At 39.2% G+C, this 70,975-nt stretch overlaps 4 protein-coding genes across 4 annotated transcripts; 3 read left to right on the forward strand and 1 right to left on the reverse strand.

The window, feature by feature from the left end:
• Positions 1-392: 392 nt before the first annotated feature.
• Positions 393-16,731, reverse strand: CFI (complement factor I). The gene is made up of 12 exons (XM_074866916.1): positions 16,175-16,731; positions 14,300-14,618; positions 12,858-13,002; positions 11,368-11,546; positions 10,282-10,392; positions 8,597-8,713; positions 7,377-7,415; positions 6,775-6,878; positions 6,031-6,146; positions 5,004-5,278; positions 3,293-3,394; positions 393-1,360 (listed from the first exon to the last, which is right to left on the reverse strand). The coding sequence occupies exons 1-12, from the start codon at positions 16,232-16,234 to the stop codon at positions 1,143-1,145; spliced, it is 1,785 nt and encodes a 594-aa protein (XP_074723017.1). The 5' UTR covers positions 16,235-16,731; the 3' UTR covers positions 393-1,142.
• A 186-nt stretch (positions 16,732-16,917) lies between these two features.
• Positions 16,918-26,391, forward strand: GAR1 (GAR1 ribonucleoprotein). Its single transcript, XM_074866917.1, has 7 exons — positions 16,918-17,344; positions 17,868-18,058; positions 18,139-18,293; positions 19,548-19,607; positions 20,008-20,143; positions 21,077-21,184; positions 21,530-26,391. Exons 2-7 carry the CDS (start codon positions 17,881-17,883, stop codon positions 21,541-21,543), a joined length of 651 nt encoding a protein of 216 aa, XP_074723018.1. The 5' UTR covers positions 16,918-17,344; positions 17,868-17,880; the 3' UTR covers positions 21,544-26,391.
• Positions 26,392-28,061: 1,670 nt separating this feature from the next.
• RRH (retinal pigment epithelium-derived rhodopsin homolog) lies at positions 28,062-41,548 on the forward strand. The gene is made up of 7 exons (XM_074865106.1): positions 28,062-28,167; positions 34,920-35,110; positions 36,756-36,855; positions 37,574-37,727; positions 38,091-38,259; positions 40,346-40,524; positions 41,443-41,548. The coding sequence occupies exons 1-7, from the start codon at positions 28,062-28,064 to the stop codon at positions 41,546-41,548; spliced, it is 1,005 nt and encodes a 334-aa protein (XP_074721207.1).
• A 1,332-nt stretch (positions 41,549-42,880) lies between these two features.
• LRIT3 (leucine rich repeat, Ig-like and transmembrane domains 3) lies at positions 42,881-58,140 on the forward strand. Its single transcript, XM_074866918.1, has 4 exons — positions 42,881-43,152; positions 44,343-44,821; positions 52,439-52,744; positions 53,811-58,140. Exons 1-4 carry the CDS (start codon positions 43,037-43,039, stop codon positions 54,944-54,946), a joined length of 2,037 nt encoding a protein of 678 aa, XP_074723019.1. The 5' UTR covers positions 42,881-43,036; the 3' UTR covers positions 54,947-58,140.
• The last annotated feature ends 12,835 nt before the right edge of the window (positions 58,141-70,975 follow it).

A 70,975-nucleotide genomic window follows, 5' to 3' on the forward strand; every position in this document is an offset into this window, starting at 1 on the left:
TGAGGGCCCCTTGTCTTTGCCCAGTTCTGGGTCAATTAAGGCAGTAGCAAAACTCCCCCTGACTGCACATTGCAGGATCAGGCCCTGGATGTTCTTGCTTGGCATCACTGTTTCACACTTCTGTATGCTGGTGTAGAAAGTTTGTGCTGATTTGAGAATCCGGTGATGGGGGATTCTGACTGAAAGTATTAATTTTTAACTTTAGATCTGTAACTTGGTTTTGTAGAATTAAGTCTATGTGTTTAATGTATAGACTTTTAATATATTTATATTGTTATATGCATTGTGTGTGTATATATATAAAAGATACATATATATACATGCGACAAAACCCTACTTGATGTTAAGAATTTGTTGGATACCAGAAATATATATATACATACATAGAGAACTTAAGATCGTAAAGATGCCTTTTATTTAAGTTGATGATTCAAGTTTTAAAATTCCTTTGTTGCTTGTGACCAGCTGTGGTTAAATTAATAAAACGTAGAGCTACAAAAACTTCCCAAAGCAAGATGATCAGATGAGGTATATTAGCTAGATAAAAATGGTCTGAGTTTGTAGCTGAAAAAACTACCACCAGAGTTATTATTTGGGTAATTGTTGCATTACAACAAATCTCACAATCATAGTCAGTCGGTCAATTAATAGATGGCCTGAAGTTTACTTTTGCAATAAGCCTAGAGAATCAACTGCCAAGTAAGGCAGCATCGTGAGGGTTTCTAGTGACCTAGACCTTGAGATGATGGAAGTTCTTTAAAGTACTCTGGTTGCTGTCCTTTCTGTGAAGTTCACGTACTGCCAGTGCAGTCATTTTCCAACCACTGCTTTCCATTGGTTGTCCATTTTAAATAAATAAACAACCACAATTGAAATGCAATGTGAAATGTGGAAAAAAACCCAAGTAACAAGAAAAAGATATTTTAATTTCCCTGCTTTTACTAGAGACTTTTTCTGCAGACTCTCCTCCTACAGGCTTTTGCAAAATTGTGGTATTCATATAGAGTGTTAAAAATTTTCAAAATATATTCTTCAAAGATTTATACTAATCATTGCTAAGTTACATGGCTGCTGATTGTAAAAAAGGACTAGTGTCCATTTTTGCATGAGTGATAAGAAGGAAGTATATAATTTTCTGAGCTTCAGATATTGTACCGTGAAATGAGACTCCTTGTCACATGATGGCTAATCCAATCATAATAGCTGGCGATTTTTGTATACACGCCAGGGTGACCAGGCTCCCCGCAGTTCTCACCCCAACTCACAATACCCCAGAGATACGCCACATTTTCTGCATCAAAACAGACCAAGGGTCCTCCTGAATCACCTTTGCAACTGTCTATGGAGCCATCATGAGTACCTGAAGCAAAAGAGGAGAAAAAAAGCAAAAATGAGTTCATATACAAGGGAGCACACAAAACAGAGCTCAGAAGGTTTTTCAGGTCCATGTCACTTCCTGACAGCTGTTTGCCTAATGGTCACCAGTAAAGGAGGTTCCTAACCTCTTTGGTCTGTTACTTATTTCTTTTTAAGTGCAGGGCCTCTCTTTACATTTTTGGCTGGCCCAAATTCTCCTCATTTGCTTTGATGTCAGTGATGTGAGTCATGTTTTGCCCTGTGCAATAGGGAAGAATTCAGCCATATTGTCTATTGTATCATTAGAAGTAGCTCATTAAAAGCGGACAAAAGCAGGAGGAAAAAGATAAAAAGATTTGTAGGCTGATTCCTATGGAAATGAAGCTATCATAATGTGTGTGTGCCTATGTGTCTGCCTTTGGTGTCCTTTCTACCCAATTGGCCATTGGCCAGTTCCGTCTGTACAGAGCTGTACAAGAAAGGCAGAGGCCTCAAAATTAGTTTCTCTACCAGCTTTATGAAAAAGAAGGAGAGCATGTGAATGCTGGAATGGGAGAGAGAGCAACTGTCTGTAAGTGCCCTCACTGCAAGGTCTCTGTCACAGTGGGGACCTTTTGCAACACCAGATAGCGGCCCTGAGGTGCAAGGGTGTAGGATCCAGTGGTCATTATGAGTTTTAGCAAATATAGTGCTAGTGAAAAAATGAATTAAGAGTGAAGGATGTGATAGAAACACTGCTACAGAGCTAGAATATTATTTATGCTATGTCCTATGTACTTATTAGAAGTTTATTAATTTCTAAAACCCTTACCACACTTTTCTGCTTGATTGATTGACCTAGTATGAAGGAACCCATACTAAGCATGAGTCTCCAAGTTTTTATAAATGTAACTTCTTTCTTGAATCTCCACACTACTGAGAAAGAGTTTTGTGAACTTTTCAGAGTTGGAATTACTATCCTATGAAACAAGATTTTATTGCCTTTACTCAGTTTAATTAATGTTTTCTTGTATAACTAACTCCTGTGGATACTACTAGCTCTTAATTCCAAAGACTGTATTTGCATCAGGGAGGGGAACCTAACCCCAGATACCCCTTTTCTGATGTTGTCCCATGTGATACTGTCTTTATTCCCTCTTGGTAAAGTATGATCACTTGGAACACATTGAAGAATAAGGAGGTAAGTTACAGAACTTGCACAGTAGACAAACCCAGTATCTTATAGATGTCATGCTGAATTTATCACAAATGATTTGGCTTTTAAATCTGGTTTTTGTTTTTCTCATTGTTTGTTTAGATATTGCCTTTATTGTTTGATTTAAAGAACAGTTGAGACTATCAGTCCTGTAAGTTGAATACTCATTGCTCTTTTAGTCAGGTATTTGGCAATTTCTTTCATTACTCGAGAAGCAAAAAATATGTATTTAAAATCCATATTTTAGTGCTAGAAGTGACAAGCAGTTTCCTGGCCAGGCTAATCTTAGTTTGAAAAGTTAATTGTATTTTTCCTGGAGTGCAGTGTGGTAGTAGTAACTGTCTAAGCAGAGGAATAGTCACGTTCTAGTCAATTGGACTACCAGTGTGCTCTAAGACAGGCATTTAAATATGTTGCTGAATCAGAATCAAATATAATAAAGGTAGGAAGTTCAGTGGGCTGTATAGTGCTTGTGTATTTAGAAAACATAACTCAAATTCCATGCTGAAATGTGCCCATAATCACAGAAACTTGGCATACTGTCATCTTAACTCTGTTTATGGATAGATATGTAATGGTGGATGCATCTAGGCTCCAATGGCCAGCATTTTGCTAATGGTGATACTGCGGCAATTGGTTTATTGTCTTTCCCAAGTCTAAAAGATTCCCAGCTCGTATGTCTGACCTTATAAACAGTGGGTTTGATGGTAGAGAAATTATAGTAAGAAAACTGATGCTTGCCTGCACATGCCATTTGTTTAAAAAATCGTCCTGGATACAATTCAGAACAATTCTGAAATAAATGAACATTGCCCCACTTGAGGACATGTGGTTTGTTGTAACCTACAAAAGAAAAGAATAAACTTTTCTAAATTAAAAATGGTAAGTGTATCTTAGACACTTCTAACATCATAAATTCACAGTTGTATATCTACAGAACATAATCTTCAGTATTATAAACCAGACACCTTAAACTGCCACTAATACTCCATATGAATTGAAGAACACTGTCCATATATGTCAAAATAAAAGCAGAGTGGTTTAATTGCAGTGTTAAACACAGTACTTTGATTTTGTGCCATTTTCAGCCTTTCCCTTTCCTTGTCTTCCTCATGTTTTTTCCTATGTTTTCCATATCAAGGTTTTCAGACACTGGGAAATTGGTATATTGTTTTCTGTGAAATGGAGGTGTGACTCTGATCATCCTTGTTACCTTTTTTCCAATTCTACTCTGTCTTTTTGGGGTGAGTGGTCCAGATACTGAAGATACAGGTGAACTATGTATTCACAAGGTTAAGGAGATTCTCTATTTTGTTCTCTGTCCATTTGGTAGTAATTCTCAACTTTGTATTTGCTTTGCGGACTTCTACTGATTATGGACAGGACAGCCCTTACAACCAGTATGCAGTAGTTCCAACACCAGGCTGTAATCACTGTGATGCAAAACAAATGCTTCCCAAATCTTTGAAAGCGTGATTACATTTGGCTTACCTGTCTCTGTACAACCTTCTCTGGGCTAAACTCAAACACATCAGAGACAAGGTGTTCTGAGTTTCATAACTGTTGGCTGTAGCTCAGATCCTCTTGGGCAGGGGACAGAGGATGGGCTGTGACTATGGGCCACTGTCAGCTACTAACCACCACCTGTTAAGTAGTTACCAGGTCTCCGCAACTACTATAAATCTTAGATTGGCAAACGGAGCATTTCTTATTGTCAAGGTAGTTTTCAACCAGGGGTGTCCTCCAGATTAATATCATAAGTGGCTGAAACAGCAGAGGAAGCAGTGCAGAGAAGAGAGCCAACAGTGATAGCCAACTGCTGAACTACAGCCTATGTTTTCTGTACTCAGCTTCTTCTGAGTGTTTTGTGCACCACTACTCTTCAGCCTTTTCAAAATGAATCACAGAATCACAGAATCATCTAGGTTGGAAAAGACCTTGAAGATCACCTAGTCCAACCATTAGCCTAACATTGACAGTTCCCAACTACACCAGATCCCTCAGCGCTATGTCAACCTGACTCTTAAACACCTCCAGGGATGGGGACTCCACCACTGCCCTGGGCAGCCCATTCCAACGCCTAACAACCCCTTCTGTAAAGAAATGCTTCCTAATACCCAGCCTAAACCTTCCCTGGTGCAACTTGAGGCCATTCCCTCTTGTCCTATCGCTTGTTACTTCGTTAAAGAGACTCATCCCCGGCTCTCTGCACCCTCCTTTCAGGTAGTTGTAGAGGGCGATGAGGTCTCCCCTCAGCCTCCTCTTCTCCAGACTAAACAACCCCAGTTCCCTCAGCCGCTCCTCGTACGACATGTGCTCCAGACCCTTCACCAGCTTCGTGGCCCTTCTTTGGACACGCTCGAGTACATTGAAAGTACAATGAAAGCTCACCCCAATTAGAAAATGAGTGATACAAGTAATACATTCTTGTAGTAAGCACTAAAGCAAATACCTTCCTCTAGTCCCCATCCAGAAACCTTGCACCTGTCACCAGCCTTGAACATATACTGTGACCAGGGGATACAGGCAGGTGTGGTGTGTTTCAGGGGACATTCTCCATTTGCAAAAGCTTTCAGCTCCAGCAGAGCAATGTCATTTTCATAAGTTGTTGCATTATACTTTTCATGGATTATCAGTTGGTTTAGAGTGAAAGTGTCTGTCTCTTTGTCATGCTCTGCTGTATGCAACAGTCCAGTCCAGACACGGTACAGATGAACTCGATTTGCCCTGGAAAAAAACAGTGGAATAAAATATGTTTAGGGAACTTAACACAGGCACTGTACATTTCAACTAGCTGTAAACTTTTGCATTTTATCAAAGTTTCTCTAGAATAAAAATATTATATACATATAGTTTCTTTCTGGACTTGATGTTTAGGTTTTTCTGAAGTTTAGCAAATGCAAGGCAGATGAGACTTACTGCTGAGTACTGAAACTAATACAGAAAAAAAATTTTAATGGCCAGCCTCTGTGTTTAGTGCTGTGACAGAGAGAAAGCAGGTGTTCATGCCTCTCTGATTTCAAATGAAGGAAGAGTGAACAGGTGTGGATGGGATGCTGGGACTGGCAGATCTTCCCTGTCTGCTCTTGCTTGTTCTGGGGAATACACGACCCCAGGGACATTCTCAGGGAACAGATCCTGGACTCCCCCCCCAAGGTAGAGCTGGGGAAGAGAGGACGTCTCTTGTATCTCCCTTTCAGGCAAAGCGGTTATGGTGAACCTATCCTGCCTCCCTACACTCTGGCTGAAGAACGCCGTGTCTCTTCCAACTCATCATTTCTTTTTAATCTTTCTATTCACTGCCAAAATATTCTACTTTCTCTGAATCTTCCCCATTGTTAATGTGAGTCAGTGTTTTAAATTGTTTTATTCAATAGGCAAATAGGAATTAGCAAACAGGTAGCTAAGAAGGACAATAATATCCCAATCAATCTTTTGCCTTGCAAGAAGAAAATAATGCCCCAGTTTGTTGTTTTTACCTGACACAGTGTGCAGCAGTCAGAACCCAACAGCCACCAATATAAACCCCTCCACAGTACACTGTTGCACCTTCATGGTGATTTTCTTTAATTGCCACTTGCCAAGGGAATTCACCCTATTCAAACAACAAATACCCATAATGTGAAATCATAATAATTGTACTATTTTTAGTGCATAAAGGGCAAACACCCTTCTTGGTATCAACTCATCTCCTTGACTGTATCTAGTTGTAAATAAAAAAATCTGCTCTCCAGAAGTTGTGAATTGGGCTCCATCTGATATAAAGGATATATACTCTAAAATGCAGTAATTTTGTTCAATCTTCTGACTTTGTGCGATGCCTCCTTCCTTCCAGCTTTCTGTCATGAAACCCCTTGTAGCCAGAGAAACAGATGTAGAATCTGACCTGGTGTGATCAAGAATAGCATTTTTGACTGCATTCTGTTTCAAAAGCACAAATTTAAATTCCATTTTGTCAGAACTGTTATTTCTAGCTATAGTATTAAGTATTTTGCTGAATCATTTTCAATGTGTACTTGTAGTGCTCAGTTTTGCAACTGCATATTTTACTTTATAAATTGTGCTTCACTTTACTTTCTTTTAGTGCAATGCCACTACTGCTGCAAAACATGAAATTAGTGTTGTAGCCAATTTTATTATTTCCATACATTTTAACAGAAGGACAATAATGCCCATTTAAATTGATGCTGAATGAACTCATATCTGGTAAGGATTTTTTTTACCTTTCTTGCAGTCTTTCCACCTATGATTCTTTTCCGTCGAATTAATGTGTGATTTGTAAAACCGCAGTGTACTTGGGGAAGAAGTGTCTTTGTCATTTTTCTTTCTTTAACAAAAAGGAGAAATGTATCTCAGAATTCAGGTATCCATTCTCCCTATTTGGAGACAGGTTTATCTTTGTCCTGAAAATCTGAGTGCTGTGAATATGCCGGTAGCTGGAGAAGCAGGAAAGCAAAGACCAAAACTTTTGGCATCTGTTTATGCTTTGAAAATTGCTTGTGTCTTAGCATCACATTACTTCTCTTCATTTTCCACTGCTGCTTGCATTCAGGCAAATAATTTTAAAGCAGTTCTCCTTGATTTGCTGAGAGTTTACCTCCACCAGTTGCCAAAACATGCAGATGTGGGTCCTCAGCCAGGATGAATTATTATGGCATTCTTGAAATTAGTGGAAAGCAAGACAAATAGTAAGCCCCAGAGTGTATATTACTAAATCACAAAGTCCAAATATCTGAGTGTTCTGGATCTGGCCAGCTGCCTGGTATCTAGAAAGCCACTAATAAGAGGCAATGATGTTGTTTTTGGAAGGTTAGTTAACACTTACCTTCATCCATACTGTGATTTTCAGCACCTTTTTCTTTGCCTGTAGTAGAGTAACAAAATACTAAAAATACTGGCAAACATTTAAATTTGTTCTATTACTTGAATGTATGTTTGTGTGCCAAAATCGTGGTGCATGTTTTAAATGCATGAGGGCACACCATTTCACATCGACAGCAATACTCTCTCAGCCTGCTGCCTGCTGTTTCCTTTCCTACTAGACACTCTGGCTGCCTCAGACTACAAATGACCTACATCCAGCAGATGATACTCATTCGTAACTACATGACATCTACTCTGCCTTCCATGCCTAGGGAGCCCTTCTGCAAAGAAACCCTGAGAAATGGCCTTTTTTTGATTTTTAATCTCTAAAGTGATAGCCCATTCTCCTCCACCAGGAAACAACAGAAATTCCCCCTCCTTCCCCATCAACCTTTAGGAGCTTTCTAAAGGCAAAATGAGCATCAGATAACAGGATTTTTTTTGTTGTTTTTCAATTTAGATGATACTGTTGTGTACTGTGTGCCTCCTTTAACAGGGTAAGGGAGGTTATTTAACATGAGAGGTAAATTAAATGTTTCCTGAATCTGGTTTGTCAGGTTTTATTCAAATAAGATGCCCATTGAATTCAGTTCCTAAATGGAGGTTGAGGATTGGGTCTGTTCTCATGTTACCGACAGTAATACTTACATTTAGAGTTCAGTTTACCTTTACCAATTACTGTTTACCAATAGTGTTTACTTTTTGGCTTTAGACTTTGTCTCTTATCAGAGCAAGGAAGAACATTCTAATTTCAAAACAAAATCTTTTCAACAGTGAGGGGACAGCACACAAGAATTACTATGTTGACAAACTAGTTGAATTCCTCATCTGTGAGGAGAATATTCCTGCCTGTCCTGTCTATGCTTTCTTCACAAATAGGGGGATACCAGTTTGATAGATGGCCACGTAAGCAAAAGACATAATCTGCCTTAAGCCTCCTAAAACATCATCTGTTTCTTCCTTCCTTTAGTTTTCTTGCTATTCTTTTCTAGAAGGAAAGGGAGGAAAATTACGTGACCTTTTCCTCCTACTGTGCATAACATAACATTGGGAAGACTAATTCTTGCATGCATTTTGGTTTTGCTAATCTGTTAAATAATTTAATAATATGCATTGTGTAGTCTCTAGTTCCAACTGAGCAGAATGAAAAGTAAGAAACAAAAACATGTTTCAGAAGGAAACCTGCACAGAGAACTCGAGCTTCATCCTCTCCTGTGAGGCAGTCAATTTCGTTGTTACAGACATTCTTGTTTGGAATACAGATATCTGACCGACAGTGGAAACTGTTGTCTCTGCACTCTGTAACAGAGGAGAATTACAAATGTAAATCACAGCATCATATGATTCAGCAATCTCACATAGTTAGAGAACTTTTTAAAATATAAACACAATAAAATATCCATGTTATGGGGGACTTGGCTGTTCATAAACAGATCATAAAAGCAGGCTCTGTAAGTGTAAAACGAAATGAATACTTGGCTCTTCTCATTTTACAGTCTTGAAGTTTTAAGACTTAAAAAATGTGGATCTCTGTTACCAGTTCAGTATTGTACTGCTAGACTTGGTATCACTCCTTACCAGTTTCATCCACAACACATCTCCACACTCAACCTCAGCCAAAGGACTTCCAGTTCTGCCAGCGTTACTGATCATCTCAAATGAGGAATTTGTGATGCTTGGATCAAATTTCCCCCCCAAAATCCAAGTCCAAGATGGCTTTTGGTTGAATGAGCTAAATACAGGATTAGGAATCAGAACTCTTATTTTGAAGATACTGTATATAATAACTTATTTCTTCTAAAATTCTTGATTATATGAAATGTTATTACAAACCTGAGGACCCCCTTCCTTTTAATTCTTGTGATCACTTTGTATGTTATCAAAAGCAAAGCAGTGCTTGAATTTATGGCAGGGTTTTTTGAGCTACTTTATAGTCTTGTGTCAATTTACTATTTAAGGATATATGATCTTAATAGAAAATAAGATAGTTCTCTAAAAGTATCCAGATATCCCAGTATGATCCAAAGACCACTGAACTCAGTTGAAATACTTCTTTGATTCCAGGAAGCATTGTTTTCAGCCCATATAGCTGAAACAGCGCTATTTGTGTCAAGTGGAATCTGAATAAATGTTCTCTAAATATATGAAGCCACAGGTATTTATTATTTTTTTCTAAAATGCCTGCAACTGTTTTTCCATGATTATCAGACTAAGTTTACTGTAAATTGTAAACCTACAAAATTAAGGTTATTTAGGGATAGTGATGGGATTTGTAACCCATGTTACCATTTGGCACCTGAAACACAACTTCTGAAACTATTCTCCTGTATTCAGGTCATGCTAGATCCATGCCTTGTTTCTTATCAAAATTGTTACAACTGGAATTGCAGATGCTGGAAGAATGACTGCTCATGAACAAGCAAGGTGACTGGAACTGTTCACAGATATTCTATGGATGATCTTGCATTAGTAATAAATTTAAGAGAGATCTTACTTTGGTTTAATGATAGTTCACTGGAAAAACAGTGTCTTGTTTAATTACTATTGATTTTTCCCAACTAAAAATACATTTTTGTTCTAACACAGCTCATTTTTTTGTATCCATGTTTAGTAGCCTCCTAAATAATCTCATTGTATTTCCTCATCCTCTGAGGAAATCCAGATTCTCAGAGATCACTTGCCTGCTTCAAAAACTTATATTATGCCTACATTTTTTGCACTTGCGTATACATAAACTATGGTTTGATTGCTTTAATGTAGTGGCTTACTGGAAAAAAGACTTCCAGCTGTTACATCACTGTAAAAATTATTTGGGGGTGATTTTCTGCTGAAATGATTTTGAAACAGCTGAGAAAGGAAATTATTACCTCTACAGCACAGTTCATCACTTAGGTCTCCACAGTCATTGATTCCATCACAGATTTGGTTCAGAGAAATGCACTTGTTGTTGACACACTGAAACTCACCATCTGAACAAGCTGTGCAGCATGATGAAAATGAAGTTAGTGTGGAAAGGTCTATAGGTTCACAACTGCCCACGAAAATATTTTGCTTGTGCATTTTATTCTATCAGCAGTTTGGCCGATCAACAGTAGGCATTCTGAGGCCCAGTAATGTAAATAGGAACCTTTTTTATTGTTTTAATCACCTTCTCATCAAGCTTTCAATGTGACCACTTATTTTCCTCCTCCAACTTGCAAGAGCCTTGCTAAAAGGACCTTCATTTCTTCTAGACAAGAACTAAATCAGAAATGATCAGTTCAAACCCACTGTAAATGATTCAGGTGGTTAAGATGATGGATGTTCCCTCTCCAGAACTAAGTAATCAAGAGTCTGTGCACTCCTACTTTTGGGCATAAGAAAAACCTGAGATGATTCATAGCTCTCCTAACCAGCAGCATCAAAGGCTGATGTTTATCAGTGCCAAAGAAAGCCCACTACAGAAAATAGAAAGCTGTTAGAAGTCAAAACAAGGAGTGATTCTCCTTATATCAATGAGAAACTCAGGAGTCCCAAAACTCCCCAGAAGACACGAACAGTTCCACTACAGTCATGCTTGTCTGGCTACAGTGCTACTGATCTTCCTCATAGACAAAACAGTAGGAGTTAAACCGGGAGAGACAAGACCTGTGGGATACAATATACCATGGTACCCTTGGAAGGGATGGGCAAGCAAACAGAACCATGGGTGAAATATATTCACTTTTGAGAAATATCTGTAAAAATTCTTTAGGAGCAACAGTGATTTTCCAAACCCGTAAACTCAAGACTGTCTTGACTCAACACTGCCCCAATTGTCTCAAAGTCTGCAGAAGGATTATTTAAAAAAATCAAAATGTTTCAGTTCAGGTCTGCTGTGGCTGAGAGTTCAGCAAACTAGGTCCTAATTATTTAAAATAAACTTAAAATATAAGAACCCCAAATAGATATAAAACAAAAAACCCCCTACTAACCTCTGAGGTTTTCATGGCACTGAAGACTAACAAATCCCTCATGACTATCTCTTGATTTCATCTCTATGTGACATTCAGCAAGACTCGTCTCTAGGCCCCTGCAAGTTATTTTCAGACAGTGCAACGAATTTAAGGCAGATTCTGTGATGCTGGAATCAGCTTGGTAATATTCAGCACCTCTGTGAAGATACAAATAATAATAACAAATTATATAATTTCACGATGGATTGTCCACTGCTTTTATTGTTTAGAATTTATATGATTTTCCTCAGTGTAAATGAATTTTGGTCATGGCTAAGAAAAAGAGCAGACGTCCCATGGAATTGTCTAGGGGTAAGTAGGAGATGTTTACTTTGGAAGAAAAAGTAAAACAAAGTGCTAGTTTTTGCTGGTTGCTGCATAAAACTGTCCCTAAATCCGTATGTAGCTCTATGACAGTCACTGTGTATCATGATGGATAGAAAAGTCTCCTTACTTGTAAGCTCAGATCTCTATCTCTGTGTGGACACAGGTGAGCCATAATTTGGAAACCATCCTGCATGGGGTCAAGTATCCTTGGTGTCATCAAAACCAATGCATATTGAGAAAGCTCAAGCCACTGCAAGGCTGGGATTAATAAATTTTATCTCCCTTGGTTGTACCTGAGCGGTATCCTCCTAACAGTGTATGTGTCCCCTACCTTAAAGAAATATGGATCGAGTAAATAAGTAACTAGAGAGGCTTACAGTGGGACTCTAGGGCTGAATGCTCTGTCCCAGGACAAACCCTTCTATGCTATCTAAAGAGATACTGATTAGGACTAGGAAATGTTTGCTTCTCACCTAGAGGGGACAATTCAGGGCACTGCAATAGCATTTTTAGTCTTCAGGTAGGGTTGGGGGGGCAGCCCTATGTGACTAAGTTAAATTAGTTGTATATGTGTAAAGTTATTATGTACAGGATATAGAGTTGAGCTGAACGTGCAACTCAGGTCATCAGTGTGGTCGCAGGAAAAAGAACAAGTTCTGTGTGGCCATCCCTGGGGCCAAAGCAAGCAATGGCAGCAGGGGCAAGGGATGAAGGAAAAGAACATGTTCTGGTTCTTATTAGTCTGGCTGGTGCAAGCAGCAAAACAGAGCTGTGCCCTGTTGTCAGCTGTCATTTCTTACTTTTCTCTGCATACAGGTTATTGCTCAGAACTACTTGGGAATGGTCCATCTATGCACTTTCCCTTACACAGACCTGAGGGAAAACCTCTGCATTGGTCTTCAGCTTTATTTTAAAACAATTATGGTTTGTATAGTTGTAATTTGTAATAGAACACAGAAATCTATGTTTTGGCTTTCAGTTCCAGGTGTCAATTTAAGAAACTTTATCAGAATATTGCAGCCAGTACATTGTTGATGAGTTTTCTGCCTTAACTGTTGGCTGGCTGCGACTGGCACTTCCCTAAGCATCACTACTTTTTCAGATCCCTTGCAGTTATCCAGAGATAAATTTCCCAAACTTACGATTCAAAGCCAAGGTGCTTGCAAGCCACATTTGCTTCATTCATAGTCCACTCACTATCACATACAAGAATGTGGTTCTTTTGATTCAGAGGTTTTACTCGAAGCAAACTTGAATCTCCATTGCCCACAGAGACTGAAAATGTTTCTAAAAAAAAAGATAAATTAAAAAAAATCCCCAAATAAAATCATATTATGTAGATGTATCTAGTGGAAAGAAGAGCACAGAAACACATCAGGTCTAATTTTGTATTGACAGCCAAAGTTCATATGGAAACAACAGTAGATTGGGAATCAGAAGCTTTAGGTATTATTCCTGATTTTTCTGAGGACTGACTTTGTGGCTTTGAGCCTGCCACTTTTTCAAAATATACCAGTTTCAGGACAAATGAGGGTAATGGTTCCTACCACGTAAGAGTACCTGAAGGTGTACTGAGCAAAGGTTGCATCTTAGTATAATAACTTTCATTAGAGGATTTTTGATAACCAACCAGTAACGCTTCAAGTGAGATATCCAGATCCTGTGTCTATTACCTGTGTAGCAAAACTTCTGCTATTTACAGTGGAGCTAAGGTCCTCCGCTTAACTTAGTGAATGGAGGCTCTCTGATCCTTTTCAGTATAATGGGCAAATTGAATTTTGCCACCCTGAGGGCAGTGGACTGAGCTGCTGCTTCTGTGGGGAAAGGGAGGGCTGGTACTGAGACAGAGACTGGACAGGAGAGTCCTGGGCCCGGCTTGCTGCTCCTGCTGCCTTCGGTGGAGGTGCAGCTGAAGGATGGGTAGGAACAGGAACCGCTACTGCTAAAAGAGGCCACCCGCCTAGTTAGCAGGAGCCATTTCTCCTTGCACTCAGATGGAGGTTGGGCTGACAAAGCAGCTTGGTGCAGCCTGAAAAGCAGATGAGCACAAACAGCTGCTTGTCAGTGCACAAACCGTCACTGGTTTGCAGGGCAATAGCTTTCTGTTTTGATGAAATCCACAGTGTGAAGATGATGGCAGTGAACGTGGCTTACCTTCTCCCCACGCACTCCCACACACACGTCAGCAGCTTGGCTCCATCCCTTGGACTTCTGCTCCTGTGTGGTCTGTCCCTATCCAAAAGATACCCTCTCTGCTAATGTTCTCAGCAGGCCCTCTCCCACTGTGCCTCCCACCATAGTCAACACGCTGCTTGGAAACCTTTGAGCTCTTTCCTGTGTCTGTTTCTTCCCTTTCTACCTGATGATTTGAGCAATCTACCAGCAGTAGGGTGACCTGGGCCTGTCAGTAACTTTATTTTTATGAAAATCAATAGATACTGCCCATTTTCAATGACTTCTCATTTTCTGCTTCATGTTCTTACTAGTGCAAGGAAATGAACAGACTTTCTGAGCTGTAAATAGTAAGCATCTCCTTGGCCACAAATGACTGACCGATACATTTTGGAAAATAAGATGTTAATACCTTCAGATGTGCATTTTCCCTTGTGCAGAAACTTTGCTTCAGGACGTTGACACTCATAGCTCTTCAGGTGACAGTAAGTACGGAAGTACCTTCCATTGGTAGAACAAACTGAAGTGCCATTCTTGGGGCACTGGTAGGGAAGCTTACAAAGGCACTTTCCCTCCACACATCGTTCCCAGGGATGACAAAACACTTTCTCACAGGACTTGTGTGTGTATTTGTTGCTTAAGCATTCTCCTATGAGGTACGTGTCTTGCTCAGCTGGCTGGGCAGGCTCAACCTGCTGAAATTGGTTTTCTTCAGTATTAGATGCTGCATTCTGCAAGGCACAAAATAAAAAATAAAGGGAGTAAGACTAGGAACTGCACCAAGAGTTCTGCAGATCTCTTTACTGACCTCAACAAAGTGTTCATTCATAATCCTTTTCCTATCTTACGAGCACAAAGGTACTAAATAACATTTATAGTGTTTATTCCCTTGTCTTTGGCCACCTCATCTTTCTCAGTTTTTGTGAACTTTTTGTTTTTGGATCATTCACCTGGTGTGATCTTCACTCTTACTGGTCTTCCACAAGCTCTATACTCTCCCATACAATCCCATTGCTGTGGTGTGTTATAAACCATTGGATTGTAAGCAAATCAAAACACAAGGGGACCTAAACACCAGAAAAAAAAATTCTTGTTTTTTTCTGAGACTTTTTTATTGGCTTGGTTGGCTTTGGGTTTAAATATCACCTGTAAATATTTATGAGCTACGTAGAAGCAAATAAAGAAATCTGAAATTAATGATTTGTTTCACCATGTGACTGCTGAAGTGACAAGTACCTTAACGAAATTTGAAAATTAAAGTGCCCTTCTTTATTAGCTCTTTTCCTGTCTCTTGCACAGCAGTGGATTTGCAGTGTTGTTGCTGGTCATCACCAGACTGCAAGTACAGATTCTGACCCTCCGTCCAACTGCCTCTAGGTGAGTGACTCTGCACCTGAGTTTGTGCAGCTCTCTGGTGACGTCATTGCTGGCTGAGTGCTTTTGCTTACTAAGATCTATGGGTAGGAAGAATGTTGAAACATGAAAAATACATATGGATGGACTTTGCATAAAAACGGGAGAGAAAAGTCAGTCCTCAAATGTGATTTATCAGCTTTGACTGTGTCAACTGAATCAATGGAGCTTAAGTTTAAAGTTCTCATGAAGAAATCTTGGCCATAGTAAAGTCAGCAGGAATGTTGTTGGAGCAGAATTTAATCCAGCAAACCCCCTTTTAACAGTTGTATAATCTTACTGAATTCTTCCTGCTGTTCTCAGGTGGGTAGAATCCAAACTGTGAGCCAGATCCGGCTTGGCATAACTCCCATATTGTACTAGACATTTGTCCTGAATAGGAACAAAAGGTGCTGATTTTTATCTAAGGGTTTCTCTAAAAGACTCAGGGCATGTTGAACGCTCAGCCCAGAGGGGCTTTCTGGGACACTTCTGCCAGAAGAGATTCGGCAGCAAACCTTCAGGCAGTACAATATACCAAACTGCCACATGAGAAGACTGTAATTTAATTTTTCAAAAAAAGAGGGACAGGAAAAATTGCAGCACCTTTCTGCAGTCAACCATGTTTGCAAATTGGGTTTAGGATAGGATCATGATTAAAATCTTTTCCAGAAGCCTGTTAGGGTAAACCCCAGATAGAATCAATACATGAAAGAGAAATGGCAAGCTTCAAACATTGAAGGTGGGCTGAAACAAATGTATGAAACACAAATCCTATGAAAGGAAACTTTAAAAAATCAACTGGTTTTGCTTTTATAACAATAAACTGCTTTTTAACTTCTTTTTTTTTTTTTTAGCAATAAATTACTGCTACCACAATAAAATAAATTCTTACCTCTGATCCACAAAACCAAAAGAGAGACAAGAAAACCAAGAAAACCGGGACTGCTTGCATGATGAAATTTTATCTCTCTTTGTAGACGAATTTTTCTGGCTGAGATTCTTTTGAATGTCAGTTGTTATATTTGTGTTTAATTTTTAACCATTAGTAAAATATTTTAAAGTGAGTTAGAAGTAAAAGTACAGGAGCCTCAACTATTAACTGATAAATCTGATCTGTCCAAAAGGATCCTGCCTCAATTTAATTGGTTTTACTGTAAGTGCAGGACAAGATAACAAAAGTAAAGCCCTTAAAGTAAATCATTAAAAGGAAGCACTTATTAAGGGTACACATTTCTTTTGCTAGGGGAGATTGATTGTATCATCACGCTGATTCTCCTGGTTGTAGGCATTCATCTGTGCCAGACTGTTGTAAAAGATGAATGTGTTTTTATATGAGATACATATGTCTTCATAGATATGGAGAAACACTCATGTCTGTGTAATGTCCATTACATGCCCAGCTGGATTACAAGCTCACATTACACGATTTGTATCGGGAATTTCCAAGGGTTTGACCAGTCCCTGAAGTACTCTTCAGAAAGCCGGTTTCCAGGAGCACTTTGGCCGAATCCAGCAGAACCAACCTGGCCCCCTGGCTCCCTCCCGTCCCCTCCCCTCCCCTCCGTGCAGGCCGCGGCACGGCCGGGGGATCGCCGCCAGAGGCGCTCGCTCGTTCCCGCCAGTACGGCGCGTGAGCGCGCGCCCCCGCCGGGTGGTGGCGCTCGGGCTGCCACAGCCCCGCACCGGGCCAAAACCAGGGCGGCCCGCAGCGGCCGCCGGTCCGGCTGCCGCACGCTGCGGGCCCGAGGGTCGCCGTGCCGTGCCGTGCCGTGCCGTGCCGTGCCGCCCCGATGCGAGGCGCCGCGGGCCGCCCACCGCTAGCCGGCCAGCCGAGCCAGCCGTCTGCCCCGGCGGCAGCGGCCGCCGCTCGCTTGCGGCGCCAGGAGCCGCGGCGTCCCGGGAGGATGACTTGCTTTAGGGTCTTTTTGCGACGGTGCCTGTCGGAGGTGCCGTTTCATTTACGGCAGGCAGCCTCGTTTTCGGCGGCGTGGGCGGTTTCCCGGTGGCGGTGCGCGCTGCTGACGCCAGCGGGACGGGACGGCACGGGGCGGCGCGCGCGGAGGTACGCCACGTGCAGGCAGGTCGGGCTCGAGACGCGTGTGGGGACACGCGGGAAGGGGACAGAGCCGCTAGCGGCCGTTGGCCGTGCCTCAGCGCCCGGGAGCGGGCGGGTGCCCGGGGGCGCGGGGATCCCCGTACCCAGGCTGCAGGCAGTCCCCCGTGGTGGGAAGGGCGCTGCGGATGTGCGCCGAGGGTGTTCCGGCTGCGTGCCGCTCCTCCGCGGGGCTGGGGCGGGAGACTCGCAGGGTCTTCTCCTGGGGCCGGAGAGTGTAACCTTCAACCCTCATACATAGGACTGAAAAACCTGCCGTCACTGCTGGTCCCTTTTTACACGTTGGCGTTGCAGTGGATGACATCTTGGGTGTAAACTTGATTTTTCATGTGCCTGCGTGGTTTTAGCGAGGGCTGAAACGGCTAACCATTAAGTAAACAAGCAAGGCTAGCAGGAGGCTTTCATTTGTACAGCAAATCAAATGTGAAATATCTTTTACATCTTAAACAGCTGATTTTTGTCCACAATTTAGGAGGTAGTAGAGAATGTCTTTTCGTGGAAGAGGAGGTGGAGGAGGAAGAGGAGGTGGCTTCAATCGTGGAGGAGGTGGCGGTGACAGAGGTGGCTTTAATCGTGGTGGACGAGGAGGCTTTGGACGGGGAGGTGGACGAGGAGGCTTCAACAGAGGCGGATATGACCAGGGGCCTCCAGAAAGGGTAGTTTGTAAGTTACATGAAGAGATTATATTTATTTCATTTAGAATGACTGCTCCAGATCTTTAGCTTGTTTGTTCTTTATTTCAGTATTGGGAGAGTTTATGCATCCGTGCGAAGATGACATTGTTTGTAAATGTAAAACAGAAGAAAACAAAGTGCCTTATTTCAACGCCCCAGTGTACTTGGATAATAAGGAACAGATTGGCAAAGTGGATGAAATCTTTGGACAGCTGAGAGATTTTGTATCCTTCCAAAAAATGTGTGACATACGATTATTTTTTTTTTAAAGGCTGGTTGAATATTAAATAGAATTTCTCTAGGATTTAAAAATAGTTCAAGGCTTGGCTACCAGTTAGATGTGAACAGTCACAAGTCTAGCTGCAACTGTTAGTGTCAGTAGGTGCCTCATTCACATTAAGTGCCTATCTTAAAGTTTTTGTGCATTAGGGGACCTTGCTCATGCTCCAGCTTATTACTTAATTATAAAGGTGAGTTTGTGCTAGGACATCCTCTCATAAAGCAAGCTTGTTGAGACAGATGCACTGGGGCCATTCTGTTGTCACTGCCAGATTGACAGAAACTGTGACAAAAGCAGGACAACTGGGGGAGTAACCCTGTAACATGGCAGTGGGACTTAGCTTGTGTTGGTTGGTTGAGCATCAGTAACTAGCTGCATGCATTTTCCTCTCCCACGTTAATTGTGAAGTAAAATGTGCAGGTTTAAATCACTCACCCTCTGAATATATTAATTTTCAGATTTACTTTTTTATTGAAATTATTTGAATTTTAGAAACTTGTTTTCTTCCTACAATAACAATATTAAGAAAATATATTACTGGATTTTGCAGCTCCTTGCCTCCCCATTTAATTTTGAGTTTTAATTAAGCAGAGTTGGCCAGCAGCTCTCTTTGATCTTAGGAGCCACATACCAAAATTCTTGTATACTGGAGAGCCAATGGAGTTGTGCAAGACTGCATGTGGGGTTACAGAGTGTCTGCCGCTTCACAGTAGGATGAGGCTGGGCATGTGGTTGGTCCAGCAGTCCCTGCTGGCTCTTCCCTTTGCACAGCCAGGCAGTTGTACCACCCAGCAGCAGCAGCACTAGCAGAGCCCCTGCAGCATGTAGATTGTTCTAGATAAGCCTTGAGGTCACCCTGGGGCTAAAGGAGATGTCACTTGCTAAACAAATTTGTTTCTTTACAATTATGTTTTTATGTACTTCTTCCACTGGTACGTTCTTCCTTACGCCTTAATGCATAGAACGAAAAAATGATTTTACCACAAAATACCGTGTTTGTAACTATGAAAAACCCTGAGAAGAGTTGGAAATAGTTTCTCCTGATCTTTTAATTGTAATTTTTCATTTGTGGTGATGATGTTTAGCTTCATTTATAAAATACTAATTTAGAAAACTTCTGAATGTGCCTTTCATACAATAATCAAAATCACAATTTCTAATGTTTCATTCCTACTGTGTTCCTTAAAGAAACTAACAGTATTTTTCAGTGAAACTGTCTGAGAACATGAAAGCCTCTTCATTTAAAAAAATGCAAAAGGTTAGCCAATCTCAATATCAGAATTCTTCTGCATGTCATCAGTTAGATAAATATACTGTCATCAGATAAAAGCTTTATTAAACTTTTTTTAGCTTTAAAAGCTAGTTGTCCTTCGTAAACATAAATATTCCTTTCCTCTTCCTTTTTGCTTTTGTATCTGCCATGTTCTTCCCTCTTCCTGCCCCGCAAAAAAAATGTAACAAATGAAACTTATGCAAATATCATCTGTATTTTAATAACTTTATAACACTGATTTATTTCTTGCATGCTTGCTTTATTTGGCTATTTGCAGAGGACAATTTGACATAAAGAGATAAGACCAAATCGTGGATATTTGTAGTTATTAATGTGCTCTTTAGCTTTGGTATTTTCAAAGCCTAATGGAACTCTCTTCCTGCAGTTTTACATTGATCCAGCAAAGCTGCTACCCCTTCAAAGATTTTTGCCAAGGCCACCTGGAGAAAAAGGTGCTCCCAGAGGAGGTGGTAGAGGAGGACGTGGCGGTGGACGAGGAGGAGGAAGAGGTGGTGGCAGAGGTAAGATGCCAAGAATGGAAGCTGCAGAATGTTGGGGGTTTTTTTGGTGTTGTGTGGGTTGTTTGGGGGGTTTTTGTCTGTTTTTTGGTTGGGGGGTTGGTTTTTTTTGATAAAGCTGCAGTTGAGTACTTGCATATCAACAGTTGTATTGCAAATTAAAATGTTATGCTTATTTCTGTTTGATAACTCAGTGGAAGAGACAGTGATATGTTTTCCAATGGCAAGACCTAGGCTTCTGTAGCTAGCTAAATAACAGCTCCAAAGCATAGGGAGGAGAGTATGCTGATTTATAACAAAGATGGAAAGCATGACTACTACGCAAACTTTTGGCAAAAGGTTACAGATAATACACACTCCAAACTTGTCAGTGAAAGCTGTATTTTTAGTATGTTTTAAACATCTAGCTTGGACAAAATACTTGAAATGGGGTGTTTGAGAGAGAGGTGAATGACCTGGTAGGTCTCATCCTTTGCTTTTTGTACATCATCTGCAATGTACTCCTCAATTAAAGCTGAAGTTAATTTTTTTTTCTTACATCACAGTTTCTTGCCTCTTCTTCCTACCCTACCCCTTTGCAGTGAGGCACAAGTGTTTCAAAATTTTTTGTTTGTTTTAATGTTCTGTTGAGTTGTAATAAATTACTTATTAATTAATAGTTGTAATTATTTTTTGCTCTCATAAAAGAAGTTTATCGTGGAGTTTTGTTAATGTCTTTTTAGTATTTTGGACATTGTATATCAGATATTAAACAATACCTAAAATGTTGCAGATGGTCCCTAGAGGAGACAAGGTACTAGTAATTGACCTAGTAATATCCTGCAATTGAGTTTCTGTTTTTCTGTTCTCCTTTCAGAAGCTGTCAATGAAATTAGTTGTTATGTATAACAAAGAATTTATATGCTCCTCAAAGTGTAATTTCTTTCCTATGTTTAGGAGGATTTGGAGGAGGAAGAGGTGGAGGAAGAGGAGGAGGATTCAGAGGAGGAGGAAGAGGTGGAGGAGGAGGATTCAGAGGAGGAAGAGGTGGAGGAGGCTTTCGGGGTGAGTGTGAGGTTTTTACATTTCAGTAATAAGAATGGCTCTTGTTTTATTAAGCTTTTGAACGGAATGTTGTATTTTTTAATCTGTTATAGATGTTTATAGTTTTATGCAAAAAGTTTCAGTGCATCGCAGTAGCTAGCTTAAACCAAAGCACAGTATTCTGCATTTTGATGCTTGTGTAAGACCGTGCTAGTTTTTCGCATTCAAAAGGGACTGTGAGAACAGATAATGATGATAAATTATTTTGTTCTATCAACTCATTTAGTGTTATGTATATAATTTATTTGCTTTAAATGCATCTAAGATGTGAATTGTTCAGTGTATTTTTTTTCCCTCTTAAAATAGGAAGAGGATATTAAAAATGGAGCCATGAGTGTCTCGCCGCTGTGTTACTGTATCATCTGCAGAAGTGAAGAACAAGGAGAAATTTTTGTAAAGGACCCTGAAAAAGTTCTTTTTATAAAAAACTTGAAGTTGTAAAATGACAATTATTTCTACACTTAATGACTGTTGATCAACACATGAGGAGAGTGTAGCCCCAGGTGAAGAACTGAAGACTGCTCAGAATATACTTGAACTTTTTAAACTAAGCCAGGATTCAATGTTACTCTTAAACTGTTTGTTTCTGACAAGTGACATAGTCAATGCTTGACTTCATGTTGGAGTTTGGAGTAAACGATCAATTGAAGTGTTTTTTCAAAAAGCCCTGCCAGTTCACTACATGCACATTTGTCGGTATGAACCTGTTACCTCTGTGTGATCGATCCCTAGTTTTCATCCTCTTTTTATATTGAATCTTCCGAGTTGGTCTACAGAGGACAATGCCGTTTAAACAACCTTGGTGAACCTTTTTTTTACAAAGTAAACTTCAAAACTTTGTGTTGATAGAATGGTTTTATACATAATAATGTATAAAAGGAAGATAGCAAAGGCTCTTTGTGGATTTTTATGTATGATTTTTCAGTGGATTTTTCTCAATGAAAACCAAAGGCATTAAGACCAAGGTTAATACTGTTCTTAAGTCACCTAATTGTATCTAATTACACTGATACTAAAATTGCTAAGAGTTTTTAACTGCCCCCACCTCCCCATTAGCCTCTTTCTCTTCAGGTTTTGATGTCCTGGCACCACACCTCTGTGGTGCTCTGAGCTTGCTTAGGGCTAAGATGAGACAGTCCATCACAGGCCTCCTCTGCACATAGTGCTTTCAGTTAAGTATTGCTTAAAACATGAAAAATTATGCACAAGTCTTTAGTCTCTTTAATTGGATGCAATATGAGAGTTTTTGAAAAGCACTCTCTCCTCTTAAGGATGGAGCAGAACAGGGTGCTTCTCTTTAACTTTGGAAATACAGTAAGAATAGAAAAGTAGAATCTCCCCAGATTTCATCTGGAGCCAGAAGTCCTTTCACAGACTCTCATACCCAAACACTTTTGAAAAGGGATCTGTAGAATATCTACATGACAGTATTCTGAACATCTTGTTGAATGTGGAAAGAAGTACATTTCAGAATACTTTTTAATTAATGAATGCAGTAACAGGCAAATGAGATATTGACCTTCTGCTTGGCAAAAAGAAACTGGTAATTTGTCAGCCCCAGGATTGGACAGTTACTGGCCGTTTTAACAAACATGACTGTCAGTTTGAATAATTTCTTGAACAAAACTGGAAACAAGGTAGCAAAACAAATGTTTGGGAATTCAATTAAGTCTGAACAGGTGCTGCATAGGATAATAGATAAAAGTGTTCTTCAGCTTAAAGGAATCCACAAAACTGGAATTTCTGCGAGATCTGCTTTTGTGAGAAGACGCTGAGTCTGCTGTTCAACCGCATCACAATCAGGAATTGAGGGATACTGATTATTTTCCTTGTATTGCTATACACTTTAAACCAGGTTGGTTAAATCCAGACCTCTGGAAATGTTCAGCCTTCTGTTACTGTGTATTGCTAGGCCTAAGTGACTTAGGGCTCTGATTTGAGGCATTGTAGAATTGCCCTTTATCTAGACAAAATCCTGTTCAAGTCATTGCATCTCTGGCATATCACATTGCAGCTGAACAGTACCAACTTGCAGTGAAGCTGGAATTGTCATTACTTTTGTTATATTTGTAATTGCATCCTCTACGGTCCTGTATTCACTGATGCTTCAGTAGCTAGTTGTGGGTAGCTGACAGATCTTCCCTTCTGGCTTTGGAAGACTTAATACAGTCCTCACTCTTACACCCAGATTCATGCTCTGCTTTGCTGTTCACACTGCATGCTTTAGGGACATTCTTTTTCCCAGGATATCAGAAGACTGTACAGCTATCACCTTTAAACTGCACGATGTGACAGCTGATGTTTCAGTTGCGTGAAGTGCCATCTTGCAGCCTAGGACAAGAAGCGTATGCTTTGAATCTCACAGCAGATGGAGCAGTGAGTCAGCCTGAAGCTGTTGCAAGGCCAAAGCGAAGACTTACATCTGTGTGCAGAGCAGTTAAAGAACAGTATCTGTTGCTGCTCTAGAGGGAAGATCGGCCTCTTGATTATAGGGAACTGGATTGCAGTCTCAGCTGAGAAGTGGGTGAGGAGCATTATGGCCTGGCCTACACGTACAAACAATGTTGGATGGGATTAACACAAATATACAGAGAAAATTTATAATCTTAGCTCTTTGTGGAGCTTGTAGGATGTTCAGATGCTGATGGAAGAACGTCCTTAGTGACTAGATGTGAAATGAGCTGCCATATGAGGAAGCAGTCCTGGACTGCTCTGCCATGTGGTGATGCCTTTTTTTTTTGTTTGTTTTTGTTTTCCTTCCCCTGAATGAGGAAGGATCATCTTTGGTTGTGGCAAGGCCCATCCAGTGCCTGTTCTGGTTCATCTTCTCTGTGCCATGGCATGACCCTGCCCTCCTCAAGCAAGTAGTTGCTAACTAATGGATGAAAATTCAGTGTCTTAACAAACTTAAGATGGCACGTCTTGTCTACAGTGTAGTGCTGAAATGAACTAAAATACAGGTTCTCTAATTTTATATGACACCTTTCTCTCTGCCTTGAGCTTTTTATTCAAATCCTATCTGTAATTCTGTTACTGTGCTCCTGAGCCTAGTAAGTGAAGTGTTTGAGTTTTATATATGTGCTTTCTCTGCAGAGAACAGGAAAGGTGGGCTCACCAGCACCTTGACAGAAATAGGTATGTTGGCAGAAATGGAAAGTTCCGAGTAGCTGTAGTGTCTGGAGGAAAAAAAGTCACAATGCAATCTGAAGCGAGGGCGGCGGGGGAAAGGTGTTAGTGGCAGTGTAGGCTCTTGATGACTGGTGTTCCCTGGATTTCCCCTCACTGGCAGCCTTTGGAGCAAATGGTTGGGCAACCTGAAGAACTTCTCACCTGCCACCAGCTCCAGCAGTGCAAAGGGGGTTGCTGTCCTGCAGTGTTCCTCTGAAGCTCGGGGGGAAGGTAGGCTTCAGTGCACCCCACTGCTTGGCTTCCCACCCAGGGCATGGCAGGAGTGGTGTCACCTGCCTGTCTCCTTGTCTGCTTGTCAGTGTCTGCATGTGCTCACTGGTGACGGGCAGAGCATTCAACAGCCAAGTTCCATTTTTAAAAAGTGGTCGCAAGTGGATAGGGCCTGACTTTTAGCTGATTTTGAAAATGACTGCTGGTAAATCACTAGGACCAGATTGCTTAAGGGTATTTAGAATACCCTGAGCCTTGCCATACTCAAATTCTGGTTTTATTTTTTCTATGTGGGATCTAAATCCTTGCTAAACAGAGGGTAGTACATAGACGTGTATTGTAAAGCTTAAAATTGTTACCCATTGAGAATGGCTTTAGTGCCCCTGCATTCCTTCTTGGAGAGATGTTTTTTCTCCTTGTGTTTTCTGTAGTTGCTGGGATAGGGTTGTTCAATATAGTTCATAGATGTGCTTTGTTACTTTGTCAGGGAAATTTGATGATGTGCAGAAAATAATTGTGATATTTTAATGTATGTTTGCAGCATACATTTTGGCTGTTGTTGAACAGAAAGGATTCTCTCTAGCACTAACGTGAAGTAGTGGATGTTTGCCTGAAGCAGTGCTGAATAGTCACATACAGACTGATGCAAAATTTCTTCCAGTTGTGCAAAGCATTGTCTTGGCAAGAAACAGTGCTGTCATCTTAAAAAAAAAAAAAAAAAAAGCATATCTGCTGCATGAAGTATGGCAAAGCTTTGTAGAGTCGCGTATTTTTCAGGACATTTTTTTCAGTCAGCAGAAAATCTCTTTAGAGTGAAACTTTTCTAATCAGCAGTTTAAATCTAATAAAAACCTCTGTGAGGGAGGAAAAAAAGTAATTTATTAATTAGTTTTCCCTTGGGTTTGAACTATTTGCATGTTTGTGAGAATAAAAGGGAAGTTCTGCCTTATAGAGCCCTCTAGTGGTGATGTTCTTAATAACCGTTGGAGGGTTTTGGTTTTTTACTGTGGTTAACACTGAAAATAGGAAAGAGGCTTTGGTTTTGTTTTTTAATTTTTTTAATGCAAACGGTAAGTTTCTTCTACTCTTGTCACTATTGGATTGAAATATACTTTACACATAATTGAAAGGAACTTGCTAAACCCTGTAATGGGTTTTGTATTGTGCCATATCTCTACAGATACCTAAAAGCTGAAGAATAGACTTAAATAGAAATTGAGTTTTGTTGCTACAGATCTGGGACAAGTGGGAAGGAAAAGCATCACTTGAGGTTATAAAGTGCCCCTCTGACTCCAGTAATACTATCTGTTATTGGAGGATGAAAGTAGCCTGAGGTTTTGGATTTATTTTTTTTTCTTATGCCAGTATTAAAAAGCAATGTGCTAAGCCATATTTTATCTGGCTTAGGAGCTGTGGTTCCAACTTTCTGGATTATTTGTATGCTTTAATATTTAATTCCTTGCTTTATCTTTTTGGCTTTGTTTTATGAACTGCAGTGTTCTAGAAAAATTACTTTTAGGTTCATGATAAGTAATGTCTGCCTTTAATTTTCACTTTTTTTCTCGCAATTCCTGTTGCTGTAAAATTAGCCAAATTAAAGAGGAGACAGAGACAAAGTGATGGTACATAGGATGGACTGCACGTATTAGAAACTTGCGTTTCAACCAACAAGTATGTATAAAATCTGTACGGTCTCATTAACTGCTACTCTAAGTCTGGAATACTATCTGAATAAAAATAGCAACGCTTTGCTTTTCTGAGACATTCAACATTGCAAGCTCTGACTTCTGTGGAAGCTGCAAGATCTGAGATGCTTTTGAAAATCTTGCCAAAGTTTCAGGGGAGGAAAGCAAAGATATCAATTTATCACTGTGCTTTTATCTTTCGAGGCAGGACTATGGGGCGCTAGGGAAGTTGCTTCATTGCCAAACAGATCATCTTTCCTTTCAGAACCCTCCCACCCTGTTCCTGCCTAATCCTCTTCTGACAGGAAAAATACGGTAATAATACAAGTAACCCAAGAACTGTAAGAGCAAGTGTAGATTTGTGGCATTAAAGAAGTGTTTGTTGGTAGAACTATGACACATGATCGTCTGTAGTAATGATGACTAAATGTCATGACTGCACAAGTTTTATATAAAATTTTTCTTACCTTTAGATTCAAATGGGTGAAAGATGCAGGATGTCTGTTTTGGAAAGCTGAGGAGTGGGAGGGAACGGTCTATGAGTGTTTCATGAGTTAGAGTTGGGAGAGCTCTTCAGGTATACTTCCTTTTTCTTGGATGGCTATATTCCTCAATACTGCCTGTGTACTACACCCTTACTGCTGCTCAGAAAACACAGCCCTAGCCTGGGAGCCCGCTTGAGCTGCCTGCAACCCACCTACAGCTGAAGAACCACTGGTTGCTCATCCTTGTCACCTTTATAACCAGTATGAATACAAAACGAGGCAAAAACTGTATGAAGGGGAACTGGTGGGAGACACCTTCTTTGATTGTGTATACTGATACTGTATATGAGCTCTTTGGGCAAAAGTTTATTGCAGCTAATATTTATGCAGGATTTTGTAAAAGGTCTTTACTTTGGGGTGCTGCTACCTCATCACTGAAGAGAGGAAGACATGAGCTGCTGATCAAGCCTCTGGAAAATGCCTAATAATTTTCTGCCCAGTAACTTGCTGTGGAAAATTTGCCTGAAGTAAGCTTACGTGTGTGTGTTTGGGAGAGGGAGGGTGCTCAGACTTGTAAGACGTATTCAACAAGCATTTTCTGCAGACCAGGCTATTTTAGAAATGTAGCGATTGAGTTTTCTGAAAGTCATGCCTCACTTTAGAAAATACTGGATTATGTTCTTGTGTCTGCGTCAGCTTGAGAGTTTAAATCAATTTAAGAATCTTGATGAAGTAGGTCTTTAAAGATTTGAAGGGATGGACTTTAGAGTAAGCATATCTTGCTTTTTAAAGAAATTGACATTTGTGTCTGTATGTTGTGCTGCGGTTTCGTGTGTTCTCTGAGATGACAGGAATTAATTGCAAGCCAGGCTGATGACCAACTGACCTGAGCCAACTTTTGTTGAGGTTTCCAAAGCATTGCATAAGAGGTTTGAAGGAAAAAGTTTGGGGGCATGTGACAGATAATCTCTTTAGCAGTAAGAATGAAGTTTAAGCACACTGTTGGAAATGCACTCAGTTCTATGCTGCTCTTTGTTCGAATTAACAATCTCTTGCATAGATTTAGAGTGTAAACTTCTTTGCACTTTAGTCTAATTAAATCGTGGTTGGAGGCTGTGAATGGTGGGGGGAACTCCCCCCTACCCCTCTTTTTTTAATTGTTCAGTAAGTCTGTTGAATAATGAAAGAATTTGCCTGACAGGGTTTTGTAGTGTTTTGTGGTCTTGATGAATTATTGCAGAGGTTAGACGACAGTCTCTTTTGTCCAAAATGCATTGGAACGATTCATCCAATTCCTCAGAAAGTGACAATGAAGCTCATTCAGCCTTTACACAGACTGAGCACAACATAGTTGCAGCTTACTTAATAGCAGCAGGTATGGCCATTGGCAAATTGTTGTGTAACTTTTAAAAGTAGAACTGTAGATCTGAATGCTCATTTTGTATAGTAGCAGCGATGGTATTTCATTTTGTATTACACAAATGTCTGATGGCTTTTCTTCATAGTTTAGTGACAAGTTAGCAGTCAGCAAGCTGACTGAAGTGTGGAGAAACATCTAAGTTTTCTGTTCTATATTTGAAGGCAGTGTTGTGTCTTGAAAATATATTTTGTTGATATGTAATTATAGAAGAGAGTGAGAATTAATTTCTGCCAGCTTGCAAAAGAGATAAAAATAGGGCATAGCTGTCACATCTTGCGTTTTTCTGTGATGTGCTCGAAGCTATCTTGAGATTTCTCCTGGGCCACATGTTTGTAGTAATATACGTGTAGTCTGAGCATGTGAGCGGGTGTCTGTTAGGGGGATGTAAGGGGAAGGGTTGGAATGTGACTCTGAGGGAGGGAGCTGGTCATTAATCAGAGAAGAGCAGACTCCAGTTGCAGCTGTATTTTTCACTGATGACACATGTTAGAAAAAGCATGTTGGAAGGCTTGACATTGTGTTCGTTCCCTGTGACTGCAATGGCCTTTGGCTAAACTTGAATGATTATGGAATTATTGGGTTTTTTCCCCTTGAAAACTTTCTCATTGTTATAACCACAAATGCTTCAGTAATGTTTTTCTGAAGCATTGAGTGCTATAGCAATGAAATATTGACCTGACCAAAACCTGAAACCTGCTGTGTTTAAAAATAGGCCTTCTATACCTTTATTATGGAAAATTAAATCAGTTTATAAATACTTTATTCGTAGGCTCTACCATACATTGTCTATGTTATAACTGGTTTTTAAAATACTTTAAAATATTAATGTACTTTAGGTTTATATTAAATAGTATTGCTGATGGTCACATTTTATTTAGCATATCTGTTTGAAGTGGTGAGTGTCAAATTGCTGTTCTGGTAAAGAGGGTATTTTTGAATGCAAAAGCAATAAATTATTTCAGGTTTTTAGAGAAACTGGTAGAACAGCTACACAGATCACTAGACTTGTTAAGCTGTAGAAATGGATGATGGTCAAGTATTGGAAGGCTAGATACATTCTGTAGTACTACTACACTCTTTAGAAGTAACTGGATCCATTAGGCGCTGCAAATGCATATGACACTTGTTATATTTTAACTAAAATTGATCACATTGTATGTAACAAGGTGGTCTTTTCAGACAGCTTGACCACCTGGTGTTAGGGATCAAAGCTATCATAGAGATCAATGGGATTAGCCAGAATCAACCCAGCTCTTCTATCTTAATCTTGCATGGAAATGAAATGTCTTCCAAAAAAAAAGTTGGATTGCTTTGTGGTTTGCTTTATTTTTTCTTTTTTTTTTTTTTTTTTTCCCCTCATTATAATTGGGGGAGTATAGTAAATCTTTCACCTGTAGCTTGGTAATTGCTTTCTTAATGAGGAATGTTTTTGACAGTAAGGTCTGTAACATCTTTGAAAGTATGACTGATTGCTTTGCAAAATGCCTTACCACAGCAGATCTCACATCTGGAAAATTTAAGCTGTGTTAATAAGCAGATGTCTAAGAATAACAATGAAGTATAGGTACAGCATTCAACATTATGCTGCTTTTTAAAAGTTTTGAATGAATGCTTCTCTCTTTTGCAAATAATTGTTGTTTTCTGAGAAGGAAGTAATTAAGTATTGCACTGTACAGTGGTCAGTGTGTTAATTTTAGAGATGACAACAGGGGTACTTGCACTGCAGGAAGCAGTACTGCCTCATGGATATCCTTCATCTTATAATGGTGAAATGCTCTGGTATAATTTTAAAATGCTAACTGGAAAAGTAAATTCTGTGTTATGTGTGGACCTAACCTTCATTGTTTTGATGCTACTACCCATGTGTCTTGCTTAACTCTGTTAGGGCTTGTATTTGCATTTGGTCTGCCTTTATTTTTTGTTGCTTCCCTGGGAAGAAGGAAAATAAGAAATTCTTCTGCTCTTGATCAGGTCATGGGGTTTTTATCTTCATCTTCACAAAACTACAAGGTTTAATTAAAGAAATACAGAAATAGTTGTCTAACCCTAAGATGTTTCACAGGCCAAGTGGCAGCATCCATGTGCTTCTTCTGAATCACATGAGTTCATCCCAGCTGATGATTTCAGGTTACTGAAAGGCTTGGGCTTGGTCTGCACTCCCTGCCCTCTAAGAAATCATAGAATCGTTTAGATTGGAAAAGACCTTTAAGATCATCATGTCCAACCATTAACCTAGCACTCCCAAGTCACCACTAAACCATGTCCCTAAATGCCACATCTACATGTCTTTAAAATACCTCCAGGGATGGTGACTCAACCACTTTCCTGGGCAGCCTGTTCCAATGCTTGACAACCCTTTTGGTGAATACGTTTTTCCTAATATTTCCTGTTGTCCTATCACTTGTTACTTGGGAGAAGAGACTGACACCCACCTCCCTACAACCTCCTTTGAGGTAGTTGTAGAGAGCGATAAGCTCTCCCCTGAGCCTCCTTTTCTCCAGGCTAAACAACCCCAGTTCCTTCAGCTGCTCCTCACAGGACTTGTTCTCCAGACCCTTCACCAGTTTCATTGCTCTTGTAATGGGCACTGCTTAGCTGCTGCCTGGAGAAACTTTGTTCTTCTATTTGACCTGATTCTTGGAAACAGGGAAGAGAGCATTTCTTGAATCTGCATGTTTTTTCTCACTTTGTTCAAGATGGAATCCATCTTCTTTATTACATTTTGCTCCCCAGAACAATTTTTTTTTTTGGCGGTATTATTATGGTGCTAAAATTTTTAATGAATATAGGCTTAGTAATTTCCACTTTCTCTTCCCTGGTTTGGTTTGGTTCCCTCCCCTTCCCCCCTTTCATTTTAAGATTGGGCTTTGAAGCACTGAAGTGTGTCTAGCAGGATCCTTCCTTCACCCTGAGGATATGAGTTTACAGTCCTCTTGGATTTATGATCTCATACTTGGTAGCTGTAATATTTGTTAAAGCATGCCTCATAAGAAGCCCGTACTGTTTTATAAACTTGTAATCCTATTTTGCTTCCTCTCTCCCAAAAGATGACATACTACCTGTCAACAGGAGAGCTGACAGAACTGGCACTGCGAGTGCTTTTACTATGGTACTGGTTTCAGATCACATCCCCAGCTCCCTGCTTTTGTCCATTTTAGGGGCTCATAGCATCACTGTGTCGTTCCTGAAATGTGTGAATATATGATATGATAGCTGATGGCATCTATGTGGCTATGCATCTCCAACATCATCTGTAATGTATTTTCTATGTACTAAGCAGGAGACTTGCACCTGAGAACAGACATACTTGGTGTTTTTAAAAAAAGAATGGAGAGATGGGCAAGAATTAATTATAATTTTGCCTCATTTGATTTTAAAATTACTGAACCTGTTAAGAGAGTTTCTGTAGTGTAGGAAATTGGTACTGATTAATAAAATGTTGCAGTGAATTGAGAGCAGCCCTGTGGAGAAGGATTTGGGAGTACTGGTGGATGAAAAACTGGCTATGAGCCAGCAATGTGCGTTCTCAGCCCAGAAAGCCAATGGTATCCTGGGCTGCATCAAGAGAAGCGTGGCCAGCAGGTCGAGGGAGGGGATTCTCCCCCTCTACTCTGCTCCTGTGAGACTCCACCTACAGTCCTGTGTCCAGCTCTGGGGCCCCCCACATAAGAAGGACATGGACCTGCTCTAGCGGATCCAGAGGAGGCCATGAAGATGATCAGGGGCTGGAGCACCTCCCCTGTGAGGACAGGCTGAGAGAGTTGGGGTTGTTCAGCCTGGATAAGAGAAGGCTCTGGGTAAACCTTATAGTGGCCTTCCAGTACTTCAAGGGGGCCTGCAGGAAAGCTGGGGAGGGACTCTTTATCAGGGAGTGTAGTGATAGGATCATAGAATCATAGAATCATTCAGGTTGGAAAAAACCCTTGGGATCATCAAGTCCAACCATCAGCCCTACTCTACAAAGTTCTCCCCTACACCATATGCCCCAGCATCTCATCTAAATGACCCTTAATGGGTAATGGTATTAAACAACCCTTAAGGGGTAATGGTTTTAAACAGAGAGAGTAGATTTAGATTAGACATAAGGAAGAAATTCTTTACTGTTAGGATGGTGAGAAACTGGAGCAGGTTGCCCAGAGAAGCTGTGGCTGCCCCCTCCCTGGAAGTGTTCAAGGCCAGGTTGGACGGGGCTTTGAGCAACCTGGTCTAGTGGAAGGTTCCCTGCCCCTGGCAGAGGGGTTGGAACTAGGTGGTCTTTAAGGTCCCTTCCAACCCAAACCATTCTATGATTCTATGAAACTCCTTATGTGAGTTTCAGGTACCAATTTATGTAATTGAAATGGAGAAACTCCATTTTAAAAGTTGACGAATTGGTGGTGTATCTAGTGTCCATTATCCAAAGTATCATCTTTGTTATGTTTTTATGTATGTTATTATGATTGCACTGGCTTTCCATCTGCTCTTTTTCATATCTGTCATGGTATTAACATAGCTCTTACTGAGCATAGTGGTTCAGATGGTACTTCTGATGTATATTTGACTCTAGAAATGTCTACCTCAGTTTGATGCACTGGGGTGTGTCCTGGTATTTACAAATCTATGGATTGTGTTCCTGTGGACTGCCAGTGATGAAGTCCACAAGACTTTCCATGATTTGAAGGAATTTCCATATTGATACCAGTTGAGGTCTTCAAAATTAAACTGTAGAGGTGAAGTGCTTGAAACTGATTCTTGCCCTCAGGTTTTTAACCCTGCTGATTTGAGGTTATTGTTTGAACTGCAGTGTGTTTGTAGTCTGACTATAAACTAATGTTAGAGATTTTTAACTCTGTGCTGCATCACTGACAGTGACAGAGATGGAAGAACATTGTATTATGCTTAAAAACTGTGCTGCCCTTTCCACAGAGGCATGTCAGCAAAAGTTAAGCTGTGTGTGTCAGATTTTTGGCGGAGCCAATAGAGGAGCAGAAATCCCATCAGTGAAGGTGGTGGAATGCCAGGGTACTGGAGCAAGATAGGCAGTGACTGTGAAAGAAGATGGGTCTGCTTTTGGAAGTCCACGTTGAGTATGACAGCCGTTCCCTCAAGCTCCTTACAGAATTATGCCTCAGATCTGTGATGATGAAAACTATAGTATTTTGACTCATAGGTGAAACTTTTTAAATTAAAAAAAAAAAATAAAATTCTGAGAGGCATTTCTGTGGATAATGTGTTGTTAGACTTTTACCAAAATAACATTCCACTATGCACTTGTAATTTAAGGTGCCCAGGCTATAAAAGTGTTTATAAGTTTAAGATTTGGTGCAGTGATACTGTAACAGCTGTGCCAGACTAGGGAATCTATGAACAACTTACAAATTCCTGTTGTCATTTACAAGTTATTTTTTGAATGGCTGTGTTTGCCCGAACGTGTTGGAATTCTCCATTTTATTGATAAGGGCTGTGAGTATTTCTCTGCTGAGGTGTAAGGGGGAAATTTTAACCTTATTAGCTGTTTATTAATAGCTTATATTATTAGTGGGTTAGTAAAATTTTAGAGGATAGGAGTTTACTCTGGATATCTCTGCAACAGGCTAGAGTCTGAAGAGAATAAAACCACAACCAAAAAACCCCTGTTTTGTGGGAGTGCCATGTAAACTCACTCCACAAGCCATGCAGTAGGACTTGGCTAGGAAGGAGAAATAGCAGGAGAAAAGGAGGATCTGGAGGTTTTAATATAGGTCACCAGGATCAAAAATCTTGCTGATGCACAGGGTCCTGAAGAGTGTCCTGGGCACCTCAAAGAGCATTAAGTCCAAAGCAAATTTCAGAGGGATTGAACATGATGAGAGGAGAATGTACATTTTAGCTTTAGTACCATATTTCTTTATTACAACTCTTTGTCTACTGGCCATTTCTTATGTTGCCTAATAATAGACTTCACAATCTGAGTCAAGCCAGATCAAAAAGGTTTAAAAATACACAGGTTAGCAAGGCAGAAGCAAGTTCAGTGCAGAGCTGGACTTTTACCATGGCAATGACACAGCCCTAGAGCTTGTCAGATGGAGAAAATAGCTCTGGTGCAGGCCCAGCCATGCCACTGTGGCAGGCTGTGCAGATCATCCAAACTGCTTGAAAAGGCTTCGAAAATACCACTTGCAGCAACCTGAGCTAACTCTGATGCTTGCAAAGAATTGAGACCTCATGAACAGAGAGGGGAGTAGTTTGGCTAGAATAGTGGTAGCAAAGTCAAAGGTCCTGTATACCTTTTGCACAGGATTATTGTCTGAATGCATAGTGGAAACTCTACTGAGAAAGGCAGATCTCAAGTGGTGGCAGGGGCCTTCTGCTAGATCAGATGCATCATAAGCCCCACTTTTTTGGCCAGTCACCAACCTGCATTCTTTTTTGCCTTGGAAGATAGCACTGTACTTGGTGGCTGGAGTCTTCGAATCGTAATCCTAGATGCTTTGGAATTTCTGCTATGCTTGTCATTGCATCAGAAGTTCCATATTTGGCAAAACACTCCACTTACTGAATCCAAGTGAAAATTACTTAATTGGAAAAGCCTTTCTCTCCTTTTCAGGTGTGTATCCTCTTTGCAAAATTGTGATTCACTGAAAATAAAACTTGTTTAGAACTTAGATATTACAATAGGCTGTATTTTCTTCTGCATGTATATTACTGGCTGGTATCTTTTGTAAGTTTCCCTTTTTCTGTTTTTACAGGAGCGATAAGCATTTTCAGTAACATTGTTGTGTTAGGCATCTTTGTTAAGTACAAAGAGCTTCGGACAGCAACCAACGCAATTATTATCAACTTGGCTTTTACTGACATTGGTGTTAGTGGCATTGGTTACCCCATGTCTGCTGCCTCAGACCTGTATGGAAGCTGGAAATTTGGATATACTGGATGCCAGGTATTGCAATTCAGCAGACAGAAAGTTTTGAACACTTAAAAGCAAACTGAGAAATAAGTAGTAGCTCTTCCTGATACTAGTTACTGTAAGGGATAAGATGAAGATGCGAAATCTGACTCTTAAGACCTGAAGCTGATGTTCTGTAATGTCAGCAATTTCTGGATGTAAGATTTCGTATGAATTTCATTCCAAACTTGTATCCATAATCTGAAAACATTAAAGTGTAACCTTATATTTATCAACTAGAGATTTTAACATAGCTTTAAGAAGGCTTAGAAAATTAAATCCCCAGATGAAGAGGGTTTTAGTAGTACATGCACATTTGATGACTTATTTGATAGTTAAAAGACTTTGGATGTGGCTACAGTTTTGATGATGAGCTTGTCAGATCTTAATGAGTTCTTCTTGGCAAATACATGTCCTTTCTGGTGGGACTATTAGGATATCCAAAATGAAGACCTACAAGGCTATTGGTCTCCATTAAAGATTTAGCCTAGTTTTAATTGCTGTCTATTTTTAAAAATAGAGTGACTGAAAAATTATGCTTCCGTAGCAGAGAGATCTGCCCTTTTCTTGCTGTGTACTGTGATTTAAATCTACTTTTTTAAAAAACTGTTGGGCTTAAGTGCCTAGGAAAATGAGTAGTAATGTGAAGGCATATGCTGAAAATGTGACTCAAGGAAAATATTAGCAACACTATATGTTTTGGACCTTTATACAATGGATGTTTAGAACAGTCTGACATCACTTGTCTGAGTACACAGTTATTTCAAGCTCAAAATTCAGTCACTGTTTGACAGGAAGCCTCACTTTTAACATCTTTGAATCTAGACTGACTTACAGTGGGTTGAAGTTGATGTGAAATCTCACTACCAATGCTTTGGGAGTTAAGATCACTTGAAACACAACTCATGTCAGCCTAAACCAAATGAATCCTGTGAATTGAGATGACTGAATGTCATGTGGTTCTGTTATAACCCCTGGTGGCATATGGTCTGGCACAGGGCTCTGTATTTCTGGGGTACCAGTGGTAACACAGCCCTCCCAGTCATCCTTCCTGTCAGGCTGCCCATGGGATGACTGGGCAGATGCATTTGGAGCATGGTGGGATTGCAGCATATGTTACTCTGTGCAGTAGATCTGACACATGTAAAATGGGGGCCAATGGGGAAAATCAGTGTACCGTATCTGTGAAATAAGTGTAGTTATAAAACAGAGGAAAGAGTGACAATTCAGGACTTCACATTTGCTAAAGCCATGACTTTTTTGATTAATCAAATGTTCTTCAGGTTTCTTTAACATATATAGAAAGCATGAGTTGAACCTCCCTCAACCTCCAAATTCTTTATCTCTGAATCTCAAAATTTACTTATTGAAGTATGGTGTTTGTTTGCTTTTTAGACTACTGTCTTTAGGATTTTTGATGTGCACACAGGCAGGTTGCTTTTGAAATGTTTAATTTTAAATGAGTCAACTCCAAATTGCCTGCATTGAATTAGTTCCTTCAGTATCTTGTTTATGGAGGAGAACACTGGCTCAATGTAATGTATTGTGGTGGCTTCAATTCAGTCCACAAATCTGTGCTGGTACCTTTTGAAAGATTTCTCAGAAAAGTTTTTTTTTTTGTTGTTTGTTTAAATTTCAGATCTATGCTGCCTTAAATATCTTTTTTGGGATGGCAAGTATTGGTTTGCTCACTGTTGTTGCAGTTGATCGTTATCTGACAATCTGCAGGCCTGATATAGGTACTGTACTTATGGTCAAAAATCATTCACTGTTGGGCTTCTAAGAAATAAGAGTCTAATTGTATTGTTTTCTCATGAATGACTCCATAATTACAGTGTTGGGCATAATTTGAATTTAAGGCATGATCCTACAGCACTTCATTAAGTTAGTTATCTAGTTGGCATGGATGGTACTGCTTGTGAAAGTGAAAATGTCACAGTTAGGCCATTACTCTGTTTATAAGCTGTATTTTCATGGCTGTTTCCAGACTTTAGAGGGCCACATACATATACAGAAGCACATGAAAAGCCTCTAGCTGTGGGAGAGTCAAGTGGGTGTGTGCCTCTAGTGTTGTGTTAACACTGTACTGGATGTTTTTCTATCCCCTCTGTTACAGCTGTATTGTAATAGTTAATTCCTCCCCCTGCAATCATGCAAAGATACACTTGAATGTAGTGTGCATAATAAGTTTTTTGGCATGGGGTTGGGATCAGGTATTGCGTGTATGCTGTGAGTTGGAATGGGTGATGGTATTTAAGTGGCGTTACAGGCTGGAAAGCTTGAGATGCCATTCAGCAGTATGAAACAGGTATGCTACAGTGTTCAGGAGTGTAGGCCTTTGAAAGGATCATTATTAACCTGATATGTGCTTGCTGGAAGCCACTTGTCATTCAAGTTCAACACTGGAAAGAAGCAAAAGTTGACAGCAGTTTGTGATTTTTATGTGCTTGGCCACAGGAAGAAGAATGACTACCCGTAGCTATGCCACTCTAATCCTTGCTGCTTGGATAAATGCAGTCTTTTGGGCTTCCATGCCTACTGTAGGCTGGGCTAGCTATGCTCCAGATCCGACGGGAGCAACGTGCACAGTAAACTGGAGGAAAAATGATGTGTAAGATTCCTCTTCACCATTTCTTTTAAATTTTCTGTCTCATTAAAGGCTAAGATGATTTAATTCACCACTATATGAGCATAACTTTTTCTTTCTGAAGTATGAAGCCTAATTTATAAAAATAATTTTAAAGCAATGGAAATAATATAGAGCAAGTCTAGAAAAAACATGGGAACTGAGCTGTGCTTGAAAACTGCAAGACTTATAGTTGCTAATAAAAAAATTAAAGCTAACGAAAATTTTCCTAATTCTTTAAAAGCTTGTTTTAAAATTTCATAACCAAATCAAAATATCAAATTCTTTAGTAACTTTTCCTGGATGGCTATTTGTAAGTTACTGTGTTTTGTTTTTCTGTTTTATCAGGTCCTTTGTTTCCTACACAATGAGTGTAATTGCTGTTAATTTTGTTGTACCCTTAACAGTCATGTTTTACTGTTATTACAATGTTTCCCGGACAATGAAACAATATGCGAGCAGTAGCTGCCTGGAGAGCATCAATGTAGATTGGTCTGACCAAGTAGATGTGACAAAGGTATGGTAAATGAAGGCATGTTTTGTTTTAAGCATGTTCTTTTGTGTTAAAGTCTTGGGGACAAAGGAACAGTACAGCCTTTTAAGCGTATCTGTTTCCCACATTCCCCCTTTTCCTTTTGTACTAAATATTAACTGAAATTTAGCCTTGATGAAAAATCTTGGCTTGACTTAGAACACTAGATTCTTTGCTTTTGACCTAATACTCTTTCCAGATGAATAGCTAATTTGAAGGCTGCAAACAATGTGAATTTTCCTTGCTCTGCCCTCTGTCATTACAGAGAAATGTACCTCAGAGGTGTCCTAGGAGGACTTTTACTCTTTGTGTTTGCAGAGTCCTTTAAGCTTTCTGCTAGGTTCCCAGGTGTATCTGGTCTGAAATGGATTGGTCAACTCTGATTTGAACTCATGGCCTAGAAATGAAAATGCATTTCCAAGCTCCTGAGCTATGTGATTCCAATCCCTTGTTCTTTTCTATCTGTTGATCTTATCTCTTTCTTATGTAAATGGTAGCAAATATGAGTTATGGTGTAAAATGCTGTATCCTTCCTGGAAGACTGACATTCTTTTAACATATAAAAGTCCTGGAAAAAGCTTGAAGTTCACTAGCTTCTTTGATTTTTTGTAAAGATGTGTTTTGTGGTTGGGCATGATGAAAATGTGAGAGAGAATTGGACAGAAGACTATGTACCTATGCTTTTGAATTACTTATCAATGTAAACTTAACATTCCTTGGAAAACTTTCTCATTGCTAAATTCTGAAAAATGGTATTTTTACCTAAAAATAATAATTTGAGCATTTTGCTCTTCTGAAGAACTTTCAGAATGCTTGATACAAAGAATTCAGTTGTAAATCTAAACTCACATTTGTGAAGAAAATGCATTTATCCTGTTTTTCAGTTGAAGACACTGAGTTATATTTTTAGAAAATAAGGAAAAAGAGAAAAGACTGAAGCTTTGGAGTTAAGCAGTATCCTTCTTTAGAACTGGACTACTTGCTTTTCCACAGATTGGCGTCTTCTAAGCTTTCTATGCACCAAGCAAACTTCTAAACAAAAGAGTTTTTTCTTTACATTATTATCAATAGGTATTGCGTTTCTATTTAAATAGGAATCTTCCGTGGAGAGAGTCACTACTTGTTTATTGGTCATGCTCTAGAACAGCTCATACGAAGTAGCCATTTACTTCTTATTTTTCATTTTGTTCATCACTGAAAGACAGAATAAGGGTATGGGTAAACAACACTAGGGAATCCGTACATGTAAAGAGCCCTGCAGTTTTGTTTGGTATTCTAGTGATTTGTCTTGTCCTCTTGATAAATTTCACATTTCCACTCCAGTTTCCATTCCCGATTTATGTCCCTGACAAAAGCCAGAAAAGTCTGTCCCCATTGATTCCTCTCCTAGCCTCCCACTACCCCCAGTTTGTTGCTGTTCAGTTCTAGCTGTGGCATGGTGTGTTCTGATGTGTGAGCCCCAATATGGCCAGACTGTTCTCTCTGACAGGCAGGCAGAGAAGACATAACTGCTCAGATATCTCCTTGGTATGATGCTTGAACATGGCTACCATGCTTCATTAAACCAAGCAGACACTTCTGGGTTCCTTAAATATATGGGCTAAGCTTTTGTGTCCTAGAATATTTACTTTCTTTTATTTAATTGTACCATAGTTAAGCCTTATGAAACATTTGTATTAACAGATTTATTAAATGTTTGTCTTAGATTTTTCTCTTTGTTCATATCTGTAGTTTTTAATAGCATCCCAGAATGACCTGTTATGGGCCTCTCTGGACATTTAAACTTTTGATGGACACATTTGACGTAATCAGTAGTGCTGACTGTAAAGGAAGATTGTACGTAATGAAATAACAGCGTGCCAAAATACACGGCAGTGTGATGTGCTATTAAATCCCCCAAGTGAGATTTCATTATAATCTGTCAAAATTTGTCAAGTGTGCTTGTTTACACGGTGTTATTTTGTTCTGGATAGCTCTGTTTTCACACAGATGCATGTGCTTTTGAGGTTAGGTTGTGAGGTCTTCATCTTCAGGTAATACTGGCTATGTGTCTGTTCCTCTTGTTTTACAGATGTCTGTTGTGATGATTGTAATGTTCTTGATGGCATGGTCTCCGTATTCTATTGTGTGTTTATGGTCTTCCTTTGGAGACCCAAAGAAAATTTCTCCTGCAATGGCCATCATAGCTCCTCTATTCGCAAAATCCTCCACATTCTATAATCCTTGCATTTATGTTGTTGCAAACAAAAAGTAAGTGTTCTTAATTTAGTATCAGTCTACTTCATAATTTTAGCATATCATCTAACTATAGGAGGATCATCTGTAAAATATGATAAACTGATTAGCAAAGAGATCAAAGGGTAAGCCACTGTTGATTTACTAAAGATGACCTTTTGGACAGGAAAGTCTAGAAGAAGTTGTTTTGATCATCATCAGAACATACTGAATTGATAAAGATTTTTGAGAGCACATTAAGAAAGCTTTTGTAAGAGAGTTTTGAAAGTCCCTTTGTGGTTTCTCAAAGGCACTCATTACAGAATTTGGGATGCATCAGCAATAGACTGGTTTTAGACTGGCCAAAATGTGTGGTGGCTTAGTGACATGTAACTTCTGTAGTTTCCTTGCTTTATTTGGGATGTGTCATATTCTGACTGATTAGGATGAATTGACACTTTTCGTTAAAGTGAATAAACTAAGCCTGTGCTTCTGTTTTGAGCAAGCATATCAAATGCTCTAACCAAGCCAGTGCCACTGACTGAAAACTGGATTTTGCAAAGAGGTAGCCTTCCTTTCTCTACTACCAACCTAGAAGCAGAGCCTGTGATCTCTGCCTAGGTGAACTTATCTGATCCTGCTGAGTCAGTGAAAAAACATCTTTTTTTCCCCATTCCCAAGTTCATCTTTGTTGTGGCTATACCCTGTTCTGAGATAAGCAAAAGCTTCTGTGATCCCTGTTGTAGAAGAAACACTGAACTAACTGAGTTATTTCTGTACATGGAAGTGGAAGAGACTTGGGTCCTTTTGATTCCAAATACACCATTTTTTATTAAGTAAATTTTACTAAAATTGAAAACTGTGGTAATACTTAGGGCCAGCTCACCTGGTTTTTCTTTGTACTTGGTTCTTCAACCAACAATCTTTCTGCTTTCCCTTTCTTGTCCTTTGCAGGTTTCGGAGGGCAATCCTGGCAATGGTGCGATGTCAGACAAGAGAAGAGATGGCTATAAACAATGCCTTGCCCATGAGTGTATCTCAAAGTGCACTGACATCATAGAACTCATGTCATTTCCCTAGATGTGTTACATGGAAAGGAGTGAAATCTGGGTTAAAGTTAATTAATCTTTTGGAAGATTAATCTTTTGGAAGATTAATCTTTTGGAATAATAATCTGCCCCAGCCAGCCTGGGGCTGTTAATCACAGTAATCTTTTTAAGTAGGTTAAGAAGACAAAGCCACTAAGACTTTAGTTTTTTGAGAGTGAGGTTTATTGGCCCAATAAGCCTGTCCCAAACAAAAAAGGCTAGTGAAGTTGTCACTGTGACTCTTACAGGATTGGACAAGGTGACACAGGGGCAGGGAGAGACTGACGCAAGAAGCGCCTAGGTTCAGTAACATAGATTTTGCACCTGGAATTCCTTTCATGAATTACTTTCCCTCAACTTCCCTTGAAAGTTTTCCAGACTTGAAATATTCTGGATTCTCCCTGTGTCAATATATTTCTATACCAAGCGTCTGTGTTGATACGCTTTGCAAAGTTCTGTTTCTGTGAATATGTTATCAAAATATTTAGCCAAACCCTGTAGAACCTGTTATCAGCTGTTAGGATTTTAAAGGAGTTTCAGGATATTTAATGTATTTTTAAAGTTTTGGCTCATACAACCTAATTAATTTGTAAGAAAGACAGCTTTTGTTTTAGTAGTAGTACATTTCTAGTGCTTGTGGCTGCACAGCAAATCCTGAAAATGAGACAAAATGCACCCTAAAGCTTGATGCTTGGGAGGCACATAAAACCAAGTAAATATTTATGGTCATTTCTCATCATTTCTCAGTCAATCGCATGGTTCTATAGGTCTGTTGTGTAATTTTCAGAAAATACCTTTCGTGATGTGAGCAATGGATTTATTCAGGATGGAAAAGATGGCTGTGTACGGATCTATTTATGAATGGTAGTATATGAACTCTTGATGATTCTCAGATTTTGAGAATAAATATCTTTTATTATGTATGCATGCATCTGAAATTTGGGGTTACAGACTGTAACTTATTTAAAATATACATGGGGTTTTTTGGTAAAAAACTTTTTTAGAGGATTTTTTAAAAGCTCTGGAATCTAGGCTTCCTATTAATTTGTAATTTTTAGTATTAAAGAAAATGCTATGCAATATCATCATGCTGTACTAGATTTTCTTCAGGAACCTTGGAACACTTTATGGACAGTAACTAATGCATAGCCTCTTAGAAGAAGCAAAGAGATATTATATTGCATACTAACCTTACAAGCTCCATATTAACATAGCCTTTAAACATACTGGATATGATTTGAAACAGAGCATGTTCTTCTGACAGAATAAAGAGTGAGCTGGTTTTAACTGATCCCTTTCAGGATACATTTGAAGGTTAAGCAAGTACACATCTCGGCTAATCTGATGTAATCTGCTGTTGCTAAATGGATGTCTACATTCACATTTGTAGCACACTGCGCATGAGTGCCTAGGAATAAAGTTTTCAAATTTTTTCATGTCAGTTCTGCTGGGAGGAAGCCATGTATCAGTTTATTTATTTCTACCTCCTAATGAGCTTCTTCGAAGAAGTGAATGGTTTTTGTCCTTCACAATGCACTTGTGTTTACCATGGCAGAAGTGATGGCACTGGAACAAGGTATATATTTTATTATTTGTTATACAAGGCAGTTTTTAAGGAAAAGGGTTGAAGAAATTGAAAAGATCACTGTCATACATTGCGAATTAGTACTAGTATAGTTGAAATAAAGGCATATATAACACTGCTGTTATATGCTTAGCAGTGTTCCTGAGTAGGAGCAGATGGTGATTATGGTTTTGTACTTAGCAAATAGCTATTCTAAATCTCCAGTTTTTGCAGAAGGCAATTTCTTTCTGCTCCATGATTTTTCTACTATTGTAATGTCCTTTCTATTTTTACAAACTAGTTGTCTACTGTAAGGTGATTCTGATTTAAATAAATACAGTAGTTTCTTCTTTTTTAATCTGCAGGAAAATAATATAATTTTTTGTAATAAAGAGGTTAATTTGAAATTTGATGATCTGGGTATTGTCATGTCAATTTTGGGAGAATCTCTTTGTCATTGCTACTTATTGTCACAACATATCTAGTGTAAAACTGCATGAGGGGAAAGTAAAATAGAGCAAGAATATAGAGAAAAGGGGGAGGAAGTTAAAGATAGGCTTATTTAGGGGAGGGAATCTTCAAGCTAATATGTGCAAACAATGTACCCCGAAGAAATGGAAACATACTGATTCTTGAAAATGCTGAGAAATCACATTTCAATGAAATCAACAGCAGCAGAAAGTTCTTAGCACCTCTGAAAAGCAAGTCATTTCAAAAAGTGCTAGAAAGCTCTCCTTCAGAGAAATATGCTAACATTTTCAGTCTATTCTGAAACGTAGTTATAGACAAATACATTGAATCTTCATCATGCACAAAAATTAGAAATCCAATATTCTGAATTTTAGTAAAACAGGTGGCACGCAGTTCCCACTTGAGATACATGCATGTATTATTCCTTATACAATGGCTTCTATTCTTCAGTTGTCAATAGAATGATGTACAGAAGATGGTACTTACATGCTTTAGAATAAAGCAAATCTAGATTTCATGTGAAAGTATCATTGCTATTTTGTATTCTTTTTCTCTAGAAACTCCATGTTTGTCTTTACAATATGTAAATGTAGAGAACTGTTTTTGATTTGATGTTCTTCGTTCTGCTAGTACTGTTGCAGAAAATAATAACATTTGCATTTATATCTGAAATGCAGATTTCTGATAAAGAAATGCCAATATCTCTCTTTTTTTTTTTTTTTTGATGCTAGGTCTGTGCTCTGTAATGATCCTGACATGTATGAGATCCCCGTGAATGTTCCTGTGGATACTGTAAAACTTCGTATAGAGAAAACTGTCATACGAAGGATTCCAACTGAAGCCTTTTACTACCTAGTAGATCTCAAATACCTGTGGGTAACTTACAACTGTATAACCAACATTGATATCAGCAGTTTCTATAACTTGAAACAACTGCATGACCTACGGCTGGATGGTAATCTGCTCTCGACTTTTCCTTGGGAATCGCTGGCAGAGATGCCCAACCTACGGACTCTTGATTTACACAACAATAAAGTGACCAGCATTCCTGCTGATGCTGGCCGGTACCTGAGAAACCTTACCTACCTGGACATATCCAGCAACAAGCTAACCACCTTGCCATCAGACTTGATGGACATTTGGCCCCCCTTCTCAGAAGCTGTCCCGTCCAAGAACACAGACGTTCTGGTGACCCAGAGAGTTGTTTTGGGTACGTTAAACAGCCTGTCTCATTCCTTATTAAAATGTACCTAAATGTTAAGTTGCAAGTGAGAGCATGTAGGGAACCAGCCTGGGATTCAGGAGAGTGGGTTTTATCTGAGTCAGTCTTCTGGTTTGCTCTGTCATTATTTATTTATTTATTTTCTGTTGGTGACAGAAAACTATAAAATGAAGATAGTGACCTCCATGTATGTTGCTATCTCAAGATTATAAAACTGAAGTAAAATCTACGAGATTCCAGTCTACAGGAATGCAGGCCATATGAAGTATTCACTATCCATATAAATGCAAGGCTTCCAAAATTGTGTTTCTGATGACATTTCCCTCATCACTGTACGTGGTTGCAACTGCAAGCATGTCCATTTGCAACTGTTTTTTCCAGTGGCTCACAAGCCAAACAAGTGCTAGAGTTGATGCTCATATGAAGCCTGTCCTGACACACAGTGCTGCAGATAGTGTTGGTGGCTCAAAAGAGGGCAACTCTGCTCTCCCAATGACTCCTGTTGTCCTTGCGTTGCTCTAAAGCTGAATGATTATCCTGATGTTTTTCCCAATTTGCATGCTGAATATGAGAGAGAGAATAGGAATCTGATCCCTATAACTTCACAGTACTTTTTATAGTATTTAAGGGAAGTATATAAGAATAGTTTGGCCAGACTGATTGTTTTCAGAATTTTGTTCCATCTCTCTAGTACACCATCACATCAGTTCTGTTTGTGACTCTGTGCTTTATCTTACACTTTTACTCCACTTCCTAGTCTTGCAGGTAACCCCTTTCTTACTTCTGCAGTCTCAGAACATGGCTGGAACAACTCTATCAATAGTGTTCTCTCCTGTCACTGTTTTGTACAAGTGCATGTTCTGATGGTTTTGTAGTATAGTGTAGCAGGTGGAAGGGAGGAAAACCAGCTGGCTGTCTCTACTGCAGTAGTTCTATACCACTGGTAAAGATCTGCCCTGCATTGCACTGCCTAGTATTTCCAATTTTTTGATCTAAACACCCACTATTCAGTGTTCATTTGTTCAGCTGCTTTGTTTCACAGCAGAAGCTGCAATTTGAAACTCTCATTCAGATGAGATTGTGTATAATTAACTTAATAGATGCAAGTAGGCTGAATGAGTTCTTCACATGCATGGTAACTGTAGGTTTGCAGCATTAATAGGATCTTCATTTATTCAGGATTAAAAAAAAAAAAAAAAGGAAAAGTTGTAAAAGTAAGTCCAGCTCAGTACCCCTTTCCCTGTCCCCACCGTGAAGGCTATAGGAGGCTGTAAAGTAGGAGCTGACTGTGCTAGATCTAATCCTCCTGATGATCTCATGTGCGAGTCCCAGAGGTTATTTGGTTTCCTTGACTTACATAGCCATCACCACTTTAAAAACAAAACAAAAGAAACAAACAAAAAAACAACTCAAAAAACAAACACCAAAAGAACCCCAAGCCACACACACACACTCTTCTCTCCTCCCCTTCCCCCTGGCAACCATCTGCAGGCTTTGTCAGTGCAGGCACTTTGCCAGCCTCCTCTAGTCCTGGCAAACCCTCTGGTGCCAGCATTTTCTCTAGAGACTTGGGATGTGACCTTTGGATCATTTTCATTTATGAACTGCAACGAAGTTTGAACACAGATCTCTGGAGGGGAACACACACTGGGTTCAAACAGCACCTTGCTTCTCTTATTTTAATGTTACGTGCTGAGGGAGGCTCTGTGCAGTCATTATAGATTTGGATCTGAGAATGCAAAATGCCAGGTAGTCCTTTCATTGTGTTGTGTTGAGTAAATCTACCTTAGGTCAGCTGTGAATAATTAGCTAAATTTTCTTTCATTGATATCATAACCCTCTGATGAATATATCCCAATGCAGACAGACAGTGCTTGCTATGTAAGAAACTCTATAGTGAATAAGAAAACATCCCCTTCCTCTGGAGTTTAGAAAGTGCAGTGCTCTTTATGTCATGGGTTATTTTGACAAGCTTACTTAGCCTCCACTAAGTGTTACTTTTATTACCTATATTACTGGAGCTTGTGAAGTTGCAGTTATGCCACTCACGCTCACTGCTAGAGGCTCATCCTTAGGTTGCTGTTGATGGATTGTTACAAAGCAGTTATTCTTCAGGAATGAATGGTTGATAGAAACTATCAAGCTAGAAATATGACCTAGGAGTTGAGATGCCTCTGTAATGCTCCAACCATAGGAGATGTTGGCTTAGAACAACAGGAGCAAGATGTGGCATTGCTTCCTGTCTGACACCCCTCCTGTCTCTGTCAGGATTGCTGGAGCCTGAGAGAGGAGAAATGTATCCCATAGATACTCTCCTCCTCCTCCGAGGTGGAGATAAGGATCACAGAGGTACGTGATCAGGAAGGATTTTGAAAAGGCCTCTATCCTGCTGGGATGCAGATCCAGATGAACTGATATGTTCTGGTTAAGTCAGTCCTGATCTTAAAGCCTGTGGCCAAACCATTCTAGAACCTTCTCTGTAACCTCTTCCAGTGTTTATCTATCATGATAGTGAGAAAGTTTCTCTTAATATCTAACCTCAACTTCCCTTACTGCAAACTAAGCTGATTACCTCTTGTCCTACATGAAATGGACATACAGAAAAACTAATTACCATCTCTTATAGTAACCTTTCATACATTTTTCTCTCCTGTTTGGCACCTTAACTAATCACACCATTTCTTTCACCAGTTTCTTATAGACTGTGAGGGGTTTTTTTTTCCCCATTTTCTACCACAGTTAATGGTTCCCTTTGGACTCCTTTGGGTTTTAAAAATCAGGTTTCTCTTAAAATGTGATGCCCACAATTGCGTGCTGTGATGCTCGAGAGTGTCCTATGTGCTCCAGCTGTTCTGTGTGGGAGCATTCAGCCTGACCTATGTGCCTACATGGAATGGTAACTATAGTCAGAGCTCTGCTAGAAGCAGGAACCCAGAGCAAATAAATGCTGGTTTTGTCTAGTCAGGAAAACAGGAGTCAGATTCTATTGGTGTAAGCAATTACGGCTTGAGTTGGCTTGTCTCCTAGTTTTGACAAAACAAAAATGTCATTTGTATTTAATTAACAAGATCAACAACAGCAAAGTGCCAAACTCAGATGTTTGTGCATATGTATTTTTTAACACCAGGAGACAATTTTATCTTGACTGAGTGTCTTGACTGAGCATCAAGAAGGTTGCACGTAAGAGAAAGTTCAGGTTCCCTATGTTTACTTCAAGGATTCTTGGAGGAGCCACAGACTACTTTTGCCAGAGGAGTAACATCTTCTTATTCCAATTCATAATCTTTGTACTTAGGAGTTCAGGGTTTTTTATTACCTCCCACAGTATGATGTTCCTCTGTGTGGATGCTATGCGAAATGAAAGAGGGTTAGGAATGATTCCTGACCAAGTGGCTCACTCTGGCTCTCATCCACACAGTTTAGGGCCAGCTCTCTTTAAAGCTGACTGGCTGTTCCATGCTTTGTAAAATTTAGCCCTGGGTTTTCTCTGGGCTCTATGGGATGCTGCAGTGACTCTAAAATGTAACTGTGTGGGTGGGGGTGTTTTTTCTTCAGTTCAAACTGCCTGAAGTAATCAAGAATTGCATTACAATGCATAGAATTGTGCTTTTGTAATATAAAATAGCAAGGGTATGTTGTGTGCCTGATGGATTGACAGGCATGCAGGATAGTTTGGAGGTGCAAAGCCTGCTGCACTTAAGTTGGGGACAAGAACAGGACAGAGAGAGCCATCCTTGGTGTGGCCTCATCCATAAGGCTTTCAGGGAGCAACCCCTGGAGTGAGAATGATGCCTGGAGCCACATCTGGATTTGTCTTGGAGAGCACCTCTTGGAACAGTTCACAACAAAGCTGTGGAGTGATCTGACAATTAAGCAGTGGAAATGACTGAGGGACCAGTGCGTGAGTTCATCTGGCCCTCTCTTGGTTACCTCTGGAGCTATAGCCTAATACTTTGATCCAAATCACAGCTAAGTTTCAGCATTGGCTGCTGTACAGAGATTGAAATTTCTGGCATTAATGATGGAAGTAGCATTTTCCGTATGGAAAATTGCATCTAGTGAGTCACTGAGAGGAACAGAGGAGTCCAGGATTTGATAGAGTGGCAGTTAGATGAGATCTTGCCTCTGTTGCATGTAGAGGTGCCAAAAATTTGAAATGCCGCAGGTCCATCAGGCTCCCAGCTGTTATGCTGGGCCATTGGGTAGATGATGCATTTCCTGAAACTACTCCCTGGCAATTACTGTATGTATGAAACACTGGGACACAGTGCGGGAAGTGGGCGTTATTGTTTAGAGTGATGGATCAAAAATTTTGTAGCTTCAGTTGGAAGAGGGCCTTGGGTAGGTTGGCCCAAGCTGTGATGAATATTTCCATTGGCCCAGAACTTGAGTGTTTCACATACCGCCATTTTACAGCAACTGAAAAGCAGTATATTACACAAGTTATGGTCTGAGAGTGGTTACTGATTTACAAAGGAAATGTTGCTTGTAGCTATTTCAAATGCTAAAGTCCATATTGACACAGCATGGGGAAACCCTGCTTACTGAGAAGACTGCAAAAATGTGCATGCACAGACACACATACACATATATTTGCCATTGTACACACAAGCATATATATAAATGTGTGAGAGTAAATTTAAAATATGCTATATCTAGAATAAAGAAAGGTTTTTAGAGCAATTTGTAATCCATATTTAATAAAATACACTGCATTGGTATATTGCAATGCATAAATATTTATTAATGTTTGTTTTTCTTTGGTTAGTATTTCTTTCTCAGGTCAACAAGCTTTCTTAATATTTCTACAAAAGAATCCAGGATTTATAAAGACTTGGTGTTCAATCAGATACACATGCCATTGCGGACTTATCATTTTTATTTTCTCTTCTTAGGAAATTATTTTCCTGAGGGGATTCCATCTCATTCCTTTATTAAAGCTCCCCATTTTTTATGGTTTCTTATTTTTTTCCTTTATTTTTAACCTTTTCTTTGTTCTTTCATGTGTTTGTTCTCACTTTTACCATCTTGTAAACACAAGCTGTTAAATTTCAGAATGCCCTTTGTAGTTTGGAAACTAGGTTTACATTCCCATTTCTGTTCTCTTCAATAACTAACCTAAGTATAATCAAATTCAGTGTTTTATCCTTGCTTCCAACTCAATAGTGCTTTCATCTTTTAATTTTGGGAATTCACATGACTTGATGACTTACAATGGCTGTGCAAGTTTACTAAAAATAATGTGAATACTGTCAGGTGTTGGCAAGACACAGATAAATAGATGAACCATGGAGGCAAGGAAGGAACTCCTGTAGCTGTATATATTATATGTATTTATATAAGTCCTGCTTCTTTAGCCAGTTCCACTGGGAAGCATGATGGATGGGGGAGATGTGACTAACTGAAATAACTCTTTCTTTGCATTAAAACACAGAAGTACAGAATGTTCTGGAACTACAGATTTCTTCTGAAGCTGAAACCAGGCCTTCAGAATGATCTGAGGTCGTCAAACCTGTGTCCCAGACTGGACTAAACAACCATCCAATCTAAGGACTATCCACCTTTGCTTCATCGTTCCTTCTATTTTGTCAATTTCTGACATTTATTGTAACAATTGTGGGTCTTCTTTGGAACACAATATGAAAGCCATGTATTTATATATATTTGGAGAAATTTCTTCACCAAAAGGGTTGTCAGGCATTGGAACAGGCTGCCTGGGGAAGTGGTTGAGTCACCATCCCTGGAGGTATTTAAAAGACATCTAGATGTGGTGCTTAGGGACATGGCTTAGTGGTGGACATGGTGCTGTTAGGTTTACAGTTGGACTCAATGATCTTAATGGTCTTTTCCAACCTAAATGGGTCTATGATTCTATTTGAAAGGCCTTTGAGAGCTGCTATATTAGAAACAATAATAAAACCCATCCTTTCCTGCAGTAAAGCTTGTAGGATGCAGAAAGGTCGCAGAAGAAATATTTTCAGTATTGTTCAACATAAGGGAGAATCTGCTGCCTGCTGTGTGGGATAGGACCCCCTGATGCTGCAAATCTGTCCTGATTAATGCTGTGGACCCAGAGTTCCTGCCCTGCTGACTGCTTGTAGCACAGCTGCCCCATGCTTCTGTCCTCTAGATCACACAGAGGCCATGCTGGGAGTTCACATGCATTTTAGCAGCATTTGTTACAGAGGAACTCTGGCAGTTGAGGCCATTTTTCAAGGGGATCCTGTCTTCTCTCTTATAACTTAAGGGAATTTAATTTTCAAATGTACATATAGTCTCTTCGTTAACATAGTGAGGAAAATTGACCCCTTATAAGCAAGTAAGAATGAAAAAAACATTACAGGAATATTGTCTTTAACTACAAACTAAAGCTTGCTAATTTAAAAGATGAGCACAAATAGTTACATACCTGTGCTTGATTGGGCAGAATTTTTAAGAGCACAAACAGTTGATGTGCCTAGATATACAGAAAACATTTGGATGGTGTCTCTTTTGCTTGTGAATGAAGTTCACAGGAAAATATTTTTTTTTTGAGATTATCTTTTTCTTTTTTTTTAAAAGAAAAGCAGTTTCCTTGATTTCTCCTTCTCCGTTCCAGTGGGCAATAAGTAGTGAATAGATGTAAAATCTCTTATGTCTGGAAGGGGTGAAATTGGATTGTGATGTCAAACTCATGGAATCTCTTCAGGTCAAGTCTTGTTTTAAAGAGTGGGGATTAATTGGGGTTTACCACAGCTTTAACCAATCACTGCTGTTGTGCTTAAAATAACCTAATCTTGGTCAGGCGATAAAAGGAAGCAGTAGTTAATTATTCATATATTCTTTCATCTACAGGTTTCTTTCAGAGCAAAAAGCAGAATTTTTCCATTAGCTGTTTTGATAATTCCTAAAGATACACATCGAACAATATTAGCAGGTGTTTCAGGGTTTTTTTTCTTTTAATTTTGGTTTAATTAATATGACTTGTCTGTTGCACTAATCAGTAAATTCAATAGCAAGAGGTTCTTGCATACCATCCCTCCTTTCAGACTGTAAGTTCTGCTTATTGTTAATACTTGACAAAAATGAAAAAAGTATGCCCAAAAGTATAAGTCAAATGAGAAAATATTTGAACTCATGAGTGATATGCTGTGTGGTGTTTCACCTGGTGAAGCCGCTGTTGCTCCGTGAAGGTCAACATAGTGGATTAATAGATACCAGCTGAGGATTTAGACTTTTATTCCTCAGAAATGTCTACTCTCTTTCACCATAACAAGTTCACCAAGAGGGAGAAGCCTCTCATTCAAAGGCTTTGGAATTGAGAAGCTAATGTATAGCCTCTAACAGAAGAGGAGAGATAGCATTCTTGTGTGCCATCATAAAAATATTGTAGTCATCAGCTTTTTTCAGGATCCTTCCCATTTTCTACTTTTCTGCTATTTTTGAATGTATTTCAGAGGTTGTCCTAAATTGAAGCCAGATTTCTAAGAATATTGGTATTGTTCAGAGCCAGATAAGAATTTTATTGGCCTAAAGTTTTTTGTCCTTAGCCTTTATCCTTTTTTCAAGGGGCAGAGATGTTGGTGTAAGTTTTTTTTAATTTCCACTCTTCCCTCCCTGCTTCAGGTCTGCAGGACAACCCATGGTTTTGTGACTGTCGCATTTCAAAGCTAATTGAATTTTCCAAAATTGTGGACAACTCAGTTGTACTTCTTGATCCATTGGTTTCATGTAGTGGACCTGAGAGCCTGGCAGGAATCTTGTTCCAGAGAGCTGAGTTAGAGCACTGTCTTAAACCATCCGTGATGACATCAGCAACAAAAATCACTTCCCCACTGGGAAGCAACGTTCTTCTACGCTGTGATGCGACTGGGTACCCAACACCACAGCTTACTTGGACTGGGTCAGACAATATACCAGTGAACTACACAGGTATAATTGCTCTTTTATAGGAAATGGGAGAGCCTCAAATTGTTGGGTTGCTTGTGCTTTGAGATAATTATAATGAGTAACAATGGACCAGGTATTGCACCAAGCTGGCACTTGTATCCGTGCAACAGCTGTTATGAAAGTCTTTGTCTAGGTCTTTATGTGAACAGGTCCAACAGACTGTTCTGATTCTGGATGTGGTCTGCAATAAGAACAATGTGCATAAAGGGGGGAAATGGATGAAGTGGGGGGAGGAGGATACAGGAAAATGGAGGTTGGAATAGTTGGGCCCTAACTCAGAAGCTGAAAAGCAGAAAGGAGAATTTGTTACTGGAATCTCCATTTTGGTCCAAAATGTTCATGCTAAAAAGCCAGTGAGGCCGTAACTGAGCCACTTAAAACTCAGCATTGTAAACGTAGGATTTTCCAAAATCATGTTTTCTGTGTTATTTGCAAATATTTATTTTTTATTTGCAACACCCATCTGGAACACTAATGAGGCTGTGATTATCTCATATATTCTAGCTGCTATGATCAATATTTATGCAGTAACTTAAATATAAACAATGTGTCTTGCTAATGCCAAGTAGTTATCAGTTATCTTAAATTGTAGGTCTGAAGAAGGTAATAGTCCAAAGTATTGACATATCTTAAGACAAGGGTAATTTCCAAAAATGTTTTCAGTGGGTAGTGTGTTCAGTGTCACTTGAAGTCAGAGACTTGTATATTTCCTCATCACTTAGCAGCTTTAAGACATTTTATTTCTCTTTATGTGGTTTTGTTTTCCTTAATGAACTGCAAATTATGTTGTAATTCTTCCAGACATTCAATTCTATTTTGACCCAAGCTGAGCTTTTTTCTGCAATAATATAATATGGCAGGGACTTCCATAGTTTGTGTAGGGGTTTGTCTGGGGGTTTTATTGTTTTGTTTTGCTTTGGGTTTTTTTTAAGTTTAATACATGTGATTCTTTCTGGCAGAAGTAACTTAAGGGTAGAAGTAGCCTAATAATGTTTACTTTCTCTTTAGCTCCCTTTTATAATATTTTGTTCTTTGCATTTTCCTGTAGTAATTCAAGAAACACCTGGAGAGGGTGTCAGATGGTCCATAATAAGCTTGACAGGGATTTCCTACAAGGATGCAGGTGAATACAGATGTAAAGCCAAGAACTTAGCAGGAATGTCAGAAGCTGCTGTTACTGTCACAGTGGTTGGTGTAGTTACTACAACGGTATCACCGCAGAAGTATGGAAGGAAGCAAGAGGCAGAGAGACAGAATACCACTGAGGAGGAATCCAAGCAGGAACCTGAGAGGACAACAACACCTCTGCCCACTACACCAACCACCACAGCACTGGTGAGCACTGAAGCATCAATGAGCACTGAAGCATCAATGAGCACTGAAGCATCAATGAGCACTGAAGCATCAATGAGCACTGAAGCATCAACGAGCACCAGGTTTACTGACAAGAAGCAATCCAGGCCTCTGTTTGATGGAAAGAAAAATTCAAAGGCAGTGACAAATGGAAACAAAAAGCAGACTGGGGCAATAAGCAAGAAAGGTGAGGAGACTTCATTGAATACAGCAGGTATGGCTGAGCAAAATGTTACTGTAAAGAACCTAAGAGTAGTCAGTGAAACTGATGAAAGAGTGACCTTAACTTGGAAGACTATCAATGTCACAAGCAACTGTGCAGTGACTGTGTTATACTCAAAGTATGGTGAGAAAGATATGTTGCCTCTGAGCACTGATTCTAGCAAAAACAAAGTCACAATTGATGGTTTGCAACCTAATACTCAATATATGGCATGCGTCTCACCCAAAGGAGTGCCACCTACAAAAGAGCAGTGCATTATTTTCTCCACTGATAGGTTAAATGGTGAAAGCAGATCTCAGTTTTCTATTCTGATATTGGCCAGCAGTGCAGCATGCGTGGTTATTTTACCTGTGATATTTTTCTTACTCTACAAAGTTTTAAAGCTTCGTGTGAAACCAAAAACTGCAAAGGAAGCTGACCTTGCAAAAGAGACCTATGTGAAATTTGAAACAGTCTCTCTGAAGCCTCGAACAGTGAATGCAGGAGAGCAGCTCTGGGCACGAAGGTGCACAGATGAGTCGGAAAGACTTCTCCTTTGTTCTAGGTCAAGCATGGATTCTCAAATGACCTTCAAAAGTGAGGGCTCTAGGTCTGAGTATCTCTGTTGAACTTGGGTGAGGGTGGAGGAGATGGAATATACAATAGGTTAAATTAATCCAAAATGACGATACTCCATTTGGAAGCAGGTTGGTACTAGGTGGTGGTCAGAATATATTATCTGATGTAATGCCATCTGCCAGATGGGTAGGGTGGTGGGTAGGAGGGATAATAGAAGAAAAATGTTGCCTGTTTATTTTCTGTTTGTGACTTTGGATGTGAAGGAACTATGTTCTTCAAAAGATAAATACAGTGTGAAATGGTTGCCTGGTTAAAGATCTTCTATTTTTTGATTTCATTAAAACATCATTCTGTTCTCTCTTCTCTTGTTTTACTGTATGATGTGCTAGTTGTATGTATCAAACATTAATCACAACCTTCATAAAAACTACGTACTTTAAAAATATTAGGAAAACAGTTTAAACTACTTCTATTGAGGTCAAAACTTTATTCGAAAATACAAGTTTTCTTCTGATATCAGCTTGTACTTTGAGTTGTCATACAGCTCTGTTTGTACATTTGGACTGCAAGTGATCTCAGGCTAATCAAGGCTGAAGCTGGGAAGCCACAGGTTATGGACTCTTGAGAGGTACAGTACACATTGTATTGTCAATTTGCAGATGCTATGGCAAAGGAGCTTCCTTAGTATTCTGAAGCTCAGGTAGTATCATTATGAGTAACTCTGTGAGAGATACTTGGTATTAATAATGTTAATTTACATCAAATGATCTTATGACAAAATCTCAGCCTTAGAATTTACTTGGATGCATATGTCTACATACCTCAATTTCAGAAATGTCGTTACAGAAAATTTTGTGGTACTGTAATAAAACACACAGTCTTATATACCTATATATTACATAGATACTGCACAACATTATGTACTACACTGTAGTAATATAATACATTTTGAGATACAGTAAGAGGAAGTATTGTCCTCAGATCATGTTGGATGTGTAATGAAGTTCAATGAACATGTGAGCATGCTTCCAAATGTTTAAAAAATTGGGTATTAATATTAGTAGTAACAATGAATACAGAATTGCCTATTAATAATAATGAATCATCTGTTCTGAGGCTGATTTTTTGTTGTCTGAAGTAAATAACAGAGCTTTTATTGTTTTAGGTTCAAATATTATGGTTAGAAGTATGTATGAATTGAGAACCACAGTTTTTCCTAAAAATTACAACTGCGTTGTTTTCTTGGACCTTTCTATGCCTAGAAGATGTTTGTTTTGCTAGGAAATTGGGAGTTTATGCCTTTCTATGTTTGTTTTGCTAGGAAATTTGGAATCTTCTCTTCCTGGAGGGAGAAATACTACTTAAAGCTACAAACCAAAGCTTGCTTAGTTAACTTTAAAATAGTGGCGTTTCTTGGTGTCACTAGTGTAGGATTAAATTTTGCCTGGTGGAATGCTAGAGGACTTATCTTGGAAGGCATAGTTTGGCAAGAGAAAAGCACTGTCAAAAAAGCCTCCAATGTAAAATCATGGCAGAAAACGAACACACTGAAAAATCTCCATAGCATCTACATGATGCTGCTTGATGGTCAGGAGTAATAGAATGAGTATTTGAGAACATGGGAGCTGTAGTAAGGAAGCAGGTGAGGTGTTCAGAAGTGCAAAATTAGCTGACCTGCACATGCTTTTAGAATTAACCTTTGTGTTCCTTTCTGTGTTACTAGTATGTGTGGTTAAAAAGTGATCTTTCTTCTTTTTCCATGGATAATTCTGATTGCAGTGAAAATGTTTTTAGTTTTCTGAGTGGAATATTTTTACTTTGACAGTCTTTTGAGATGTGGCATTTTTTAGGGAAAGCAGATTCTTTTTGTGTCAAAACCAAGGAGTTTATGATAAATTAAATTTTTAACAGGACCTGAAGCGTTACAATATTTGCCTTCTGTTTTCTGTGTACATAGTGTAGCCAGTAGTTGTTGCTGAAGGTGTTTCCAATTAAAAACACCATGTTTGACATTAGCGAGATCAATTATTTTAACACTTATCTTTTAATTTCTGGAGAACATTTGGTCTCAGGTTTTAAAGCTTTGCAAGAAATCTGAATCTAATTCTGGAGTTCAGAAGTGCTCTCCTATCACCTGACTTGTAGATGATGAATCAATATATCAGACTGAGGTGGTGCAAAGCTCTTTTGAGAGTGCTCACTTGCAAATGTGAAACCTTTTGGTTTGACTAATGCTTGTGGAATTAGCATGTCCTAAAGTTAGAAATTAATCTCTGTGACCATGTGCGCTATCAGTATATCAAAGATGGAATGTATTATAAAGGGCGTGTTCTTTCAAGAAAGCATGAGATACATTATTTTTTCCATAGTTCTTGAGACAACAGAGTTATATAACCTGGACATGCTTCTGTACCTCATGTCAGAACAGCAAACTTGCTGGGGAATTTTGGTAGGAATTTGATACAAAGGCCAAATCACACAATGAAGACATATGCCCTGCATCACTCAGGACTGGTTTAATTAAAGAGCTGAAGAAATACTTCTGGTAACAGATGCAAATTTTTATACTGTAAATTGTTAATATTAAAGATAGAATCATTATGAGATAGATTTTTGTCACCTGCAATCAATTCATATAATGTCTTCTGAAATGCAATACTGAATCAATCATCACTATGAACAGTGATTACTATAATCTATGCTGGCCTGGTAGGAGAATTTGGAGAGGATTTAATCAATTTTTATGTATCGCCTTTCACGTATTTTGCACATTGTTACCTCAATTCATCCTGCATTTCACCAAAAAGCTTAGACCTCTTTTTATACATTACTTACAATGGGTGTGTCAAAATGGGATGGTTAATGAAATAACTGAGTAACGTGAGCTGAATTCCAAATAGACCTCATTTTTATCTAAAGCTGTAGTGGGCCTCAGCACTTGTCAAGTTAACCACAGTCCTGGCTTCAATATGCACTTACTAAGCCAAATTTTAGGCATCCATGCATCTATTTTAGTCCTTGCCATTGCTCACAGTGGGTACTGTATTCCTTGCACTATCATCAGATTCTCATACTTTTCTCAGGTTGGGGATTAAGAGAGAAAACTTTTTGTGTGTGCTATGAAAATGTCTGTAATAGCAAAAACATTCAGACTTGGGCTATATCTAAGAGGCTAAACAAAGGACATTTTAAACTCATTACCTTTTCAAAGAAGTAATTAAAATACAAGTTGTTTTGATCTGAAAATAAAAGATTGTTTTTATACGTGACAGTGTTTGCCTGACGCTTTCATCTTTGTTTATAGCTTTAGACAATATGTGATGAGTGTAGCTGTGGGGACAAGAGGAAATCTGAGAAGAAATGAGAGAAAATACAAAAAGAAGGCTGAGAAACAATGGAAGGGTAATATCCTAGAGAATGCTGGGACTGCGTGCCACAAAGTCTTTTGCTTGCAATTCTGCTATGTACGTGGCAAGGGTGCTGGGGTGTCTGCCGACAGGTAGCTGTAAAACGATGGATGAAGATACTGCCAGCTTATTGCAAAGAGTGGGGGTCTATACATGCCCAGTTTCGACAAGGTGGGGACAGCTATAAAATTGGAGTGTGGAACAAAGGCACTAGGGGAATTTGAATAATGTACTTGAAGCTGGTCTAAAAGCCTGCCTGTGTCCTAATGAAAATTGCGAGAGCTTTCTGAAGAACATTGCCTATAAACTGAAAAGGGGAGAGTGAGTAGTTTATGCATTTATTGCAAGAAACAGGGATGTGCATCAGTAGCAATCTGGCTAGGGTGTGAATCCTAGACATAATGTACTACAATGGTCCATTATTTTCATCCATGTTTTTCTTTTAAAAAGCCCCAATTTGTTAGATTTGTGGCTGGGAGATAAACCGACTTGAATTTCCTTCATGAACACAGATGAGATTTCAGAATTAACCTTTTTTTAATTATCTAACTGGGTGCAGAATGGAAACATGCTGACCTGGATGCCTTTTCTCACAGAATTCATTGCATTGTTCTAGGTGTTGTAGTCAACCACAGAAGCCCCAGGCTAGCTCTGTCACTTTCCTTTTTTGAAAATGAGAAGGTTTTAATAGAGTAGGTGCTTCTCTTTTCTTTTTCAATCACTGAAAAACTTTTCCTCTGAATTCACATCAGACTGGAGGCATAATTAATGAGTCATTTTTATAAAGTATTTTTTATAAATCTGAAAGGCTCCCTTGCTAAACAGTGGCAAAATCAAGCTGAAATATCAGTCTGAAACAGCCCGTAGCAAGGAATAATTCTTTTTACAAAGCTGTGTACATTATTCATCAGTGTTCAGGATGGGAATCTTTTCAATCTAAAGGATAGAAAGCAACTATGAACAAAAGGATATCATCTTTCCCAAGACCTAAGTAAAAAAGATGCACTTTTTTCTAAGTTTCTGTTTTTTATGAGATAACATCCCAACCTTGTGTTTAGAAAAGAATGTGAAATTGCTGAAATTATTGCAGCAAGTTCAACAGCACTTGCTGGGTATGTATTTTAAATACATTTCATCTAACTTAAGGTTTGAAAGTTACCTGATTGGCTTAAGCGTGTTATGAAAGTACTTGACTGTGCAAACAACTATAACTTTAGCCTGTCATAATAGTGGAATACTAGTTTACCAACAATGCATGAATTACTACATTTTGGAGAAGATACTCTGACAAGAAAATACTTTATTCTAAAACACGATGACTATTCAAATATTTGGCACATCTTTTTAAGGAGTCAAAGGAATTTGGTAGTGGTGTGGGGGTTTTGTTTTGTTTTGTTTTTTTATGGAACTAAGGTGACTGAAAGAGGACTTGGTGAAATACCTCATGTCCAGAGAAGGCTAAAATGGAATGTGTTTTCTTCTTCTGTCGTAATACAGGAGAAAGGAGCTTTATGTATGTGTGCATTGAGGGCAGAAATAGAGTATTCCAGTGTTGCCTCAGAGTTCAAGTAGTTTCTTCTGAGGCCTCTGGTATGGGCTGCTGGTACTTGAGACAGTCTACTGGACTAGGTGGAAAGTAAGAACAATCCAAAATGATGATTACTAGTAGATTCAGTGCAACTATAATTTAAATTCAATGGGTTGCTTGTTCAGTAAACTAAACAAGTGCTTTGCTGATATATTTTTAGTATTTTCATTCATTTAGACCTACAGTTTTAGGAAACCTTTAAAGTCCTCAAACAGCTGTTTCTCTAATCCTTCAAAAAGTAAATTCATAAACAAATCTCCAGATCATGTTCTTCCTTAACTCTTTCTCACTTATTCTTTCCAGTTTGATATTATTTTAGAAAACAGGAACGAAACTATATGTATAGTGTGCTTTGTAATATTTTCCAGTCTCTAAAATAATTACACCTTTGTTGAAGAAGAAGGAAATTAGGTCCAATACCCATAAGTACATTTTTTTGTTAGAACCTGATTTAAATAATGACGCTGAAGTCTAATGCCATGGGCTGATCGGATCAATTTCTGAGTCACGTGTCTTGAATTTTATGCTGCTAAGATTTGGCCAAACGTTTGAGCCTCCAAAAATAACTTGTACCAATTACAATTTTTGTTTCATAGCCCAGTGCCTTGTGTTTAAGATCATGTGGAAGTTAAATCACAGAGGGAGAAAGAAGGCAATAGGAATATGGTGAGCAGCCAGCTATAGAGCATGGCAAATTAAATTCAGAATAATACTACTTTCTCATTTAATGTTACTTTTCCTTTTTCTTTGTCTTTTAAATTTTATCCATACTTGACTTTGGATAGAGCCTTCTTCTATGTTAGACTAATCCTGCAGTGTACTGCTAGCTTCAGATTACACATGAATGACATTATACATGGGTGTTTTTCCAGAGCATGCTCTCAGGTCTGTAGCGACCTGTTCTGGTTTTTCACTGATTGGTTTAAAAAAGAAAAATATCTGGTATTTATTGTTCTCTAGCATAAAAGTGACATGGTGGAGTGATTTCCTTCCTGCGGAAGCAGAAGTGTGAAAACAGGAATCATAACACTCCTGATAGTTCTGGGAGTCAAACTTCATAGCTGACCATCACTTACACCTTGCAATTGTAGTGTTTGCCATCGCGTCTGAATTGCATCGATATCCACAAAACACTCAATTCCTGGAGTTCTGTGCCAATCATTCTGAGTTCAGCCTAATATCTGATCATAATATTTTTTAGTCGAAGATTTCCCCAAATTATTTCTCAGCAACTAGAATGGCAGAGGCACATTTTCATGCACAAAAGTGCTGCTTATTTGTTCCTTAGCCTGCTTGAGCATTCTTTACTCTTTGACAGCGGAGCAGACATTCCCTCTGGATAGGGTAATCAGCATCAGAACAAAGCAAGCCACGTTTTTCACAAGCCAGAAAAATAACGGTCTTTGTTCTGGTCAGGCACAATGATTGAATAGACATAATGTCCAATATCTATATGAACTATTTATTTGAAACTGTAACAGGCACTTCATAAGGAGAGGTAACTAATAAAGTTCTTTGTTTATTGATAGAAAAAAGTGACATTTTCTTGTGTCTGTAACAGGGACTTAGCTCTAGAGATTGCCTGAGTGTGAATTGGTAGAGACAAAAGTTCAGTCTGTCACAAGATGATTAAGTTTTCAGTTTCTTACTACTGAAGATTCACATAGAAATGAAGTCTGTATCAATGATATGAGAGAAAAAATGGTGATTCTTAAAGCTCATTGACCTTCATAAAGAAATTAGAAGAATGAAAATTCTTTTAAGGGTTGATCAGCCAAAAATGATGCCAAAAAAGGAATAATGGTTAAACAATTGGTCTTTTTTTTTTTTTTTTTTTAATAAAAGACTGGAAAGGCCCAAAATCAGCAGATAGACATTTCAAAAGGTGCTCAGTATAAGCAGAACACATGTATGATAGTTTGGTGGCTGGGACATGAAACAATAATTTTTAGTATAACTATTTATGTGCAAGTCTGCCTTGGAAGAGCGAATTAAATTGGCAACCTGATCAAACACAGATTCTAAACAAGCAAAAAAGCTGTGGTGAAGGGGAATGTGTGAGTAGCAAAGAAGAAATTTCTACAGGAAACACAGAAGTAATATTAACTAAAGAATGCCCTGCTGAAGAGTACTCAGTTCCCTGAGTGGACATACCTCATTCATCAATCTTTTGTCTTATTAAATCACAGACAAGAACTGCAGGGAGGAAGAATAGTGAGAATTCACCAGTTTCAATAAATGGATCCAGGAAAGATCTTCAGTAGAGTTAAGAGAAATCTGGTCTGGGGGACAAAAGTCTGTATTCTTGTACATGATTTGTTCATTAATCGTAATTCAGGAGCTAACTGCTTTGTAACAAGACTTATGGCAGGGGAAACCCTAAACTTTGGCTGAAGGAAAGTAAAAGATGGGCTTTCTGAGTCTGATGAGGCTACATAGACAAGGAGCCATGTGACTGGCACCTTTGCTGTCAAAGGAGTCTAACCAAACTGTAAAAATGAGATGGGCCCCATGTTAAGTGGGAAAAGCTAGGACAGGATTTGATGACAGCTGCTAGCTAGGAAGATAGCTGGAGTGAACTTGGACAGCACTGCCTGAATGATTTTCAGTCTTACTGAGAAGAATACTGAAACAGGGAGAGAAATCAGCTATGAAGATGATGTACTTTTATAGGATCTGTTATAGTCATAACATATCCTTGCATTATCTTTCTGATCCTTTGCAGTTATAGGAAGTTCTGGGCAGAATGAATTGACAAAACTTTTACTATAGGAAGTCCATTACAGTACAAATAACTTGTGATTCATCAAAAGGGCAGGGGGACAGGCCTGGAGGAAGTTGAAGTCAAATGTCACCACCTAAAAATATATCTGAAACGATGAGGTTTCTTCCTCTGAATATTTGGAGTAAATTCCACAAAAGGCCATGTTCTTTATGAACTGTGTGATGCCACCCTTGCGTAGGCTGGGGATAAAACATAGGAATGGGTTCTGAAAACATGCTTTAAATAATTTATTGACCACATCCTGGGAACTGGCATTTCAGCAAATGCCAGGAGCTCAAGACCTGGTGGAGTGGTACTCCAGTTACAGTGAGATGAATCCTGTCACATGCTTCAGGCAACTTTCAGACAACAAGAATAAGTATGCACAAATAGTGAGACTGTCTGGTGAGAGGTTGGGCCATGGGAGAGATTCAGAAGATGCTTCCACATCTTGATAATTTCAGCGATGTGACAGGTAGATTGTAAGCCACTTGCAGTATTGATAAATTAGGAATAGTCTGACAAAGTTTCCCTTACTAATGTGTTTCAAACCTATCTCAAAAAATATTATACCAGGAAAGTCTCTAAGGGTGACTGACCGTCTATTAAGGAGACCATAGATGACTGAGATTTTCAGCATGATAAAGGAGCTTGTGAAGGATGTAACTGAATGGCCTCCTTTCATCAGTGTACAAACCTGGTGTGTATAAGTAACTACTGATAACCACAGACAAACAAAAAATATCAGGTTTTTTGAGTTTGCCTCAGTCACCATCAGGGACCTGTGTTCTGCCTGGCACTTTTGTGCAAGAGGAGGGATGGTTTTTTTTGTGTGCAACAGTTTCATAGCAGTTACACCATCCTCAAATGTCAGCAGTTTATGAGAAGGAGCCCTGTTAGCTGCCTTAAAGTTGCCACTCACAGAGCTTAAGATATCCACTGCCTAAGTAATGAGGTTGCAGAAAGGTAAAGTGACTGCCATTTACAATGCAGCATACCATTTCCTTCTTTGGTGTTGGCTGACTACTTTTGTTAGTTTTGTGGAAATGCTGCTTCTCAGTAACTCTGCAATTCAGCTGGTCACAGAAAAGCAATTGCTTTGGGTTCAGCACTCCAGTCTCAAGAATATTACTTCAAGCCCTAGCCACTTTGCCTGAGCACTGATTGCCAAGAGCTTTGCTGCATCAAAAAAACTTGGGTTTTTTCTTCTAAGCTACTGAATACTGATGACCACATTACTTCTAGGAATAGTCTGGATGGTTAGTCTAAAGAAATCCTGACAACTTTGGAGGTAGATTTTCATCATAGATTGATCTATATTAAACAGGTGAAGCTAAAATATGGCAGTCTTTTCCTGTCTGAATTGATGTTATTTATCTGATGGGTCCTGGTAAAATCAGAGTGATATGAAATATGAATGTTGTCATTTATTCATCGTGGATGCAGCTATAGCAAGAGTTCTCAACAGCCATGCCGCAGTACAGGCAAACCATTCAGCCTTACATACTTATAATGCTTTCCTCTTTTGAATTGTTCTGCGCTGAATAGATTGTTCTTCTTTATCTTATGACAAAAGCATTAGTAGCAGCTGAATACTTGATCCACAGAACACTAGGATGTGTAGAATTTTTAATAAATGATAATTTCTGAAAGTATAATTGCTTTGTTGTGTAGTAGTGAACAGGTGGCTGTTATTGGCAGTAGAGGAAAAAGAATGTTGATGTCAACTGGTAGTTAATGTTTGCTGCCGGAACCTCTTGTAGACTTGAGATTGAGAAAAGAAATGTCCGTTTCATATGCTCACACAATGACAACTTGTGTTTGGGACAGGTGTAAAAGTGCATAGCATAAAAGCCATATTCTGAAGCCTTAATCAGATTCTCCTCTTATTTTGCCTTTACTTTTACTAATATTTTCTAAAATATTAGAAATATTTTTCATTCTTTCTCCCATTTCCGAGTATCAGGCCTAAGTTAAATTATACAGGTTTAAAAAAAAAATACTTAAGCAGCCCCTGGAGAGCACATAATAGAGATATTCTCTTACCCAGGGACCTAATCTCTTTTGATTTCTGTGGGAGAAAAAAGAAATACACTTATTTAGAACTGTGTTGACAGTTAAGACAAGAATCTCTCCCTTCCATAAAATAGGCCTAATCCAATGGTTTTAATGCAGTCAATAGGAGTTTGATACTGACTTCGGTGAGCTCAGGATCAGTTTCTCCTTCATGCCTGGAAGCAAAGAGCTGTCACTCTGGGTATTTCATCCTGGAACATGAAGATGAGCCTGTGATCCAGCAACACTGAAGGAGAGTCCCTGCCCTTGGTCCACATGTTTTTCAGCAATGAGCAGTTATGAACATTGAAAATTTATACAAGAATAAGTGTCTTTGACTTATATGCCAACATACGTAAGGTAGGTGCTTCTATAAGCCTCTCTCAAGATATAGAGAAGATATTAGAATTATACTGTTTGGTTCAGGTATTTTAGGTATTTAGGTTTCTTCTTATGACACATTCTGCCTTGCCTCTCAGCCCAGTTCTAAATAAGGCAGGCAAATGCAAACGCGCAAATGGAGAGGTTTCTTTAGCATTGGGAAACACATGCAAACTCTCAGAATAGATTTCCCGTGCCCCTCTCCCCTTACTAGAGTCCTGTTTCGTTTTGGAAAACTGGGCACCTATGGCTAATTTTCAAAGCACTACCCAAGAGGTACGCCAAACCCTCTCCCACGGGCATTGCTGAGAAGGATTTGGGTGGGTACTTCTTTTTATAATTTTGTCCTAATGCCCAGTTGATCTTAACTGCAATAGGATTGTAATATTGTACAGAATGGCCCTGAATTACTCTAATCTTTAATAAAGATGCTAGAATAGGTTGGGGTGTATTTTATAGGTGGTGATTTTCGATTAGCTATGGTGTTCATTATTATTGTGGTTTTAGTCTGGTAATTTGTGAAGTGACTTGAAAGTGTGAAGCATTTTTTATATAGTGTATAAGGCAATGAGTCTCAGAAGTGCTCTCTTAATACTTTAAGCTAGCTGATGTATTCCTACTGATATCGTGTGTTAGTTCTAGTAAAATCATGGAAGGCTTCTGTGTATTTTATCTCATAGCACTAATAGGAATTTTGTTTTAATAAACTTAGTTTTCACTTTGAGAGATAAAATCTTCTACAATATAGTGTAATGATTTTTGGCAGAAATGCAGTATAAAGATTAACATATCTCCTTCAAAGGAAGTTTATTTTTACTGTGCTTTTCTGTATAGAAGTAAACTTATATTGCATTCCGAGAGTAACAAGTGATATTTAAAAGTTTTCAGTTTTTTGCCACACCACTTGGCAAGAATATTGGTTTTTATTTCTGATGCAACTAATGTACAAACCCAAATTAATGTTCCCTTTTTCCTTCTATTTTGTGGACTAATTTATTCTATGTGTTTTTAGCAGTAATAAATTAACAATTACGTTGCAATTTTGAATACTATCTTACACAGAAAGATCTTGGTGCACTTTAAAACAACTATTAAGTAACCCTCCTTCAAGCAAGAGGGAAGTATTGGTCCTTTTTTTATAAAAAGGTGAATAGTGAGGTGCGCAGATCTTGCACAGGATGCCAAGATCACTTGGGAAGCCTGTGGCAGGGATGTAGATGGAATGAAGTAATCTTTTAATATGCTGTGCGTATGGTTATAGCATCCAGAGAATTTGTCTGTGCATCCATAGACATTTTAATTTACAAAGTCTAACTGTGCCTGACTTTACTGTTGATTTTCATGGTTTGTAAGTTGACAGCCTAGTGTAAGGCAAAGCCTACGCCAACCAATACATACTGGCAGCTATGAAGGAGGTAGCTATATCTTTCAGGAATCTGTTTGTTCACTCTTCAGCTAGGCAGACATTGCTCGTTGCCGTGCAGCCGAGTAGATGTTTTGTAAGAATGTATGTGATTGTTAATGACCACTTTGCATGCTGGTTTTTTGTTGCTTATACAATCACTTGTGTACTGATCTGTTACAAAATTATTTTCCCTGGTCCTTAATGCTTAACCCAGTGCTTAGTACTTGCTTGATCAGTCCCTGAGACCAAGCCTTTTTTCGGTCATTTCATTTTCTTCAAAAACACTGTGGGAATAATACTATTTCTGACTCCTACAGGTAATCTCAGGGGACTCCTGTAGTGCGGTAGTGTTTTACAGGGCTCCAGAGGCAAAGAGACTGCTGTGAAGAACTTTTGCTCCCCTTTCTGAAATCACCATTGTCTCTTGAGTCTGAACTAGACCCTCTGTATTCACGCTCTCACCAGCAATACAGGATCTGTCTGAAACTTTGGAGTATGCAGAACCATTATCGAAAAGTTAACTATAATGTGGGCTACTGTTTGTACTTAGTATGCCTGCCTTTTTTCCCACTGCTTTTCTCTCCTTGTCCCTGTCTAGATGGAGAATTGACAGCTGTGGCCTCAAGCAGGGTGTGTTTGGTAGCTGCAGGATTTGGATGCCAAGTTCTGGGGTATCATGCTCACAGTGGCATTTGGGTCTGCAATAGGCTCTGGTATTGCAGTGCTCGCAGCTGTGAGGCTCTCTCTGAGGTGGTGTCGGGTCAAGCTGCCTCCTCCATGGCAGAGCCCCTTGCTGATCACTTGCCCCTTTCTGTACCAACTATTTCCTGATATAGTATAAGAAATCCATAGGCCAGGACTCTTATGACCACTGTGGATAGGGTCTGATGACCATATATTATTTTGCTTTAGATCTGTACTGCACCTGTAACATTGTCTCACACAGCAAATGACATCACATCAAAAACTCGCACTTTCAGTGCAAGCTATTTTCATCAGTCTCTGGGCAAATTCTTCAGGAGCTTCTCGATGCTCAAGTATTTATCAATTAGGACACATTTGCTTCTGGAGATCTCTTGAATCTGTTCTATAAATTGTAGGGAAATGAACATTCCCAGCAGTTAGCAACGTATTTTATTTCACCTGCTCTTGGTTGCCCACCAATTAACTGATGGCACCAGCTGCATGGCCATGTACAGGAAAACGTTAAATTTCTGCAAAGAAAACGTGGCTTGCAGAGTGCTCAGGAAGTTATCGCCTCCTTCAGAGTGTTTGCGTCTGGCAGCAGCTGGAAGCATCCTGCAGTCTGCTCACAGGAGCTCAGTACCAGGCACTGACAACATCTCTGGTAATTCCAATCTTTTGAGTTCATCTCAGGTGCTTTTGCTGTGGAAAGCTGACTATAACAATGCCTGTTTCTACTTCTACTCCTGTTTATTGTCCATCTTGCTTGATTATGCCTTTAAGATGTGATACACAGAGGTAACGTTATGCAGGTATGATTTGTGCAGGTATGCCAAACTGGTGTAATAGATACACCAGGTGAAATGGGGTTAATTTTATGAAATGAATCATATTGGTAAATGCAGTGATTCTATTCCACACAGCCAGAGAGGCAGCTGTAAAACAAAAACATAAAATACTCCCTGGTGTTTATTTTCTAAAGAGCGTCATGGTCACAAGAAGAATGAACCATCTGGAAAAGTCTGTAATGCAGAGACAAAAGTTGACTGAGAAAGTAATTTTAATTATTCATCTTCCCAGCCCAGAACTCATGGGATAAAAAGTAAAAGTAACAATACCTGTGATAGATGAACTCCAGATAAGAACTTACAGACTGATATTTAAAATCCTGATCTCTTACTGGTATCAGTGGAAATGGTGAATTCTCAGCAACTCCGAAAATCAGTGAAAACAGATTTCAGCCAGTGCCTTTGTTCTGAGAGATCTGTTAGAGTGGCTGTTCTAATATGTGCACTAGGAATTATTTTACTGTGGGTAAAACAGAGCTATCCCTGGGATGGAAACACAGCAGAAAACCATGGGGAGGATACATTTTTTGACCCCGATAGTGAAGTAATGCCATACCTGTTACTAAGATCCTTTCTTAAATGTTCTCACATAACAAGCTGCATAGACCTTATTCATGGTAACAAATGACTTGCTTTATCTTCAGTGTTATCTTCACTTCAGAGAGCCAAATGACTGTTTCAATGTGCTATTTTAACTACTTCTTTATGTCTGCTAACAGAGGCCTAATGTAGTTATCTAACATTGATAAATGTCATAAGTCAGTAATGTGCTATGTGGCTACCCCAGAGTGTTTCGCTCTTGTTCTGTCTGAATACAAGAGAGAGCATATTTAATTTTCTTTCTGGATCCTTCTGTGGATTCCAGTGTGGCCTAGCTGATGAAATAAGAATTCACTGTACAGCAACTGGTGAAAGGTGCCTGTCAAAATGTTAAACATAAAACTGCTTAAAAAAGATAATATCGGTTATAATTAACAGTATGGTTTTAACATGGATTTTGTTTGTCTTTTTCTTATGATCAGATTGCAATAGGAAAAATTGTAACCTTAGCAGAAAAGACATGGGACTCAAACTGCCAAAAAAATTCCAGTGGGTATTTGTTGTAATTGCTGCTGTGAAACAAATTGAGACAAAGAGATTACCAACAATAGCACTTGGTTTTCATAAAACTTCCATGATTTAAAGCCCCACTCTTTAATTAATTTTAGTAATAAATTAAATTACAACATCCTGTCAACAAAATATCATCTCCAAATTGTTGAAGAGAACAATGAGTGACGTGCTTGAGGACAAAATCAGAAGGGTTATCATAACTCGGGAGGAGATTTCAGGCCTTTCTGGCTTTTCAGGATCACTGGAATATGCCACTCTTTCACTTTGTGCTTCCCTCGCTCTGTCTGACAGTCAATTTAATATCACATAATGTCCCTTTTGTCAGAATTATACACAATGCAGGCTCAACCTGCTGAAATGACGTTAGCAGTACTGAATCAAGCACTGTCATGTCAGAGAAAGTATGATGATCAGAGTCAGCCATCCCCACAATGACCCTGAGAGAGATCAGGCTCTGGTAAGTATGTGTAAGGCATGGCTTACAGAAATGTGTATTTTTCCTGAAGGCTATCAGAAATCCCCAGCATCATTGTAAAAGTTGCTTGTGTCAATAAGCTATTGCTCTGGTGTCAATATCTTTTCTGACAGAATGACATGTACACGAGCATGTTGACCCAGGGGATGGCAGATTCCCTGGGGCCATAGGGGACCTGGAAGCTGTTTTGTGGGATCTGAATGTTTCTCATTGCTCTGTGCTATTTGTACTAGAATAGCCACTACACATTTCCTACACTATTTCATTACACTCTTGCATTTAATCATTACGCTGTGTTGGTGGTAATTGGGATTGTGATGATTATAAAATATAATTTTAACCAGATTATGGTATGTGTAAGGCCAGAATCAAACTTTCAGAGGCTGACAGGAAAAGAAGTCAAAGTGCTGACAAGCTAGTGTAATGTGTAGTAAGCAAGAATAAAAACCAATATATGACTTAAACAATGTGCTAATTAATACAATATAGATACTGAAAGCCCTGGGAAACTGAGGGAGAGCTCTGTTTCCTTCACAGTTTAGAAACAGCCAGAACATACCGTCCTTGAACTAGATAACAGCAGCTCTTTGCCAAGGTAGGGTAGAAGATCCTCTCCATTTGAATTGCTAGCTGGTCTTTACCAGCTTTGGCAAAGAAAGCCTTCCAAAGCTAGCTGAGATAGCGGGAAGTCCAAAAGACGGGAATAAAATGTTTATTTGTTGTTAGTTCATCAGTCTCTTGAGTCAGCAAGTAAAATTAAACTAAGTCAGTTCTTTGCATCTGACGTACTGGGACAGATAATTTTAAGATCATTTGGACTGAATCTGTGGTGAGCCCTGCAAATAAGAGTACTGTGCTATTTTAGTCTAATTTATCGTATGAATGCTAGACCAGAGTAAATTGCTGTACTTAATACCTGTAGGTGAGCACAATAGTTTGCTTTGTGGAAACACGCTTGAACAATGCATGTGTAAATGAGAGACTAAAAGATTGGGACTAAACCAGAAATTGCTTCTTGGTTTTAATAGAAAAGGGAGAGCTTATTCATTTTGTCTCCTTCAGTGAGTTTGTCTGAGTCTGCCCTGGAAGAGGTCAGGGCTGTGCTGGGACGGCCACCCTCACGGTCTAGCAAACACTGCTGGCAGTTGCTCACAAAGAAGTGACACATTCCTTTTCAGCTGGTTAGGTTGCATGCTCCTGGCTTGAACACTGAAGAAAATTGTGTGAGGAGGAACTGATGGCTGCAGAATTAGTAAAAGAGGTTCACGTGGAACATACCACAGTTCCTGGGCAGGATCCTGTAATCCTAGATGGGATGGCATCATAGTGTGCTTTCACATTGGTTGCCCTTTTGTATTC

This window comes from Strix uralensis, chromosome 4 (assembly GCF_047716275.1).
Source record: "Strix uralensis isolate ZFMK-TIS-50842 chromosome 4, bStrUra1, whole genome shotgun sequence".
NCBI lineage: Eukaryota > Metazoa > Chordata > Aves > Strigiformes > Strigidae > Strix > Strix uralensis.

Bases quoted from the DNA above. Each gene is read 5' to 3' on its own strand.
- CFI (XM_074866916.1), bottom strand. From the start codon at position 16,234: ATGCAAGCAGTCCCGGTTTTCTTGGTTTTCTTGTCTCTCTTTTGGTTT. The intron at 5,279-6,030 runs GTAAAAACAACA...GTTTTTTTCCAG, and splicing joins ACTGCTGCACACTGTGTCAG to GGCAAATCGAGTTCATCTGT. The intron at 3,395-5,003 runs GTATTTGCTTTA...TTTCTTTTGTAG, and splicing joins TGGATGGGGACTAGAGGAAG to GTTACAACAAACCACATGTC.
- GAR1 (XM_074866917.1), top strand. From the start codon at position 17,881: ATGTCTTTTCGTGGAAGAGGAGGTGGAGGAGGAAGAGGAGGTGGCTTC. The intron at 18,059-18,138 runs GTAAGTTACATG...TCTTTATTTCAG, and splicing joins GCCTCCAGAAAGGGTAGTTT to TATTGGGAGAGTTTATGCAT. The intron at 20,144-21,076 runs GTAAGATGCCAA...TCCTATGTTTAG, and splicing joins AGGAAGAGGTGGTGGCAGAG to GAGGATTTGGAGGAGGAAGA.
- RRH (XM_074865106.1), top strand. From the start codon at position 28,062: ATGCATTGGAACGATTCATCCAATTCCTCAGAAAGTGACAATGAAGCT. The intron at 36,856-37,573 runs GTACTGTACTTA...GCTTGGCCACAG, and splicing joins AATCTGCAGGCCTGATATAG to GAAGAAGAATGACTACCCGT. The intron at 40,525-41,442 runs GTAAGTGTTCTT...TGTCCTTTGCAG, and splicing joins TATGTTGTTGCAAACAAAAA to GTTTCGGAGGGCAATCCTGG.
- LRIT3 (XM_074866918.1), top strand. From the start codon at position 43,037: ATGTATCAGTTTATTTATTTCTACCTCCTAATGAGCTTCTTCGAAGAA. The intron at 44,822-52,438 runs GTACGTTAAACA...TCCCTGCTTCAG, and splicing joins GACCCAGAGAGTTGTTTTGG to GTCTGCAGGACAACCCATGG. The intron at 52,745-53,810 runs GTATAATTGCTC...ATTTTCCTGTAG, and splicing joins TATACCAGTGAACTACACAG to TAATTCAAGAAACACCTGGA.